Raw genomic sequence first — 71,700 nt, forward strand, 5'->3', positions numbered from 1 at the left:
GTCCATAGTCATCCACTCATTTGGAAATGAGAACTTGTTCCAACTTTAGGTTTGGGACTTGGGGCAAGGGTGGTGGGTATCCAAGAGCTTTGAAAACGGGGGACAGAGGTGCTACAAACTCCACATAGTTATAAGCAACCGATGGTGACAGGGATTTGGAAAAGGATCTTCGCCGGATCCTTTTTCGGGAGATCCTAGGGATGTTGTAATCATGATCGTTCATCGTACATCATGCATTCAGAAATTATTTTAAAATTTAAAATTTAAAATTAAATATAAATAGTATCAAACGAAAATTGATCGTACGCTGTACAATAAATGATCACGATCACATAATCTTTAGGATCCCTAAGAAAAGGAACCGGTGAGGAACCTTCTCCACAGGGACCACACATGTACAGCCCATGACAACCAAAATTAAGGTGCTTATTGGCTTGATGTGTACCGTGTTGTAGGGTGGTCTGCTTTTGGGGTGGCTGCTGTCACATACAAATTAGCCTTTGTCTGTTAACGGTTGATACTGAAGTGACAGTACAGAGAGCAAGAATTTAAGCTAGTTCATGGACCATTCTTCCTTAAAGTTTCTGTCCGACGCCGACAGGCATGCAAGCCATTCGATTCAAAGTGAACACCAATCGACCGAGATCCTTCTCTTTGATGTCACGTCTTCAATTTTATGTTCTTGATCTGTATTTGTTGAGATCCGTTGTCGTCGAAAAGGTTAAATTGATAATATAAACCGATTAAGTTTGGCTAGTATTATTTCCCCTAAACAGATGATGAGCCTTGAAGTGCAAATGGGAGGAATGAAAAATATTTGGTATTAATTGTATATTTGCATAAAATATTCCCTTTCATATAGGCCTGACAATTTTCTACATGATCCGTTAATTTGACAAAAAAATAACAATTTTCGGGTCAATTAGTTAATGATATTGGGTCCTTGAACAAAACCAATTAACGAGTCGGATCGTTGTCTGGTCATCCGTTGAGAACTCAATAAGATATTGTTTGTCATATCTAAACATTAAACATGACAATTTCTTACACAACCCGTTAATCTGACACAAAATAACATGATCCTTTAACAAATTGGGTCATTATCGAATCACATGCTCAGAACCGTTAAAATAACAGGTTTAACACAACAAATACGACATGTTTACCAGACCAATATATACATATTGATATATACAAGGAAATTTATGATACCAATCGAAATATTACGTTGTCATATTGAATCAGATACTAATTGATTAGGTGAATTTATTTAATGTGTGATCGATGTAAGAATAGTAATAATCTAAGATTTACACATTTTAATGTCTTGCAAGTGAACACAAAGCAAAGAGATTGGTCATTAAGAATAAAGAGATAAGAAGGTCTAAGGAGGATGAACCGCCTAGCATCGTGCACATCAGTGCATCATGATAATTAGTTCTAAGATCAATTAGATTATCTTCAAATGAGATGTTAAATATGTCAAATATAATTAATTAAAAGACATTAAGGTATTCTCTAATGGATGTGCCAAATATGATGTGACAGCTGAGTTATTTGACTCCTTACTTTCTAGCTGTTTTTTTTTACAACAAACAAAAAAGAAGTCAAATATTTTTAACTTATGGGTCCCATTAACAACCAATAGAATAAAAACTAAAATTAATTTTGATTATTTTTTAATAGTTAATGTAACTTTGGATCCAATAAAATAATAAAATACATATTTAACACATCAGCCATCAAATAAAATAATAAAATACATATTTACCACTATCAAATATAATTTTGACATTGTTTTTGAAGATGTTTTTCAGCAACTTAAAAGTCTGATATTTAGTTGGTAGCCACGATCTATGGATAGATTAGATCGCACTTCAAGTCTTTCAGTTACATGCAACCAAAATAAAAGAATATTATATTAAACTGTGAAATAGTAATTATATTAAGTAAATGCTGTATCATAGTCCCATCAAAAAATATTAATAGTTAATGTTGCAAACTTTTTCTTTTATTTGTACACACTCCACTACGAAAAACCCTTATGTGCACATTGTGTCGGATTCTCACAAGAATGTACGTGGAATCCACTGTTTTTATGAATGCATAAACAGAAGTGCAAGAGTCCACCCAATACGTGCAAAGAACTCCCTCCTCGATCGTTTCTTGAAAGTGTTGGGAGCACATAACTAGGATTAGTCGACCTAGGTTATTGTTTAATACAGCAATGGGCCCTTGAATCACGGAGCCAAATCAAGGTTGGTTTCTCTAAACAAAACAAAGCAAAAAAAATAATCAAAATAATATGGTTCTTTTGACCTTTTTGCTGAAGAATCCAAATCATTGGTGCAACAAGCAGACCAATTATAAAAAGGAAGAAATAACATATGAAATGTATACGCATGATGTGGCTTCCACACAAAAATGCCAATTGGGAGTGGGTTTGTAGAGTAGTTGGTTAAAACTTTGGTTTTTTTTTTCTTTTTTTCTGTCAAACAATATATTTGATAGATTAGAGGTTAGATTATACCAGAATTGAAAATAGGATTGTGATTTGATCTCTTAAGGATATCAATCCTATATAACGTGTCTTATATTGGAAATAGGATTGATGTAATCCTTAATTGAATATGATTATGATACTTGACTTGGAGGTTAAGAAAGTAAAGTTTATGTTTCCTTTATGAATGGAAACCCTAGATTATAGCCTATATAAAAACACCGGTCCCAATAAGCCCTAGAACACACAACATAATGCTTCACATAGAGTGGTTGTATTCGGCTAGGAGTTTATAGAAGATCTTGGTGTTGCCATGCCCTGCTACTTTTGTGTTCGACTTCCATGGCCGCCATTGGAATCAAGTCAGTCACTTATTCGTTTGTGTTTTAATTGTATAACCTTATACGGCTAACAGTTGGTATCAGAGCCATTGGTTATATAATTAAAACCTATTAAGATTGAAGTTTGATTAATGTTGTCGAGAAAATTGATGAACTGGGCTTTATTTTTTATTTATTTATTTTTTTTTTAAGCAACGTTTTGAGAGTACATACAATTGTCTTGAAATTTTGTGCAATTTCTCACATCCTATCAATTGCTGTGAGTAAATCATATAGTGCAGTGATAATTCTTGTATATATTGTCGTTATGACCTACTTCTTGGGACCGCATGCCTCTTGCAACCAATTGCATTTAGCTCTGATCATTCATGATAGTTTCAACTAAAACCATTATGTATGCGGTTTTAGCATATTAATAAGTAAGAATTATACCTTGCTATTGATTTGTGACATGATTTAGACTTGTATATATGCACTTGTAAAGTGCATCAAATCAGTTATAGTCCTATAATATTCTACGGAATTGGGATCTCTTTTGCATGCAACATGTTAGATCCCACATCGCTCAGGAGAGAGGATCCTCTATACCTTATATGTACATGCTCACCTCCATATAGAATGAGGCCAAAAACTCACTGGCTTCAGGTTCCATCGGAACTCCGAAGTTAAGTGAGTTTAGGTGAGAGTAATCTCAGGACGGGTGACCCACTAGAAAGTGTGAGTTCCCATAAACAAAACCGTGAGGGCGTGGTCGGGGCCCAAAGCGAACAATATCGTGTTATGGCGGAGTCGAACCCGAGATGTGGTGGAGCTCGGGTCGGTATGTGACAATTTGGTATCAGAGCCAATCTCTGGCCGGAAGTGTGTCGACGAGGACGTTGGGCCCCTAAGGGGGGTGGCTAGTTAGATCCCACATCGCCCAAGGGAGAGTATCCTCTATGCTTTATATGTACATACCCACCTCCATATAGCACAAGACCTTTTTGGAACTCACTAGCTTCGGGTTCCATCGGAACTCCGAAGTTAAGTGAGTTTAGGCGAGAGCAATCCCAGAATGGGTGACCCACTGGGAAGTTCTCGTGTGAGTTCCCAGAAACAAAACCATGAAGGCGTGGTCAGGACCAAAAGTGGATAATATCGTGCTATGACGGAATTGAGCTCGGGACATGACACAACAATTCGTAACGGTTTGTTCCTAGAAATTATGCAGTGTTGAGTCATTCAATTTTAAAGAAGGAAAGTGGGTTATGCTCATGTGTATTGCTTGTGTACTAAAAAAGGGTTGGAGCCCATTTCAAGTATGCAATGAATTTATTGTAAAAGTTGGTTTTTCTGCATATGGGGCGTAAAGTTTATAAAATCTGAGCCTGCATTGTGAACCTGTGATTACATGTTGGTTTGATTGCCATATCACTTTTAACTATTCTACATGAATTGTGACATCCCACATCGTCTAGGGGAGTGATCCTTATATGTATATTCCCATCCCTACCTACCACGAGGCCTTTTGGGAGTTCACTGGCTTCGGGTTCCATCGAAACTCCGAAGTTAAGCGAGAAGAGGGCTTGAGCAATCCCATGATGGGTGACCCACTGGGAAGTTGCTCGTGAGTTCCCAAAAACAAAACCGTGAGGGAATGGTAAGCTCAAAGCGGACAATATCGTGCTACGGTGGTGGAGCGGGCCCGGGAAGTGATCCGCCCCGGGCTGGGATGTGACAATTTGGTATCAGAGCTTAACCCTGGCCGTGGTGTGCCAACGAGGACGTCGGGCCCCTAAGGGGGGTGGATTGTGACATCCCACATCGCCTAGGGGGGGTGATCCTTATATGTATATTCCCATCCCTACCTAGCACGCGGCCTTTTGAGAGCTTACTGGCTTCGGGTTCAATCGGAACTCCGAAGTTAAGCGAGAAGAGGGCTTGAGCAATCCTATGATGGGTGACCCACTGGGAAGTTGCTCGTAAGTTCCCAAAAACAAAATCGTGAGAGAATGGTAAGCCCAAAGCGGACAATATCGTGCTACGATAGTGGAGCGGGCCCGGGAAGTGATCCGCCCCGGGCTGGGATGTGACATGAATATTCATGTCAATAGCTTCAAGTCGTAATACAACTATGGCCTAATTAATTTACTTAGAGACTGAATGCAAATTGCTTAATCAATAATTAGATTTGGATTTTAAATGTGGCAAGCCTGCTATTGTTAAAGCTCTTATCATATTCGGTTCTGATAAAGGGATGCAAAGAAAAGTTTGATTAGAATGTTTTACCATATACTGCGGATGTGTTCTCAAGTTGTATAAGCACATGTACAAATTTACATTTGTTCTAACCTCGCATTGGAGAATTTCTTGAGATCCCTCAGTCGAACAAGCTCAATGAAGAGGTTCGTATATACATTAGTATATGAAATTATGGTACAATCTTTTCTTTTGGTCTTCATGATAAATTATACAAGGAATGGTTGTGTTGGATTCATGAAGTGTTAAATTGTTCCTGGAAAATTCAACCATGTCGTGACGTCTTTCTGATAGGAAGCATATTGTAAGTTTTATGCATGTCAACTATATACATGTCTGTTAATGAATTTTAATAAAATTCCTATACATGAAAGTAAGTCATACATATTTTGGCAACATTTGTTAAGCAAATGGCGCGTATAGTGTTGCTTGTATGGCTAATTTGGTTCAAGCATGCGATGACATATTTTTAATATTGCCGTGGGTTTTGGACTATAATGAACTGTAGTTTTGTTTCCACTAATATTCACGAGATGTGAATGAACTTTTATGCCATTAATAGCACAGGAAATATGCGTGACTAATCAATCAGGTGTTGGAAATTAAATATTATAATTAATATTATAATATTTAATTTTTGTATGAATGAAAAAGAAGAGCCATGTGGCATAGTTGAATTCAAATTCATGATTTGTATATGTTTGTTGGAACTTTAGGCAACAATCATAATGTTTCAAAAAGGGTGGCTTGAGTTCTATATAAACACAAGCATCCCACCCGTCTAAGAGGATGAAGATAAGAGTTTTCTCCAATGTCTTAGTAAAAATACAAGTCGTGTCTTAAGAGTACGGAATATATGAAGTTTGCCAGAGTTCGAAGATTGAAGTGCTTTGACTTCGGATTATAAATTGTTGAATCCTAGGAGACGGACGCCTACTGAACTACAAGCACAAAAGTAGAGGTGAAATTCTGTCTTTAGGACATTGCATTTATGCAAGCCTCAATCTCCAAGTTTGTCAATTTTTCTAACTTTCTGTTTTATTGTTTATATTACTCTCATACATAATTGATTTTGTGAATTTCTTTATGATTATTATTATTGTAATTCTTGTGTTACTTTCATATTTTCTAATATTGCTCCAACATCAGGTTTGTCTACAATTTTGCTTTCCTATCTCAGTATAGTCATTTAATTGTACATGACTAGTTAACTATGAAATTGGTGCATAACTTATGGATTGACTGAGAATGATAGAAAGCATCCAGTGACAAGAACAAGGGTATTATACAAATGAATAAGGTTTGTAGTAATGTGACAATTCTCATTTGTATTTTTATCTATTCTTATATGAGAATTTTGGTTGGTCATGTGATTATATATATGTTTACAAAGAAGTGCTGAACATATGAAGGTATGAGGTATGTAATCCATTCAAAGTAAGCGGCTTAATTGATAAGCATGAATTTTCAAACATGTATTATTGTTTGTGGTTTTTTCTATGCCTAAAGAATTTAAACAGTGCTTTGATTAGTAATTTTTATATGTCATAAAGGGAGAAGAAAAGAAATTTTTCAAGGCAAATGTAGGGCATATATTGGAAATGTTTTCAATGGGAGAAAATAATTTTGGTTGTTCCTTTTATTTAATTTGGTATTTATAAGGCTAATGCACGATTTTGATGCTAATGTTTTAGGAGCCTTGTACTACGGAAAGAAAGGTACAAAAGAAAAGGAACCCATTTGATTTGAGAAAACATTTGAGTGATTTAGCTTTTAAATTAAAGGAATGTATTGTTCTTTCCCATTACATAAAGAATTTCTATTTTAAGTAATTGACTCCATAATGATAAGTATTGACATTCATCTGGTTGAATAAAACTTATTCTATATGTGATTAATCTCTTTCAAGTATGCTGTCAGGTTTCTTGAGATTAATTTTAATGACAAAAGGAGTCATGAAGGAAGTAGTGCCATTTGTTGGTAAGATTCGATGCTCAAATCAGGTTATCATAATTTGTCACTTACAGTTAATTAATCCATGTGACTTTTGTATTGTTTCAAGGCGGAGTGGATAAATGTCTTTTCAACTAAAGCAAGCCGCAACGGCTTAGTTGATGATAAGATTGTGTTTTTGAGTTACTTTAGTCAACTTTGCATCTTAATTAGAATAAAAGGGAAAATCTTCTTGCCTACAGGTGTGGATTACTTCCTTTAGTTTAATTAAGATGGCATAGTATGGGTTTTATTTCACTAAAGTTGTGAAAATCTTCCTCTTGCCTACAGGTGTTGAAGTTTTTCACGAAAGTACTTTTGTGACATAAAATCTAGTACCAAAAACTAGTTAATTTTCTTGCCTATAGGTGTAAATTAATTTACTTTCATGAGGTTTATTGGGATAAAGTTCCATGCCATTAGTTACAAATATTTCCGCAATGAGCCCCATAAAAGGTTGTGGTTTTAAGGCATGGAAATCGGTTGCATCATGACGTATTTTGTCTCTTCATGAGACTTGTTGATGCAAAGTATTGGACCCATGAAGGTTAATCAAGGCTTGCTAAGGTACGCATTGTTTAAGTCTTATGCTTGTAAATCTTTTCAATTTGAACTATGATGTTGGTTTAGAGGATGAAATTTGACTATTTGAGTTTCCTTTGGACATCAAAATTGAAATGATATGAAATTGAATTTGTTATGGATGCATAAATTTATGATAGATGCATATAATTGTTTCTGGCAGATTGCATGTCTTGATTTAAATTAGGTGAATGACACGTCTAATGGTGTGACCTGAATTTTGGACATGTTCAACATATAGATGTCTACTATGTGTCTGCAAATTTTCGTAATTTTCTGCCATTTGTTTTAATTATGGTGAATTTACTAGTAACCCATGCTTGTATAGACAGTTTTATTGGCAGATTGTGTTGGTCTTTTTGAGACGTGACTTTAGACTACTAGTTTGACCCAAAACGGCACTATATTTTTATTTTATGAAGATAAGTATGTCTATTTTGATCAGAATAACTTTGGTAGCAATCAAGCTTGTAAATTAATTATGATAAATTCTAAAGTAAGTGTAACTCATTGCTGAAATTCTGTTTGACAACTTTATGTTGGTTGTGATGTCTATTTATTATGTCCAAAATATAAAGCAATTTTATTTAGGTACATCTTTGAAAGAGTGTTTGCCCAAGTGGAAGAATTAGTGAATGAAAATTGGGCGATCACACTCATTAACTTATTTGCAAGTATAAACTCTAAAAACTTAGTGGGAGTTGTTCTAAAATTTTGAGCATTAAGTGAATTTGCATGAATCTATTAAAGTGTTATTCTATCTTCCATGAATTTGTGATGCTCGAATGTCTATACTATGTTTAAGTTGCACGAATGGATACTTGGTATATGCGTACATTTTTTTCTATTACTTGATATCATTTGGATTCCTCGGTTGATCATTTGTTTTGGGGCTCATAAGGACTTAGCATAAATGTGGACTTATTAATACATATAAGATGGTTGTTGGATGCATGTCTTTGTGTAATAGTAGTGAATGCTTTCATGCTTAGTTGTACCTTTCATTGAGGTAATACACATTCATTGACTAAGGCTATTCCCAAAGGCATATTTTCAAAAGTATGATTTAAGTATTGATTTGCAAATTAAGTAACGATGTTGCAGATTAGTGGGAGCTTGAGTTTTGTATTAGTAATGCCTTACATTTGCAGATGACCTATAAGGTATGTATAGAATCCATGTATTCAATTTAATCTCTAGTTGGATTCATTAAGTCACATTTTTCGTGTGCTAGTCAAGTATCCGATGAAATATATGTCGGATATCAAGTTGTTATCAAATTGCATATTAAATGGCATGGCATGGTTTGTGCACTGCCTTAGTTGTGAGGATTTCCATCTTGCCCACATGTGTTGGAAATCACTATGAAAGTAACTGGTATGGTGCATAGATCTATGTCAAAAACATATTAATTCATCTTGCTCACAAGTGTTGAATTAATTTGTTTTATGAAGTTTTGGGATATTTCACTTGGACATGTGCCTATTTGGTATTTTCAGTTGTGTCCGTTGGTTACAAACATTGTTTGTATTGTTACTAATCTAATGAAAATGATGCATGATTGTTTTGGAGATGTATTCACACATGTAGGTTATGGTGGTTTCATTAGATGAAGGATTCTGTATTGGTAGATTTAAGGCTTCGATGAAGCATAACTTGTGAGTTACAATAAGGTACCTGAGATGAAATAAAGTAAGACATTTTGGTTAATTTAAAGTTCAATTAAAGTTTCATCTTTTGATCATAATTTGTGTTTCATGTGAATGGGGATCTTAGCATGTGTGATTATGAAAGTTCTGGGTTGTGTCAACCCTACAACCTTGTTAGTTCCATGTTAAGAAATGCATTTGACAGAAACTGCGTTGAGGATGAGATGTAGTCAATTTTACATGGCCATTAAAGTGGCCATTAAAGTGACATTAGTCTCCAATCTCAAGTATAAACGTGAATATTACATTTTGTAGACCAAGTAGGAGAATGTTGGATTTATCCAATATAACTCAACCTTTAAGTGGCCTACTACATGTAATAGGAATGTAATATTGGAGAATAATGTCGATTGTGATTTGATCTCTTAAAGATATCAATCCTATATAAGGTGTCTTATATTGGAAATAGAATTGATGTAATCCTTAATTGAATATGATTATGATATTTGACTTGGAGGCTAAGAAAGTAAAGTTTAGGTTTCTTTTATGGATGGAAACCCTAGCTTTTAGCCTATATAAAAACACCGGTCCCAATAAGCCCTAGAACACACAACATAATGCTTCACATAGAGTGGTTGTATTCGGCTAGGAGTTTATAGAAGATCTTGGTGTTGCCATGCCCTGCTACTTTTGTGTTCGACTTCCATGGCCGCCATTGGAATCAAGTCAGTCACTCCTTCGTTTGTGTTTTAATTGTATAACCTTATGTGGCTAACAAAAGTAACATATGAAATGTATACGCATGAGGTGGCTTCCACACAAAAATGCCAATTGCGAGTGGGATTGTAGAGTAGTTGGTTAAAACTTTGGTTTTTTTTTTCTTTTGTTCTTTTTTTCTGTCAAACAATAGATTTGATAAATTAGAGGTTAATTACAACACTTCTCTACCTAAACTTTTTTTTTTTTTTGTCAAACGATAGATTTGATAGATTAGAGGTTAGATTACAACACTCTTCTCCACCTAAACTTTGGGTGTTAAGAGTTACCAAAAAGTTTGGCAAAGAGAAATTTCATATGAACCCTACAATTATCTTTCTACTCCCAACTTAAAATAATACTTAACGTTATTTCTATTTAATTCTGTTATCATAGTGGTATTCATCTTCTCTTGTAAATGAGAGGCCTTAGGTTCGATTCTAGGCAAAGGCGAATTTGAACCTTTTTATTGCTAGCCTATTATGAGGTTTAACCCATTTTTCTACCCCGTTTGTCCAAAAAAAAAAATTATGTTCTCTTCCACCGCTGTCAAGTCGACAGCAAGATCTAAAAAATTATAAAACTCATAAAATTAAAAAATCTTTCCATACCCAGCCGATAGCAAAGATTAACACCCTCTCTTCCGGCGCCATCAAGTTGCCGAGAACAATTCCCCTTCCTCTAAGTCGTTTCATTTTTTTTTTTTTCGTCCAACTGAAATAAAAATCAAATGAACTAATACCTAGCCACCATGAATTTGGAACCAAGAGTGGTCTATGTGGGAGGTTCAAATTGTCATTTGACATCTAAACCTTAATGCTTGCAGCGGCCTGCCTTGCCTTAAATACATCTCTCAAATCCCGATAAGAGAACATGAGGATGTTGGAGTTGATTGGGAGAAGTTTGTTGATGGAAGCTACCATCTTGGGCGTTTTACAAGTCGCTTTTCTTTCTTGTTTGATCTTACCTAGATACTCTTGTTCTCCAGAGATACATTTACGTCAAGAACTAGTTTCTGCACTAGCTTTTGGCTTTCTGAAAATCTTTATGCTTTTTGTGGATCTTTTGTGAGATGTTTTGGGAAATGGGCGACAGCGCTTTGCACAGGGGTTCACATCATCAATTCTCGCCGAGGTCTAGACAGGTGTTGCCTCGACCAGTGGCTCCTTAAAACCATAGACGACGTCTTCAAGGGCTTTTACACGTTTTACGAGGTCAATAAGTTTTGACCGTTCCCTCATTCGCGAGGCCTTTCAAAGCTTGTTAACGGAGGCATTAATATTTATCAAGGTTTTCCAAATTTGATCCATGGTGGGGATGTCTTCGCCACCAGAAGTATCGTCATGCTCTGGGGCGATGGAACTGTAGGGACGTTGTTTTGAAATAGCAGTTATTGTGGTAGAGTGATTTGGTCAGGGGAATATGAGTTCATTCTCAATGAAAGTACCAATTGTTGGAACCATATTCGCGCACTGTCGTGAAGGGTGAAGATGCACAAACTCTTAACCTATAAAAGAACAAACAACAGTAAGCAACCAAGGATCGGGGCCCGGGGGGGGGGGAGGGGATGCTGGCAAAATACCAGAGATAAACCCTAGAAGGATGTATTTATACAAATCGAGATAGAGAAATCTTTTAGGATATGGAATCTGCATTAAACTCGGAGAATCTCAAAGGATATCTAGAAGTAGATATTTGCATCCTCTTAGGAGTTGGATTGTTTACAGCACACGCCAATCCTTAGATTGTAAGAATTCCAATAATATAGAAAGCCTAGCTAATTCCTTTCTAGATCAAATTTTGTATCATGCGGAACAAGCATGGTCAATGTCAACAAAGTTGTCGGACTTCACCCACTCATTCAGAATAGGATGATGGTTGCATCATCAATACGTCTTTGCAACTCCGTTATGGAAGCATAATTTGAACAGCTTCAAAAGTCAAAACATCCACTTTTAAGATAGGGCAACAACAAATAATTTTTTAACTTGTGAATTACCAATTCTTCAATCATTTTTCTTAATTAAATTGCGCTTCCTTCTTTTAACTTTCCCGCATCTAAAATAACATTAGTTTCGTTTCTGTCAATTGTACATTACGAGAAACGACAAAGTGACATGGAAGGTTTACTTGCTAGGGAGCAGACAAGGAATTTGGAGACTATAAGAGCAAGTCCACCAATGTATTTGGCCCGATGGATAGGTGCCAGAAAGGAGGCAATAGCCCTAGCAATCAGCTCCAGCCCATGTTGGCAATGGGGCTCGGGGGAGACCCGATGGACAGGTCAGGCGCGAATCCACAGCTTGAGAGCTTGAGGCCCAAGTGATGAATGGCTGACGTCAGCCACAATATAAAATTAATAAAAATATAAAAAATTAACAAAAAAAAATGTAAAAAATTAATAAAAAATGAAAAATAAAAAAAAGTAAAAAATTAATAAAAAAGTAAAAAAGTAAAATTAATAATAAAAAAAGTAAAAAGGTAAAAAATTAATAAAAAAATTGATATAATTTATTATTTATTATTTTTATTTTTTTTAGTAATATGTTATTATCATCTTCCAACTTACATCATAATTTTATATTTTCTCAAATACTTTGGGTTATAATTTCTTATTTAATAACACATGGTACAACAAGATTGATTAAAAAGTATATCCGAAATTATAAATAAAATTATTTTGTATTATTTTATAAAATAAAAAATACTAATATTTTATTGTCTATTGCCAATGCTATTTAGTGTAGGGATAGAGATGCAAAAGGCAGTTACTGTTCATTGAAAACTATTCAATAGTGACTAACCCTAAGGGCCTTTGAATTACTCCAAGGTTAATGCGAATCTGAAAGCAATGTTACACGAAAAGGTGAGGCTGACGAGCTTCACCAAATATGGAAACTCATTTACTTCTTGAAAATCCCTTCTCTTCACCGTTACTATTACCAGTCTTTTACTTTTGAAAGTCGGCCCATCATTTCCACCTACTCATTTCGGCATTTACAACATACAAAAATGCACACTTGCTCAGAGTCTCAGGCTTTAGTTAGGATAGGAACTTATGCTAGTGTTAAGTGTGCCAATAATGTAGAGACGAGTGAAGATAACTAATATATATCTTTGTATTGTTGACATAGAAGGCTATCGCAATCATATACTTGTACTATAAAAGTTCATCTACTTAATTAGGCGATATTGTGGCTCGATACTCTCTCTAAAAGCACATAGAACGTTGTCGCAATCATATACTTGTACTATAAAAGTTCATCTAGTTAATTAGACGATATTTTAGCTTGATATTCTCTCTCTAAAATCAATGACTTTGTAAAGGAGAGGAAGGTTGAGTAGAATCAAAGGTACAAAGGATCAAAGTTGTCAAAAGCTGAAATATGTCATAAGTGAAGATGCAACATTAGATACTTTGAGCAATTGTTTGGCAGTTTATCTGGTTTTGATGGTCTACTAGCTTCCACTCAATTGGATTTCATAGCTTGTCTAGGCCTTTCAGAGGTAAGATTTTTCGCCGATTTGGTACACCAAATATTATTTCTAACAATTTGTATTATGCTACTTGGTGTAATGAGTTGTGTCCTAAGCATACTGAAAACTTTCTACTTTCAGAGCTTTAGATTTTAAGCATATTGAAGTTCGATCCTTTGTAGTTATTGGACCCTTTGAAGATTTTTCTTCCTCGAGAAAAACCGTAACAAAATCTCAATTAGATTGGGTACAATTAATTAACACTGTAACCTTTCCGCAAAATACAAAAGTCAGTGTGGTAGTAACATCATCATACGATATTATTAATTCATTTATATTATACCATATCTATATTCATTAAGAAAATTGTTATTGACACTTTGAAAAAAAATATAAAATTACACTTTTAGGGAGTATAAAATTACTTCTCTTTATATCCCAAGGACTATATTCCTTTTATTAGTTACTATAGGATATATTTTTGTTGTCACCACCAGTGTTCTAAAAATCGCCCTAGGTGGCCGCCTAGGCGCTAGATGGTGGAAGCCCGCTACGATTTAGGACAAATCTATCAATGCGAATTTCCACCATCTTCAGTCTTGACGAAAATGTACCTGCAAAACAATCAACGCCTTTGATCAAAGACCTAAGCTTCATGCGCCCACGAATGGGGGAAGGGGGGAAGGGTTAGGCTAATGGATCTCCGAAGCCCAAGCCAGTTTCTCTAAGGAGAATAAAGTGTCTAAGGCTTTTTTGGGGTAGAAAAAGCCTCTGAAAATTGGTAGAATATGGGGTATTTATAAGGATAGGGTCGACCATGGTGTTAGGGTTTTGCCCTACACGTGGCGGCATCCTATTGGCCAAGGTATTTGGAGAAATATTCTCAAGATATTAAATAGGAAATAATATCTTGAGATAATGAAGTAATTATCCCTAATTGATTTAAATTGGGTTTACTTACTTGATTGAAGTCAAGCTTCAATTGGAAATGTATTAAAGATAGGATTTGGGTAATTAATCATTATCTTTACTGCTTTGACTTTTCCTTGCCAAGGGCAAGTGAGCTGTGGACAGTTGTATTCAGCTGCTGGGACATTCAGGAGTGTGAGCTGTGCGTGGGAGCATCTGAGAAGCCTGCCCATTTATTGAGGGCAATCTTGTATTTATGAAGCAAAAGTCCACGTGTCACCTTTAGAAGTTTTGGGATTATTTTAGGCTCCACAAATGCTCCCACACCTACTAGGCTACATGCAGAAAAAGGGCAATAGGTGTAGAAATCCCAAGCTTCTTGGGCTTGTGAAGTTGTTTCTCAATTTGAACTTGATCTCCTTTATTGATTTGGAGATAAACTTCTTCTAGGAAAAGGAAACCAATTGCCCCCTAATACCTATTTAATTCTGCCTTAAGTAGGGGATTAAATAAATTTGGAGAACAATCTTCATTCTAACAAGGAAGAGAAACCAAAGGAAAATTTTCTTCCCCATCCCCTAGCTTTCTTCTTCTCTTGCCTTTGCAAAGAGTTGTTTCTCGTTGTTGTTCTTCTTCTTCATGCTGCACCAAGGTAAGAAAACTTTAAATTTTCTTCTTCTTGAATTCTTAGGAGTCTTGGGACTTGAAAAATTGGCTCGGCAAGGGCCAAGGTCATGTGGAACACGTGGCAGGGGTGCCACAGTGCAGCTAGTGGTGCAGCGCAGGGATCGCTTAGAATGGGCTAGGTGGTTGGCTCGGCTCGGACCGAGGTAGCTGGTGTGTTATGGTGGGTGAGCCGTGGGGCCTGGCTTGCTACTGGGCTCCTGCGGTTTGGGCCTGTGTTGAACGAGAGTGTAAGGGCCTTGGGGTTTGGCGTTGGGCTAAGAAACAGTGGAAGTTCACAAGTAGTACTTTCTCAGGTTGTAGGTATTCCACTGCTTTTCGATTTCTTGATCGTTCATGGTGGTGAGAGTGTAGCTGCCCTTTCCGCCTACTCGGGTGATTTTGTACAGACCTTCCCATATAAGAACCATCTTTTTGGAGCCTTCTCATCAGGCAGTGATGAAGGCTTTTCTAAGTACTAAGTCTCATGACTGGAACTACCGGATTTTCGCCCTCTTATTGTAGCTAGAGATGAGCTGTTGTTGATAGGCCGCAATGTGGGTGAAAACCTTCTCACGCTCTTCCTCTGCCAGGTCTAAGTTTGTGGCCATCTTATTCTCGTTCTACTCCAAATTCGCCAGTACAGTGTTGATGTTTGGCATTATGATGTTGGGATAAATGATTGCATCAGAGCCATCCGCTAAGGAGAAATGAGTTTCGATGGTTACTCGTTTCTTAGTGGTGTGATATGCCTATAAAATACCGAGGAACTCATCTCAACCTGCCCGTTGCCTAATGGATACTGGGGCGTGGACATGTGCTGCTTGATGCTATATTTTTTGAAGAACTTCGCCAAGTCTTTACCCACGAATTGCGGGCCATTATCGATGCCGATGGAGTGTAGGATGCCGAAACGGCAGATGATGTTCTTCCATATGAAGTGTTCTATGTCCATCTGGGTGGTTGTAGTCATGGGTTCGGCTTCAACCCATTTTGTGAAGTACTCGATCACTACGATCAACATGCCCTTACCCCCAGTAGTAAGCAACATTAGTCCTACCAGGTCAATCGCTCACAACATGAATAACCAAGGGCTCATGTGCAAGTTTGTTGGTAGGTAGTGCGAGCACGGGCTTGAAGCACTGGCAACTGTCGCACTTTTGTACATATTCCTTAGCGTCCTGATGCATGGTTGGCCAATAGTAGCTAGCATTAAGAGCTTTTTACGCAAAGAAGCGGCCTCTAGAATGGTTTCCACACTCCTTCATGGATTGTGCTGAGAATCTTCAGGTTGTTAGGAGGTGATATGCAATGAAAATGTGGTCCTGAAAAGGATATTCGAACGAGCATGTCGTTCCACATATAGTAACGTGTTGCCTTCATCTGAAGCTTTCTGGACTCCAGTTTGTCTTTAAGGAATGTTCTGTTGGCTATGTAGTCGATGATGGAATCTTGCCAACTTGAGGTTGTGTTGATTTGCGCCACCTCGACTGGTGGTTCCTTATATATGCTTAGTTTCTCTAAGTACTCGACTGGGATTGAGCGCCTGAGCTGATGGTTTAAAGTAGAACCTAGGCCTGCTAGTACGTCTGCGTAGGCATTTTCTACTCAGAACCTAAGTGAGCGTACGCCTGGAACGACACTAGTTGCTCTTGTACGTTTTTGAGGTATCGGCCCATCCTTGGATGCTTTGCTGCGTACTCCTCTAAAGTTTGGTTGGTGATCAGTTGAGAATCGAAATAGATCATGAGCTTTTTCACCGCTAGGTCTTTCGCCAATCGGAAACCTGCTAGTAGGGCTTTATACTCTGCTTCATTGTTTGACGCCTTAAAGCATAGAGTGATATTCTGCTCGAGCATTAAACCGTCCAGGGTAGTAAGAATTAGGCATTCCCCCGATCTTTGGTAGTTAGATAACCCATCGATGTGCAAATGCAGAAATTTCCAGCATGTGGGGCTGGTATGGCTATGGTATGCTCAGCGGCTTCCGGGGCATTTTCAAGCTTGCTGCATCTTTTAGACTTAGGGTGAATTCTACTATAAAGTCCGCTAATTCCTGGGTCTTTATCGCCGTGCGGGGTTGGTATGCTAAGTCATATTTTCCCAGTCCCAGCACCCATTTCATCACTAGTTGAGAAGCATCTGGACTATGCAAAACTGATCGCAGTGGGTATTGGGTCATGACGATGACCGGATGCCCTTGAAAGTAGGGTCTGAGTTTCCGAGTTGTAACAACTAGTGCCAAAATTAGCTTTTCAATCTTTGGGTATATGGTTTTTGCATCGAGAAGAGTTTTGGATGTATAGAATATAGGCAGTTGGCCCTTAGCTCTTCTTGTATGAGGGCAGAGCTTACTGCTACTTCTGATACCGCCAGATAGATATACAGGTTCTTTGCTGCTTCCGGCTTGGATAGTAGTGTAGGTGATGTCAGGTACTGCTTCAGGTCCTGAAATGCTTTCTCGCATTCATCATCCCATTTATCCTTTTGCCCCTTTTTGATTGACTTGAAGAAGGGCTTACATCGGTTAGTGGATTGCGAGAGGAAACAGTTAAGTGTCGCTGACACGCCCCAATCCCGATATTCCCTGAATATTAGGATAAGCACGTGCTGGCCAACACCCGAGGGTGACGAAAGTCATTTATTGAGTGCAAATGCTGAAAACAAAGGGTAGATAAGGCTTATAAATATAAATGAATAATGAATATGCATTTAAGGAACGTGTTCAAAGCATACAACTAACTAGAACACTAAAAGAAATAATATAAAATTGAATGAATAAAAGAATGGGTCCTATACCGAAAGGACTCGAAGATGCCGATGCGGTAGTGCCTTGATGCCGGGATTGTAAGCCTCAATTCTAAGTCCGGAAGGGGGCGCAAAACAAATATGAGTGGGCCAAGTTGATATATATATATATATATAATAAAATAGTTATCAACGTACTAACCCCCAGGTTTTATAAAAACACATATATCATGATAAACATAGGTTTTCCGAAACCTAGCATGTTGTGCAATGTCTTAAATCATAACTTGTATATATAATAATCACTAGTGAATGTCCGATAACCCTCAGGCCCCATGCCAGCTCCCCGTCCCTGTGCTAATAGCCAGAGAAAACACACTCCAAGCCCTATGCCAACACGAAACCATCGTTTGGGGCAGATCAGAATCTATCTATACGTCCCGTAGCAGAATAAGGACCACTAGGTAAGTACAAAACCATTGAACATACATATATTGAAAAGCAACTTCATAGTATAAAGTCATCCATCATCTATATTATAAAGAGGTGTTCTAAACATGTTCTAACTATCATATCGTAATCCATCAAATATTCTATAAGAACACGGGTTATAAGAAAAATACTAATAATTTAAACTAGTCTCAGTAAACATGTTATCTCATAAAATGTTTCATAAAACATAGTCATCAAATCATACTTTTCAATTATGCATTTCTACTATCAAAACATGCATTTTTAGAAGGGGTCCGCTCACAATACTTAGCTGTTGAAGAGCCATGCAACTAGCGAAGAAGAAAACACCACAATTAATTGCCCCTAAGCACATTTACATTTAGTCAAACTCTACTCAAACAACTGAATTTGGGAAAACGGACTTTTGAAACAGGTCCAGGATGTCGAAATTAGCCTAAGAGAGGTCTCGAACGAAAACGCAAAAAGTTAACCTTAAAGTCAACATTGACCTTTGATCAGTCAAAGTCAAAGTTAACGATCAGTTAAAGTCGATGGGTCGGGGTTGGTCAACGAGTCAGGTCAACCCGGGTCACAGGTTAATTGGGTTTGGGCTTAGACTTTTAGTTGGGTTGGGTTTAGGTTAGGGGGTTAGGCCCTAGGATAATTGGTTAATGGGTTTAGGCTAAGGGCTAAGGGGTTTGGGTTTGAAACTGGGTTGGGATCATAGGCCGGCCCAAAGGCCCCTAGGAAATAAAAATGGGAAATTGGATTTGGGTTTAGGGCCTTCACAGGTAAGGCCCAAGGCCTTTAATTTAACACACCAAAAATAAAAACAAAAGAAAAATAAGGGTTGGGTTAGTTTTTCAACCGGCCAAATGTGCTAATTTGTTCGGTCCATAGGCCTAGTTCGAGTGGGTTTTGGGGCTTAAAAGCCCAGCCTAAGTTCCAATTGTGGGTCGCTAGACCCATTCGAAAGAGAAGGCCAGAATTCGACCGGAAATTAGACAAACTTTAAACGCTCTTAACTTTGTCAATACTCAACAAAATCATGTGATTCAAAAACGAAAATCATAGCTCTCGATGAGATAAAGAGAATAATACCTCATACGACATCTAACTCATCATGGTTTGGCTGGAAAATGCCTTGAAAGCCTCGGAGGTCATCGAAACTGGGTAAGATTCAAATGGATATAACTTCTTCAATACTCAACAAAATTGGGTGATTCAAAAAGGAAAGTTGTAGTACTCAGCAAGATGAAAAGATTGATACCTTGCACGCTGACCAACTCACCATGATTGGGCTAGAAATTTCCTCAAAAAAGGCGATGCTGGTTAGAAAACTGGGGAAGTTTTCCCTCATGAGGTTCCTATGTCCAAACATCGATAACACTTCTTAAAAACACTACCAAACATACAATAAGACATGATCTACAACTTTTGAATGAGATTCAAGGATTACCTTCACCGGAAGAGGAGGAAACTCGCCGGAGAACTTTGGTGAACAGTGTAGGCAGAGAGAAATGGAGGGATTCGGGGTGTTCTCTTTCGATTCTAAGCTCACTAGGGTGTTAATAGAGATATTGATGTTATTCTAGTGTTGTTTGTTGGTGAGAAAAACCTTTGGAGGGGATTAAGATAGAGAGAGCTGAGAGGGAGAGAGAGTTATGAGAGGGAGATGTGAGGGAGAGTGATTAGGACTGGGAGACAAACCCAAAAGCTATGGGCCCCTTTGGCACACAAACTAAGATCCAAAAACAATTTTTAAAGGATAGTACCCCAAACATAGTGAAATTATAAAAATACCTTTTTTGTGCCGTAAATCCCTGGACGGATTGTTACAGCTGTGGGAGACTTCATGTCTATGATCGCTTTGATCTACCTTAGGTGAACCTCGATTCCTCGCTGGATTGCAAGTTACCCTAAGAATCGGCCTAAAGAGACGTCAAAAGTGCACTTGGCCGGGTTGAGCTTCATTTTGTATTCTTGGAGGATGTTGAAAGTCTCTGCCAAGTTGCAAATGTGGTTTGACTGATGCTTGCCTAAACCCTAAACCATGTCATCGACGTGGACTTCCATGGTGACTCCAAACTACTTCTTGAACATCGTGTTTATAAGTCGTTGGTAGGTTGTTCTTGCGTTCTTGAGGCCAAAGAGCATAACCTTGTAGCAGTATGTGCCTCGCTCGATCATGAATGCGGTTTTTTCCTTGTCAAGCTCATACATGACAATCTGATTGTAGCTTGAGTATGTGTCCAAGAAGCTGAGCAGCTGGTTCCTGGATGTTGAGTCAACGAGCAGGTCAATTCAGGGAACCGGGTAATTATCTTTAGGGCATGCCTTGTTAAGGTCAGTGTAACCCATGTATACTCTTCATTTTCCCTTGTCTTTTTCTCCAATAGCACTACATTAGCCAGTCATGCTGAGTGTGCCACTTCCTCAATGAAACCGACATCCAGTAACTTGTCGATCTCTGCCTCGATAATCGCTACTCGCTCGGGCATGAAATGTCACCTTTTTTGGATCACATGTTTGGTAGTAGGATTGACATCCAGCTTGTGACAAGCTATTGCTGGATCAATACCGGGCATGTCAAAGAGTGACCATGCGAAGATGTCATGATTTACCCATGAGTTTTTCCTTTTCCGTTGGGCTCAAATGTGAGCTGATCCTAGCCATTTTTTTCAGCTGGTAGGGGTTAAAAATAATTCTTCAACGTCCACTTCAGGTTTCCATCCTGATTCATCTTCCAGGGCATTGTCGACCTTGATGCCACTTTCTTAACCCGTCTTCTGTGATTGCTATTTGGTGAAGGTAGAATCGTCTTCCTACATTTCAGCTGCTACTACTAGGGCGAAAGACTTTTTCTTTGACTCCTTGAGAAAGACTTCTTCTTCGACTCCTTAAGAACTTATACAGTGCATCATTGAGACATGGCCTGGTCGTCTTTGAGCTCTCTGGCCTAGTCACGTCGAGTGTGATGGTGCCAATGGAAGTTGAGGTGAGCCTGTTGAATCTGGTCAAGACCTCTTCTTTGCGTTTTATTGTGCTTTCCAGGCCCATTTTTTGGACGATTAATAGTTGTAGGATATTGATTACGCTGCCATTGTCCACCATAACTCTGTCAATGATGGCGTGGGCCAGTTGAACAGAAATCACCAGGGCGTTATCGTGGGGAAAATCTACTTCTTCAGTGTCCTGCTTGGTTAAACTGACAATTGGTCCAAGTACAACATTTATGGTTTGAACCTGGAAGACCGATCTCACTTGCTGGGTTTTCCTTTTCTTAGAACTGTTGGTGGCCCCCAGATGCTCAGACTCGGCAAAGATTCAGTTAGTTCGGATCGTATTGGCTGGGGGTTTGGCATCGGCATCTGTTTCTTGCCTTGGACGAGCAGCTGGTCTATCGACATACTGGTCGCATTTGCCTTCCTTCATGAGCTGTTCAAGGTACTTCTTCCATGTAGTGCAATCGTTGGTTGTGTGCCCGGGACCTATGTGGAATGCCCAGTACTTTGTCTGGTCCATCTTGGAGGTGTCCTTTTTTATAGGCGATGACGACTTGTCCTTGAGGTCGTGAAGGATCTGGTTGATTGGGACTGAGAACTTGGTGTACATTTTGGGCATCGTGACTCCCTTCATCAAGGATTGGTTCCTACGTCTGCTCCCTGGCTTGTTTTTATTGTTAAGCAGTTTATTGCACGTCTTCTTCTAAGTCGGTTCTGCGTCTTTGCACGGCTACTCAAGCAGCTTCTGGGAACAGTTTTCCTCATCCCAGAGGGAATGCTTTTCTACCAAAGCATAAGAGTTTGCCAGGGTCAAGTTCTCACCCATGATCAATTCTGCCCGGGTCAAGTTCTCACCCATGATCAATTCTTCAAAGAGTGGGTAATCTGTTGAGAGCCCATTTCAGAGTGTTGAGAATGTGATGCTATCATTGCATCCGACGATTTTTACCTTTTCTGCCTTGAAGCTTTTGACATATGTACAAAGCGACTCATTTAGGGCCTTCTTCATGTTGAAGAAGTGGTCAGACTTCTTCTTGATCGAGTGGTAGGACGAATATTCCTTAGTGAAAACCAAGGAAAGTTCGCTAAAGTTTCAGATTGAGCGTAGTGGCAGGGTGTGGAACTAGTTTTGTGCCTCGCCTTGGAGCGTCATGGCAAAGATTTTGCATATGAGAGCGTCTTTGTTGGCTTAGAGTGTTATGGCACTTCGGAAGTGCATCAGATGTATGTTTGGATCTTTATCTCCTTTAAACAAGGTGAAATGTGGCGAACTGAACTTCTGTGGTGGCTCTGTTTGATCGATCTCGTCTGTGAATAATAATCTGCTCACGTTGGCCATATCTCTATGAAAGACATCGTCGATAGTATCAACGCGCTGGAATTTACGCACCTGCTCTGCTATAAGCCTTTGTACTTTATCTTAGATTTAAGCCTCGTGAAGGTAGCGGAGCCTTCAGCTGACCCCGGGTGTCAACTTGCTAGTTTATAATGCTCTTCGACATGTTTTGCTTCGCCTGTGCTGCTGTCATGGTACACGTAGTTCATCCTATGCCGCGATTGTGATTGCGCTTAGCGAGGGCTGCCAATGGAACTTGAGCTAGACTGCTCTCATTCTCTCATCTGTCCGTCATGTGGCTGCCTACTTTGGTGCCTCGCAAGAGGTCTCATTGTGGGCCTAGCCTCATGTGGACGCTTCTCTTGGAATGTCCTGAGTGCTCATCGGAGTGTGGACCCAACCTCGAATCCATATTAACTCATGAGCCGAGTCAGAAATGAACGCTTCTCTACGCATTTAGGTGGGATAAGACGTTTCCCTGAAGGCCCAAACGAGAGTGCACACTACTCGAACTCACAGTTTGTGGCAGGCTGAGCGGTTCTTTGCCAGGTCATCGCTGGAATGAGTCACGTTTCTCCGCCCTTGCCTTACTTCAGGACACTTCGTCTGGGGTGCGGTGCATCTCAATATGCTTGACAAGTTGGTTCACCAAGATGGCCTGCTGCGCGAAGGCGCTCGTCAAATTAGCGACCTGCTGGGACAGATGGTGCTCGCCATTTGGATTGGAAAAGTCTGGATAATTGGCGTCTTCATGTATGGTGGAAGTGTAATAGATTCCAGGTACAAAGCTTGAGCCCAGAGTAGGCATTCATGCAGAAAAGTGTTGTGAAAAAAACGTTGATTCGATTGTAGGACCGGTAGTCGGAATCTGGATTACCGGAAGTGGCCTTGAGTTGGATTGGGTTGCGGGCCGAGTAGTCGGAAGGGGTCGTGGGGCAGACCAACCCGGCTGGGTGGTCGGCACATGTGTAGGGGTACGCTGGGCTTGCCCTAAGCCTGTGCTACACGTTAGGCCAACACTAGCTCTTTGAGGGCTTGGGCTTGGGCTCGGTTAGCAGCTGGCTGGGCTCAGCTAACAGTGAGCTAAAGTTTGGGTCGTTTGCCCGTAGGCTGCTCCTGCTGGCTGGGCTAGCTCTTCTGGGTTTTCGTAGGCATGGGTTTGGGCCTGTAACGTTTGGGCTCGTTGGATGGTAGCTAGGGCTATTGCAGTGGGCTGTGCCTCTTACTCTGGGCCTGTTGCGGCAGCTGCCAAGCTTTGAGCCTCTTGCATGTGGACCACCAGTTGGACCTGGGCCTTCTGCCTAGGGTTTTGCGTTTGGGCCGCTGCAAAGGCAGTGGCGTGTGAACTTGGGCCATGGTCTAGTGGACTTGTCGTGGCTGCTCGGTCATAGCAGTCATGGTGATGCAGCTTTGCGGCGATGTGGCTCTTCCTACCGTCGCATTGAGCCTTGAGGATCTCTGTCGTGGGGCTATGTCCTCATCTCCATTCTCTGGTCCAAATCCTTATACGTACTGAGTTCCGTTCATCGTGGTTTCTGAATTTCCTAACATTGTATCCTTTCCCTCGGTATTGATCAATAAATTTTTCTAGGAAAACACCAATTTGAATTAGAAAATTCAACGTAACAGAAAATTCAAGAAACCAAATGCAAGAGGTTTCTTCAAGTATTTGAATCAGCTCTCAATGAAAACACCAATTGTTGATGCAAATTTTCACCGTCTTCAGTCTTGCCGAAAATGCACCTGCAAAACAATCAACACCTTTGATCAAAGACCTAAGCTTCATGGATCTTCGATGCCTAAGTCTGTTTCTTTAAGGAGAATAAAGTGTTGAGGGCTTTTTTAGGGTAGCAAAAGCCTCTGAAAATTGGTAGAATATGGGGTATTTATAGGGACATGGTCGGCCATGGTGTTAGGATTTTGCCCTACACATGGCGGCATCCTATTGGCCAAGGTATTTCGAGAAATATTCTCAAGATATTAAATAGGAAATAATATCTTGAGATAATGGAGTAATTATCCCTAATTGATTTAAATTGGGATTACTTACTTGATTGAAGTCAATCTTCAAGTAGGAATGTATTAAAGATAGGATTTGGGTAATTAATTTTTGTCTTTAATGCTTTGACTTTTCCTTGTAAAGGGCAGATGAGCTGTGCGCATTCGTATTCAACTGTTGGGACCTTCAGGGGTGAGAACTGCTTGTGGGAGCATCTGAGAAACCTGCCCATTTATTGAGGGCAATCTTGTTTATCTTGAGCAAAAGTCCATGTGTCGCCTTTAGAATTTTTGGGATTATTTTAGGCTCCACAAAATCGTTTTGAAAAATCGGTATGGAGCTAGGAGATCCTAGGCGGTTTTTATTTTTTTATTTTTTATTAATTGTGTGCTTTTTTTCTTTTTTTGGTTTCATGGTGGTATACTTATGGAAATAGTGTACCTAATTTGCAAATGATGGATTTACTACAAGTTCATCCAATAGTGAAACGAATTGGAGCACTTTTGAGGGGATACATACAAAGAAAAGAAATAAACTAGATACAACAAGGTTAAATAATTTAGTCTATGTCCAATCTAATGCAAGGATCATGAACAAGAAGAATTTAGTCTATTATTCAAGAATCCTCCTCATTATGATTATATGCTTATTTTTTAAAAATATTGAACTTTTTGGATGTATATACTTTGTGTATTATTCTACTTCTATTTTTGCATATTATTATTATTTTATTATCCATACAAGTATAGGTTTTTTTAGGTGTAAATAGGCATTTATTTACAAGATATATAATAAAATTACATAAATCTGCCTAGTTTTTTTTAGGTGTAAATGGGTACTTATTTACAAGATAGATAATAAAATTACATAAATCCACCTAGGCGCCCAACCAAGGCCGCCTAGGCCCTGCCTAACCGTTTAGGCGCTAAATCTCAGCCTGCCGTTCGACTAGCGCCTGACGTTTTTTAGAATCTTGATGACCACACATGTTTGTGATTATAATTCCAAGTCCTATGCCAATGGAGTCTCTACGGGAATTATAATCTTCCTAAAATTTATACTGAAAAGACACGTTTTGGCATAGGACGAGATGTGTGCATTTTCATATGAAACAATGCAAGAATTATTCTATTTCAATTAAATATTTTCAACCTAAATATCGTTTCTGTTGCACCATCCAAAGCTACAGGAACTTGTTAAATTCTTTATATTTTATAGCTATATCAGATCCAAGGAAAAAAAAAAAAAAACCAACTACATACCCTCAACAACAACATACAGTAGAATTTCCATGAAGTAATAAAACTACATCGATTATCTTACAAAACAAATTAAAACTTGTACAAAAAACCTCATACTCATTGTTTGCACGTGTTAAATGAACATAGTATTGAAGCGATTAGTGGTTAATCATGGTTCGTCTCTCAAACTTAACAAAAAATTGTATGCATACAACATACTTTTTTAATAATAAAGCATGTCAATTTTCCAAATGTAGACATTAAAAATACAAGAGACGTTTATAGTGTGTTTACAAATAGGGAAAAGGAATGCAAGGAACGAGAGCCATTCCCATTCCATGTTATTCCTCGTTTACTAATTCGAGGGGGATGAAAATATATGGGTTCCACTTGAAAGGGGAAATGAGATACCAAATTTTGGAGGAATGACATTTTATTAGCACATTATATATTGTGAGAAAATACAAACAAATCACCAAGGTCTAAGTTCCAACACCAAAGGCACTCCCAAGGCAGAAAGAAATAAACCACATCACATAGCCATAAACTATAAAGCATCAAACTCTAGCAATGCCAGCAGAGCCTGAAATACACAATTCCTTTATTCTGAGAATCACATACAGTTTCAGCATCTTCCCTGAAATATATGCAACGACACCGCCATTGCCGTTGATATTGCCAAGCTTAAACAGAATCAGATGTACACAGCCTTAACCATGCTTATGAAGAGACTGTTTCTGGTTTCGAACCTGCAATGACCTAGAAGTTAGCAGTTCGAAACAGGAAACAGTGCCTCTCTTCACTTTCTTTGAAGTCTCAAAGTCATTGACTGCAAAGCTAAAAGAACTTCCTTCAACCTCTGCTTGGACTGTTCATCAATCAAGTTTCCATCACCGTCAAACTTTGCAGGAGGCTGGAATGCATTCAAGAAAAACTCGGGCTTGTTAATGAAATGAAGGTCAAGAAACACTCCAACTTGGCGAAGATGATATTGGGATCGTCCACCACCAAAGCCTCCTCCAGCACTTACAATTGCAGCAGCCTTGTCAGCCCAAACATTCGGCGGTCTAGATGCCCAGTCAATTGCATTTTTTAGAGGTGCTGGTACAGTGGTAATGCAATAAAAGGTTAGGATGTTGAGGAAACTAGCGTATAAACCATGAGGTCATACGTACGAATCCCCTCCTCCTTTGATCAAAAGAAGGAAAAAAATAAAGACCTACTGATAATCATTTTCACTTTTGCACATCCCTATCTAACAGATCAGCAGCATTTCCATTTTAAACGACATGACAAATAGGTTAAACCAATTTCCTCTTTTCAATTGATAGATAAAATCAATTAGACTAACAAGAAAGTGAATGATCTTGACAAAAAAAAAAAAAACAAGAAAGTGACTAATCCAAAGCGAAGATTTATGCTACACACATGGTTAAAACAGTGGAGCAGCATCAGTATCTGTTAGCAATTTTTACAATCTTGTCTATTACTATATTTACAAATGGATGATACTTGATAAGACAAAATCAATTAGAATAACAAGTGAATAATCTTGACAAAAAAATCAAGAAAGTGACTAATCCGAAGCAAATATATATACCACACGCATAGTTGAAACAGTGGAGCAGCACCAGTGTCTGTTAGCAATTTTTACAATCTTGTATATTACTATATTTACAAATGGATGATAATTCCCTTTTTCGAGAGATTTTTAAGTGCGCCGGGCACACTGGTACAAAATGTTAATAATATAATTAGTTGGAAACTTAAAAACAAGTTTTCCAACTAATATATTATAACACTTAGTATAATGTGTTATGTTTTTGACGCACAGAAAAATTTCCCCCCTTATTCTCTCATTAAGAAGAAAGGTCCTCCTTCCCTTTAACGTGACATACAGTTATCATAATTAGAACTCTTTTTGACCCAAAAAATAAATAAAAAATAAAAAAAGAACCGTTTATTATCATCGTCTCTAAAATAGTTCATTCAACTTAAAACACTTTAGCCATCTATATGCGTGGGACAAAATAATTATGACTACAAACAGCATCCTCGTGTTAATCCATCGATAAGGGCAAAAAGAAAGAAGATTTGAATTATATCGGCTATGGAGTAATTGTGCACATGAAAGGAAAAAGGAAAGCAAAAGAAAATGAATTATATACCGGCGATGGAGTAATTATACTCAGGAGAAGCAAAGAGGATGCTATCAGCTTCCAGAATCTTCTGACGAAAGGCTTCCACGGCAGGTGGAAAAGTGCCGTCTCTCTCCAGATCCGTGTTCAGCAGTGGCAGCGGCGAGATGTCTACGTAATCTATTTGCACGCCCTCCACCGTCGCCTTACTTATCTCGATCGCTACAAAACCAAAACTGTCAATTTCTTTTAATTAATCCAAGCTCCAAGCTAGCAGATTCACAGAGAGAGAAAGAGAAACTGACCAGAACGAATGAGACCGCGGTTGTAGGAAGCTTTACGAAGAGACCCAGAAATGGCAGCAACTCTTATGAGCGATCTTGCAGCAACGGAAGCTTCCATTTCAGCGAGTCTCCTCCGCAAGAACAGACGACGACGAGTGTGGTTGTGGTTGTGGTTGTTGTGGGAGATTCAAGTGCTAATTCGAGTTGTTTGTGTGGAGCCCAATAAAAAGAAAAAGAAAAGAGCTAAAGGACAATTCTGATTGAATTGGGAACCTTATTTAATCAAGTACAAGTCAATAAATTACTTTTTTTTTTTTTTTTTTCCTGGTGTACATTGCAATCGATGCCTCGTATTAATTAACCGTTTTTATTTAAAGATTATTTTGCCAAAGGTACAAATTAGCCATATATCAGTGGTCCATTTCTTTTGGATATGACTAAAAAATATATTGAGTGTAGGAGCCATTTATGAAGTGTTGGAGGTGTGTGATTGACTTGATTCGAAATAAAAGATTTGCACGTTGCTAACTGTAGTGGCATGAATTAGTAAATTTTATTTGATTGAGGTGGTATAGCGTACATTAAAGTCTCATTGACCTATTTATAATTATAATAAACGATTGATATATTGCTAATATAGTAACATTTTATTGATTTTATAAAAAATTTACCCTTATTTATTTAATCAAATCAATGATGTTGAAACCAAATCTGCACACACCGTGAAAGGTGGAGATGCACAAACTCGTTTACCTGTAAAATAATAAACAACTGTAAGCAGCGAAGTACTGGAGGAAAGGGGCGCCGGCCAAAGGCTCTTCAACGGTCAAGTTAGAAAGCACATATATGAGACTCAAGCAGTAATTGTTGGAACCAATTACTGCACTAATTGTTGGAACCAATTACTGCACTAATTGTTGTGGTAGAGTGATTTGGTCAAGGGAATATGAGTTCATTCTCAATGAAAGCACTAATTGTTGGAACCAAATTCATGCACTATCGTGAAGGATGGAGATGCACAAAATCTTAACCTATAAAAGAACAAACAATAGTAAGTAGCCAAGGATTAGGGGGCAGGGGGGAGGGAGAGGGGATGCTTGCAAAAAGCTTTGACGATTAAGTTAGTGAGTAAATGTTTGAGACTCAAGCAATAGGAAAGGGAATAAGTGTACCAGAGATGAACCCTATAAGGATGTATTTATACAAATTGAGATAAAGATCTTTTAGGATATATATGGAATCCGTATTAAACTTGGAGAATCCCAAAGAATATCTAGGAGTAGATATTTGCATCCTCTTAGAAGTTGGATTACTTACAACGCACGCTAATCCTTGGATTGTAAGGATTCCAATAATATAGAAAGACTAGCTAATTCCTTTCTAGATCAAACTTTGTATCATGCGGAACAAGCATGGTCAATCTCAGTGAAGTTGTTGGACTTCACCCACTGCTCCGGAACAAGATGATGGTTGCATCACTGATCCGTCTGTGCAGCTCCATTGTGGAAGCTGTTGAGTCCACGGTTAGACTTTTGAGGTACTACATTCTGATTCGTCTTACTTCGACTCCGAAAAATCATAGTGCCACATGCAAGATTCGTTGACAGCAAGAGGAAATATGTCAAACCACACAAATTTAAAACAATTTGGTTGGACTTAATTCTATTGTTTTTTTTAATGTTATAACTGCCATGTAAGCATTGATATCTCTTTTGGAGATACTTTTATACGACATAACTCGTTGGTTTTCTATGAATTCATATATTACGAACCCAAAATTCGTTGGTTTTCTATGAATTCATATATTACGAACCCAAAATTGAGACGCCAAACGAGAGTAGCATAATCCGAACAACTTGAAAAGTTAAAACATCCACTTTTAAGATAGGGCAACAACAAATAATTTTTTAACTCGTGAATTACCAATTCTTCAATCACTTTTTTTTAATTAAATTACGCTTCTTTCTTTCAATTTTCCCGCAACTAAAATAACATTAGTTTCATCCTCCATCAATTGTACATTATAACAAACGACAGAGTGACATGAAGGGTTTGCTTGCTAGGGAGCAGACAAGGAATTTGGAGACTATATCGTTAAGAGTAATGCTATTCATACCATATTTTTGTACCACATTTTTATACCACCTTAGGTGGCATTTGATGTGGACAACCACATCATTTGAATTAATCAAATTTTTAAATTTAGTTCATTATTTAATAAACTAATAATTAAGAAAAACTAGTTAATTAAATGATGATTGTGGTATACGAGGAGTCTTTCTCATTCATTTCCTTGGATTTTGCAAATTTTTCAAATTATGTAGCTGTCTACATCAAATATCACCTAAGATGATATGAAAATGTGGTATAAAAACATGGTATGAATAGTATTAGGGAATTGTTATTGGCCCTCCAAACTTTCTATATTTAGAAAGGAAAATACACTTGTAAGGAGTGTAAATTGAGATTTTTGAAGTGCTAATAACAATTTCCATAGTATTATCCTATGGTTAATGCGAATCTGAAAGCAAAGTTACACGAAAAGGTGAGGCTGACGAGCTTCACCGAATACGGAAACTCATTTACTTCTCTGAAAATCCCTTCTCTTCACCATTACAATTACCAGTCTTTTACTTTTGAAAGCCGGCCATAATTTCCACCTACTCATTTCGACATTTATAACATACAAAAAAAATACACTTCCTCAGAGTATCAGGCGTTAGTTAGGATAGGAACTTGATGCTAGTGTTAAGTGCGCGAATAATGTGGAGAAGAGTGAAGATAACTAATATATATCTTTGTATTATTGATATAAAACGCTATCACAATTGCATACTCGTACCATAAAAGTGTATTTACTTAATTAGGCGAAATTGTACCTCGATACTCTCTCTCTCTCTCTCTCTCAAATCAATGACTTTGTAAAGGAGAGGAAGGTTGAGTAGAATCAAAGGTACAAAGGATCAAAGTTGTCAAACGCTAAGATATGTCAGAAGTGAAGATGCAGCATTATCTGCTTTTGATGGTCTATTAGCTTCCACTCAATGTATTTCATAGCTTGTCTAGGCCTTTCAGAGGTAAGATTTTTCGTTGATTTTGTACACCAAGTATTATAACTCACGTATTATTTATAATCATTTGTATTATGCTACTTGGTATATCGAGTCATGTCCTAAGTATATTGGAAACTTTCTACTTTCAGAGCTTTAGATTTTAAGCATATCGAAGTTCGATCCTCTGTAGTTATTGGACCTTTTGAAGATTTTTCTTCCTCAAGAAAAACTGTAACGAAATTCATGCTAGATTGTGTATAATTAATTAACACCGTACCCTTTTGGCAAAATAAAAAAGTTAGTATGGCAATAACATCGTCATACAGTATTATTAATTCATTTATATTATAACGTGTTTATATTCATTAAGAAAATTACTATTGACATTTCGAAAAAAATATAAAATTACACTTATAAAGAATATAAAATTACTTTTCTTCATATCCCAACGACTATATTCCTTTTATTAGTTAATGTAGGATATATTTTCGTTGTCACCACACATGTTTGTGATTATAATTCCAAGTCATATGCCAATGGAGTCTTTACGGAAGTATAATCTCCCTAAAATTTAAATTGAGAAGACACGTTATTAGCATCGGACGCGATGTGTGCATTTTCATATGAAACAATGCAAGTATTATCCTTATTTCAATTAAATATTTGCAGCATAAATATCGTTTGTGTTGCACTTTCCAAAGCTACAGCAACTTGTTAAATTCTTTATATTATATATAGCTATATTAGACCAAAAAAAAAAAAAGACCAACTATATACCCTCAACAGCAACATACGGTAGAATTTCCATGAAGTAATAACGTCAACCACATCGGTTATCTTACAAAACAAATTAAAACTTGTACAGAAAGCCTCACATCCATTTTTTGCACGTGTTGTTAAGTGAACACAGTATTGAAACGATCGGTAGTTAATCACGACCCGTCTCTCAGACTTCAACAACAAATTGTATGCATACAACATACTTTTTTAATAATAAAGCATGTCAATTTATAAAATGTACACATTAAAAAAAGAACAGAGACATTTATAGTGCGTTTACAAATAGGGAAAAGGAATGCAAGGAATGAGAGCCATTCCCATTCCATGTTATTCCCTTGTTTACTAATTCGAGGGGGGTGAAAATATTATATGGGTTCCACTTAAAAGAGGAAATGAGATACCAAATTTTGGAGGAATGACATTTTATTAGCACATTAGATATTGTGAGAAAATACAAACAAATCACCAAGGTCTAAGTTCCAACACCAAAGGCACTCCCAAGGCAGAAAGAAATAAACCACATCACATAGCCATAAACCATAAAGCATCAAACTCTAGCAATGCCAGCAGAGCCTGAAATACACAATTCCTTTATTCTGAGAATCACAAACAGTTTCAGCATCCTCCCTGAAATATATGCAACGACACAGCCATTGCCGTTGCTATTGCCAAGTTTAAAGAGAATCAGATGTACACAGCCTTAACCATGCTTATGAAGAGACTGTTTCTGGTTTCGAACCTGCAATGACTTAGAAGTTAGCAGTTCGAAACAGGAAACAGCGCCTCTGTTCACTTTCTTTGAAGTCTCAAAGTCATTGACTGCAAAGCTAAAAGAACTTCCTTCAACCTCTGCTTGGACTGTTCATCAATCAAGTTTCCATCATCGTCAAACTTTGCAGGAGGCTGGAATGCATTCAAGAAAAACTCGGGCTTGTTAATGAAATGAAGGTCAAGAAACACTCCAACTTGGCGAAGATGATATTGGGATCGTCCACCGCCAAAGCCTCCTCCAGCACTTACAATTGCAGCAGCCTTGTCAGCCCAAACATTCGGCGGTCTAGATGCCCAGTCAATTGCATTCTTTAGAGGTGCTGGTACGGTGATAATGCAGAAAAAGGTTAGGATGTTGAGGAAACTAGCTTATAAACCATGAGGTCATACGTACGAATCCCCTCCTCCTTTGATCAAAAGAAGGAAAAAACAAAGACCTACTGATAATCATTTTCTCTTTTGCACATCCCTATCTAACATAGATCAGCAGCATTTCCATTTTAAACGACATGACAAATAGGTTAAACCAATTTCCTCTTTTTAATTGATAGATAAAATCAATTAGACTAACAAGAAAGTGAATAATCTTGGCAAAAAAAACAAGAAAGTGACTAATCTTGACAAAAAAAAAAAACAAGAAAGTGACTAATCCAAAGCATAGATTTATGCTACACACATAGTTGAAACAGCGGAGCAGCATCAGTATCTGTTAGCAATTTTTAAAATCTTGTATATTACTATATTTACAAATGGATGATACATGATAAGACAAAATCAATTAGAATAACAAGAAACTGACTAATCTTGTCAAAAAAAAAAAAAAAGAAAAAAAAAAACAAGAAAGTGACTAATCCGAAGCAAAGATATGCTACACGCAAAGTTGAAACAGTGGAGCAGCATCAGCGTGTTAGCAACTTTTACAATCTTGTATATTACTATATTTACAAATGGATGATACTTCCCTTATTCGACAGATTTTTAAGTATGTCGGGCACACGATTTAGTACAAAATATTAATAATATAATTAATTGAAAACTTGAAAAAAAGTTTTCCAAACAACATATCATAACACTTAGTATACTTCATTGTGTTTTTGGCACACAAAAAAATTTCTCCCCTTATTCTCATTAACGTGACATACAGCTATCATAATTAGAACTCTTTTTGACCCAAAAAAAAAAAAGGAAAAAAAAAGAACCGTTTATTATCATCGTCTCTAAAATAGTTCATTCAACTTCAACACTTTAGCCATCTATATGCGTGCGACAAAATAATAAGGAAATTTTAACAAAATGTTCGTGGTACTATTTATTTTAACGAAAAATCATATTTTTACACTAAAAAGTCAAACATGATAATATTCATTTCTTTCTTTATTTTATTCTTATCTTTAAAACTTAAAATTTTCAAGTTTTTTTTTATTAGTTTTCTTAAATAATTATGACTACAAATAGCATCCTCGTGCTAATCCATCGATAAGGGCAAAAAGAAAAAAGATTTGAATTACACCGGCTATGGAGTAATTGTACACATGAAAGGAAAAAGGAAAGCAAAAGAAAATGAATTATATACCGGCGATGGAGTAATTGTACTCAGGAGAAGCAAAGAGGATGCTATCAGCTTCCAGAATCTTCTGGCGAAAGGCTTCCACGGCAGGTGGAAAAGTGCCGTCTCCCTCCAGATCCGTGTTCAGCAGTGGCAGCGTCGAGATGTCTACGTACTCTATTTGCACGCCCTCCACCGTTGCCTCACTTATCTCGATCGCTAAAAAACCAAAGCTGTGTCAATTTTTTCTAATTAATCCAAGCTCCAAGCTAGCAAATACACAGAGAGAGAAAGAGAAACTGACCAGAACGAATGAGACCGCGGTTGTAGGAAGCTTTACGAAGAGACCCAGAAATGGCAGCAACTCTTATGAACGATTTTGCAGCAACGGAAGCTTCCATTTCAGCGAGTCTCCTCTGCAAGAACAGACGACGAGGAGCGTGGTTGTGGTTGTTGTGGGAGGTTCACGTGCTAGTTCGAGTTGTTTGTGTGGCACCCAATAAAAAGAAAAAGAAAAGAGTTAAAGGCCAATTCTGATTGAGAGTGGGAACCTTACTTAATCAAGTATTAGTCAATAAAGTACTTTTTTTTTTTGTGTTTTTTATTTTTTTGTGGTGTACATTGCACTCGCTGGGCTATGGGGCTGCTGTCCTGAAAGTGGTGTCCCATTCATGTCTCATTCTTTATTTGTTTGACTCGTCTACTACCACTTGACTATAAGGTACCGTTTGGTACGCAGACGGGACAGGACGAGACGAGACGGAACAGGACGGGACAGAACTGAGGTTCCGTGTTATATTTCGCACCCGTAGGATGGAACAGGACGGTTGTTTCGTTTTGTGTTTGGTATGTGCTGGACGGAATAGAACCAAAAGATTAAATGACTAACCTACCCCTATTCCGTTTGTTGTTTGGTGCAATGCTGCACTATGATCTCCATTTCCAACGATGCTTGCAATTTCAAGCCTTCAAATCCGTAAGTTCGCTTAGGAAAGACTAATTAATTTGATCTTACCTTTAGAGACACCTAGTTGATCACGTTTTCCAGAACCAAATCCATAAACTTCATCTCCTGAAACACATGCAGCATATTGATTGCAGAAAACATCATACACTACGACAAATGGGTTATATCGATTAAAGGGAATGACTTCTTGTAGTACAAAAACCCAAAGCTTTAAGCATGTAACGAAACATATACATCCGCATAAATCAGCCTCACTACATTTAAAAAATTGTGTTTGCCAGAAACATACAAGATCAACCTTACAATCTACCTTTCAGCAAAACAAGTCAATGGCGCATTCCGCATGTTATTATCTCCACATGCTTATCAACCAACAAGGAGACTTTGACAGGACGGCGCTGTGACTGGAATCACCATGCCCGAGTTGACCAAACGAGTCATCTACACATGTGAAAAGATCCCCTACGTCTGAAAACAAGCATACGGAAATATACGATGAGCGTTACTAACCCTCCTCCAATTGTAAACAATAGGCTTAATTATACACACTGACCAATAATCAGTAAAATAACCATTAAAATGCTTCAAATTGATTAACATTTCAGTTCACCAAATGCAGAAAGAACCAGCTTTTTCCATCATATAAAGCCAAGCTCACAACCAAACCCACTAAATTGCACATATTGGAACCATATCTAATCTTTACAAACCAGAATCGTAATAAACCTTAAAAATCAGACTTTGTTTGTTTTCCCAAACAAAGTTAAACTAGAGAAACCAAGAAAACTAACTTATTTTCTCATAGTTATCCTATTTTCCCAGAAAATTGAAATTTTCCATGAAATAATCAAGAAAACGAACCTAGAGATGCAGCGGCTATGGGAGAAGATCGAGATCGAACCTGGTGATGCAGCAGCTACCGAAGAAGATCAAGATCAAACCTGGAGATGCAACTGCTACGGGAGAAGATGAGGAGGAAGGCTACGGGAAAAGGTAGCAGCAAGCAGAGAAGATGGAACGAAGAAGATAGAATTTTAGGGTTTGTTTTTTGGATGGTGTAAATATTGAAAAAGATAAGGGGTATTTTTGTCTTAAATGGTTATAATTTTGTGTTCCACGGATGTGGAACGAGTCGTTCCAAGGGGGAGGCGGAACCAAAATTCACCCAAAATTCGTCTAGCGGGACAACGCGTTCCACCCTTTTTAGGCGCACCAAACGTAGGACGGAACACCTCGTCCCACTTCATTTCGTCTCGTCCCACATACCAAATGGTACCTAACATAACTCTGTTAACTTTTAATAATTTAAAAAAATAAATAATAAAAAGTAAATTAAAACCAGGCGTAGAGTCCCCTCAGAGCACTTCCACCGGAAGCAAAAGAGGCCGGCACCCGGTGGAAAAAACAAGCTGAGACTCAGCCAATCAACTCCAGCCCGTGGAATAGACTGACACCTAGCCCAAGCCAGTCCACAAGTCAGCCTAAAATCGACAAAGGAAGGAGACGGCTCATCTGACGCCTGGCTAATGTCATGGCTACAGTCTCTCTCATCTAAAACCCCATCCGACTCCTGGAACCCCATCCCGATCCTTGGAACCTATCCTAATCCCTGGAACACATCCCAATCCCTGGAACCCTATCAACCCCCTTCCCTTGATAAATCCATATATTCAACACCATGTCCCCCTTCTAAATCATGATCTTCCTGCAACTCGGATCGTCGTCGATCGGTTGATTAACTCGGATCTTCCTGCAACTGGAATTTTTTTTCTGTTTTGTATATTTTCGATGAATTTTTGAATATGTAGGTGTTGATTTTTGGGGGTTTACGATGTGGGCAGGTCCAGTATGGTGAGTGTCCATGTTCAGAATAGGTTAGATTTGACGACGTGGTGTACAGAGAGGAAAAAAAAAAGGAAGAACAAGAAGAAGAAGAAGATGGTGTATAGAGAGAAGAAAAAACAGGGAAAAGTGGGAAGAATAACAAGAAGAAGAAGAAGACGGGATAGGTGTCAGAGAAAAGAAGTCAAAAATTTAAAAACTAAATTATTATTTTATAATAAAAATTAATAATATTTTAATAAAATTGATTAGGCTATTTTTTGTTAGGGGTGGAGATGTTTTGGTCTATTAGTGTTCATTGAGGTCTATTACTGCTTACTTGAATGGATAAATGAGCTAGGTACTGACGTAAAGCCTTTAGACGTGAAATTACTATCAGTTCTTGCAAACCACAAAACAATTGACCTCAAATCCTAATGAAAGATCAAATTCCAAATTTGCATCCCAATTTTCCCTAGGAACAAACTGAAAATTCTCTTTCCGGGAAGTCAAAGAAGCGGAAAAGAAAAGCATCGCCGCTTCGTCGGCGGTGGGTGAGGTTGATAGGACCCAGACCTGCAATGGTCTCAACCGGCAATGACAGCTATGGCGATGGAACGTAAGGAAAAGGGTCGGGAGAGAGAAGGAAGAATATTCTATTGATTAATTCAACAATGCCCATACAATTTTCTTTGGCCACCATACATGTGTGCCAGCTGGAAACAACTAACTAATCAAATGGACTCTCCTAGACACGTTATTACAATTGAACCCCAAAACAAAAAACCCTTACAATGAACCAAAAATCCCTTACCAATCAGTCCCATTTCACTACTACTTATTTATTTCTTCTACTGAGCGATCCCTCCTTACAGTTCACAACAATGCTCTCCCCTTCGAACAACCGTGTCCTCAAGAGGTCACCACAACGTTACTGGATGATGAAGACTCTAATGAGATTGGAGTTCTTGGAGAGGCATTGGTATCTTCAACCTTCACAGCTAGTACATCGATTTTAATTGTGCAAAAAAGTGAATTTGCTCATGATTCATGATTGAGGGAACGAATGGGACTATGTCGTGGGAGCAGAGCCCAGTTGGAGTACCAAAACCCACGATACATAGCACAACTCTCCCTCTCTCTCCCCCCTTTGAATTGCTTTGAGATATTGCACAACATGCTAGATATGTTTTGAGATATTGCACGACATACTAGGTTTTGAGATATGTTTTGAGCCCAATTGGAGTACAATATGTGCGAGATATGTTTTGAGATATTGCACGACATGCTAGGTTTCGGAAAAACCTATTTTTATCATGATATATGTGTTTTCATAAAACCTTGGGATTTGTATGTTGATAACTGTTTTTATTATATATATATATATATATCAACTTGGTTTACTCATGTTTGTTTTGCACCCCCTTCAGGACTAGAATTGAGGTATACAATCCCGGCTTCAAGACACTTCCGCAGAGGCATATTTGAGTCCTCTTGGTGTAGGACTTATTATTTTATTCATTCAATTTTTATATAAATTCTTTTAGTATTTTAGATTAGATGTGTCTTTGAACACGTTATTGAAATGCATATTCATTATATTTTAAATTTATAAGTCTTATTTATTTCTTGTTCTCAGCATTTGCATTCAATAAATGACTTTCATCACCCTGGGATGTCGGCTGGCATGTACCTACACTGGTATTCGGGAAATATCAGGATCGGGGCATGTTAGATTGGTATCAGAGCTTGGTTTGTTTAGAGCATACTTAGGATCTTCTCTTACTATAGTAGTGTGTCAGTCATGACATCATTTGGGTGTCACAACTTTCGGAATTGTTGTCTTTTGGCACGGTTGTGCAATCTTCATCATGCTATGAATTGTCACATCCTATTGAAGGAGACGAACTCGTGTCCGGATTGTGCCTCATCAGTGACATGTTTGATTTGTTGAACGACTTTCAATATAAGACGATACCCTACGACGTGCATTCCCTGGGGAATGGCGGGCATAGTCGGTGTTACTTGGAAGAGACGTGTTTTAGAAATCTTAGTGTGAGGAAGTTTGGTCAAGACTATCTGTAGATCTGAAATGGCGATGCCACTCTGCAACACGCGTTTCCTAGGAATTGCGGGCGGAGTAGGCTCTACAACAAAATCTTGGGAAACGGAAGAATCTTGGCGGTACGAGTTGGTTAAGATCAACTAGAAACTTGAAACAGTGATATCACTCTGCGACATGCGTTCCCTAGGAATGGCGGGCATAGTCATATCTTAGTGACCAGGTGGGCACCGTGGATCCAAATGTCTATGGCAGGCTCCAAACCATATATCATAGCCTCCTAGCTGCTTATACCATTTGATTTTCCCAGTGTCCAAATCAAGAGCTACCATGGATTCGGAGTGGTTTTCGGGCTCAATGCAGGCCTCTGGATGAGAAGGTACTATCTGATTGTTTTCCTTCTCCTGGCATTCAATTATCCGCGGAGGAGCTGAGTACAGGTTCGATGTGGCAACGAAGACAAGGTTCCGAGGGACATCAATGGAAGGGCTGCTTCCCCATATTGCTGCTCCTGCATACTCATTAAACTTGCCGAAATTGTCAGGCAACATGAAGGTCTGCCACAGGATTTTGCCCGTTCGGACGTCTAATTTCGATACGCTCCCACGAAACGTACAGCATTGTTCGATGGTGAGTCCTTCTAGTGACAATGTTCCAACATAGTAACCACTACAAGAAATTGAAATGTAGTGCCATAAAATTACATTAATACAACTCTTTGTGATTTAAAGATTGATTAATTACAATGCAGATTACATTTTTTCTAGCAGAGTACATGTGATGAGAATTAAAATTACAAAAAATTAGGAGAAGTGCTATCCACATACATTTTTTTACTTTCCATACATTCTCAATTTTCAGATGTCGGATTGAATAAAATAAAAAATTTAAAATAACAAAGAGTATGTGAGAAATAAAAAATAAAAAATATGCGGATAGCACCACAGAAATTAAATGTTTTCTTGATAGGATTAAAACATTGTCATAAACCTTAAAAAAAAAAAAAAAAAAAAAAAAATTCTCGGAAGTCAAGTTGCCAACAAGTCTTAACATATTTGTATTGTTGATTAACATATGCAGAAACTACAGTGTGAATAAAAAAAAGACTTTGGATTATTAGAAATTGGCATATTACTTAAAGAGTAATGCTAGGGAAACTAAATTTACAAACTAAATGATGTGTCATCAATAAGAATAAACACGTTTATAAACGTGTAAGTAATAAACCAATCATTAACTTCCATATCTTTTAATTTTCAAAAATTTATCTATAAATTTGATCTTCTTAGTATTACTCTTACTTAAAGGCATAAAAAATTGTTATACTTCTATCCTAGCAGAACAAAAATAGCCAAGAAGCACGTGGTGTTGCTTATCTTGTTGCTAACTTCTTGTTTCCAAGTAACACCATTGACTGACTCATAAGTTATTAATATTATAATGAGTATGAGGGAGACTCCATGCGAGCTAGGTTTACGACTCTGTATTCAGGATAAGGAAGTACTTCTGTTCATAAGTATTTTCGTTGGCGATGCTTTTGTTAGAAACACACACAGAGTCGTTCCAGGGGGAGACTGAACCAAAATTCATCCAAAATTCGTCCTGTGAGACAACTTGTTCCACCCGTTTTAGGCGCACCAAACGTGAGACGGAACATCTCGTCCCACTTCATTTCGTCCCGTCCCACGTACCAAATGGTACCTAACATAACTCTGTTAACTTTTAATAATTTTAAAAAATAAATAATAAAAAGTAAATTAAAACCAGGCGTAGAGTCCCCTGAGTTCTTGCAAACCACAAAACAATTGACCTCAAATCCTAATGAAAGATCAAATTCCAAATTTCCATCCCAATTTTCCCTAGGAACAAACTGAAAATTCTCTTTCCGGGAAGTCAAAGAAGCGGAAAAGAAAAGCATCGCCGCTTCGTCGGCAGTGGGTGAGGTTGATAGGACCCAGACCTGCAATGACAGCTATGGCGATGGAACGTAAGGAAAAGGGTCGGGAGGGAAGGAAGAATATTCTATTGATTAATTCAACAATGCCCATACAATTTTCCTTGGCCACCATACATGTGTGCCAGCTGGAAACAACTAACTAATCAAATGGACTCTCCTAGACACTTACGTTATTACAATTGAACCCCAAAACAAAAAACCCTTACAATGAACCAAAAATCCCTTACCAATCAGTCCCATTTCACTACTACTTATTTATTTCTTCTACTGAGCGATCCCTCCTTACGGTTCACAACAATGCTCTCCCCTTCGAACAACCGTGTCCTCAAGAGGTCACCACAACGATACTGGATGATGAAGACTCTAATGACATTGGAGTTCTTGGAGAGGCATTGGTATCTTCAACCTTCACAGCTAGTACATCGATTTTAATTGTGCAAAAAAGTGAATTTGCTCATGATTCATGATTGAGGGAGTGAATGGGACTATGTCGTGGGAGCAGAGCTCAGTTGAAGTACAAAAACCCACGATACATAGCACAACTCCCTCTCTCTCTCCCCCCTTTGAATTGCTTTTTCCTTGTTCCTCAGAAACCTAAAAATTGTAGATCTGTTTGTTATTTGGATTGTGATATATACCCAGTGAGCTTACATGATAAATTTGATTCAACAATTAAACAACTGTGAATAACGAATGCAAAATAAACAGACCCTACAACATACTATGACTGAATGTAACTTCTCCATTTCTTGTTTTACGAAGTCGAAAATATAGAGAATTAGAAAGTGGCAGAAGGGATATAGAGCAGAGAAATAAGAGTGTGTTATTGCAAAATATTCGATGATTTGTTCTGATACAAAATATATTCACTCAGATAGTTGACTTGACTTTATACAGCATATAACAGGCAATTAATTATTTACATAAAACATTATGGAGAGATTGGTGGGATCTAATAACTAATAATTATTTATATAAAACAATATGGAGGAAGGGGATCCTTTCCTAATCCCATCTATCAAATTCACCAATTCGAGCTCTTGAAATTTGATCCAAGGGCTAAAGTTATTATAACTTCTAAAGAAGCCCCTGTTTTTAGCCGTTGGATCAAATTTTAAGGTCCTGAATAAGCGGACTCGGTGAATTTGGTGGAAGAGATCCGGAGAGGATCCCACTGCTCGGTCCCCACTTGGTATGAATCTCTTCTCCACATTCCTAACTACATTTTGGCTTTTTAATCACTCAGTTTGGTTAAGTAGTGGAGAAGTTACGAAGCTCTGAAAATTTCCCAAACTTTTGGCAAAAAATCCAATTTTCCGACTAGCACCCCCCATTTCGAGGCGTTTTCTGACCAAACGGCGATTTGGCCGGCGTGCAGGGTATCAATCTTTTCATCTCGTCGAGTAATACAACTTTCATGTATTGGATCACTTGATTTGGATGAGTAACAAAGAAGTTATGAGCCTTGGAAATCAATCTAGAAACTGGTCAAAAGCTCAGCCTGAAAACGGATCAACCCAACCCGTTTGCTTTAAAACTCAAACCCATTTGGGCTGAGACTTAGCCCAATTACCCCAAACCCAAATCCTTTTAAGTCTAGGCCTTGGGCCGGATTACCCAAGCCCAACCCAATTATTTCTATTTATTTAGTTTTCTGTTTTAAAACCCCCAATTATTTCTTTTATTTAGTTTTCTGTTTTAAAACCCAAAAGCCTTTGGGCCGGCTTTCAAGCCCAAACCCTTTAAACCTTTTGACCCAAACCCCCTTAAGCCATTTTCCCCAAACCCAACCCACCTATTAACAAAACCCTTAACCCTTTAAATCCATAACCCTAGTCCCAACCCAGTTTCGGACCCAATGGAATATTCTCTGGAATATTCCTCTGTTGACTTTTGTTGACTTTCATACATTTGACTGGGACCTTCTTAGGGTAATTCGACGTCTTGAATAAGTTTTTGACGTTCGTTTTCCCAAATTCAATTGTTATATTAGAGTTTTATTAATTGGATCCTTTATGTGCTTAGGGGCAATTATTGTGGTATTTCTATCTTCACTAGTCTGCACAGCTTTCGATGGCGAAGTATTGTGAGTGGACCCCTTCTAAAAATGCTTGTTTTAATAGCAGAAATGCATATATGAAAAACATGATTTAATGATTACGTTTTATGAAACGTTTTACGAGATAACATGCTTACTGAGGCTAGATTGAATTACTACTATTTTTCCTATAACCTGTGTTCTTTATAGAATATCTGATGGATGACAATATATTATTTAGAACATGTTTAGAACACCTCTTTATAGTATAGATGATGGATGACTTTATACTATGAAATTGCCTTTCAAATAAATGTATGTTCAATGGTTTTGTACTTACCTAGTGGTCCCTATTCCACTACGGGCGAGGGATAGATTCCGTCCCGGGTGACGGTTATGGTGTTGCCATAGGGCCGGAAGGGTTTTTCCTCTGGCAATTAGCCTAGGGACGGGAAGCTAGCACGGGGGCCTGAAGGTGATTAACCTCTGGTAATTGGCACAGAAACGGGAAGCTGACATGGGGCCTAGATGGATATTGGACATTCACTAGTGATTACAATATATGCAAGATATGTTTTGAGATATTGCACGACATGCTAGGTTTCGGAAAAACCTATTTTTATCATGATATATGTGTTTTCATAAAACCTTGGGGTTTGTACGTTGATAACTATTTTTATTATATATATATATATATATATCAACTTGGTTCACTCATGTTTGTTTTGCGCCCCCTTCAGGACTAGAATTGAGGTATACAATCCCGGCTTTAAGACACTTCCGCAGAGGCATATTTGAGTTCTCTTGGTGTAGGACTCATTATTTTATTCATTCAATTTTTATATAAATTCTTTTAGTGTTTTAGATTAGATGTGTTCTTTGAACACATTACTGAAATGCATATTCATTATATTTTAAATTTATAAGTCTTATTTATTTCTTGTTCTCAGCATTTGCATTCAATAAATGGTTTTCATCACCCTGGGATGTCAGCCGGCACATACCTACCCTGGTATTCGGGGAATATCAGGGTTGGGGCGTGTTAGATTGGTATCAGAGCCTAGTTTGTTCAGAGCATACTTAGGATCTTCTCTTACTATAGTAGTGTGTCAGTCATGACATCATTTGGGTGTCACGACTTTCGGAATTGCTGTCTTTTGGCACAGTTGCGCAATCTTCATCATGCTATGAATTGTCACATCCTATTGAAGGAGAAGAACTCGTGTCGGGATTGTGCCTCATCGGTGACATGTTTGATTTGTTGAACGACTTTCAATATAAGACGATACCCTGCGACGTGCATTCCCTGGGGAATGACGGGCATAGTCGGTGTTACTTGGAAGTGACGTGTTTTAGAAATCTCAGTTTGAGGAAGTTTGGTCAAGACTAGCTGTAGATTTGAAATGGCGATGCCACTCTGCAACATGCGTGCCTTAGGAATTGCGGGCGGAGTAGGCTTTACATCAAAATCTTGGGAAACGGAAGAATCTTGGCGGTACGAGTTAGTTAAGATCAACTAGAAACCTGAAGCAATGATATCACTTTGCGACATGCGTTCCCTAGGAATGGCGGGCCGAGTCATATCTTAGTGACAACTACTCGAAACATTCGAAGTGCGTGTTAGAGAAAGCGAGTAAGTGCTAGTTATGATGACAGTTAATATGTGGTAGTTGGTGGGAGCAAATCAATGTTCTCGGACTCATTACCACTGAAGAAATTCATGTGGATCTTTAGAACAATTCTCGACAATTATTTTATTGATTACCTTCTTGCTTACTCCAACGACAAAGTCAAGTTCCCTAACCATTGACCATCAGCTTCACACCAAGTTCTTTGGGCATTGGCTTCATTTAAATTAGATAATTTCTTAGGTGACTCTTCGATAGCAGACTCTATTATCACCAATTTTCAAAAAGAGTTACGATTCTTGTTGTTGTAGTTGGAATTGGATGATGAAGATCCAGTCTTATTTGGATAAACAGACTTCTTGAACTTCACCTGGGTCTAGTACTCGGCGGTAAACCCTAGCTCCTTGTCTATGTACTTTTTGGTAGAGGTGAACTTAGCCTCTTGCTTGTAGCCTAATTGATCAGTGCTCTTGTACTAACTATTTAGCCTTGTAATTTTCAGTGTAATGGCTTGAAACTCCACCATATTCATCATTATACGAAGTTTGAGCTTTACTCTAAACTTCTTTGGACTCATTGAGCTTTGGTTTGCTCAAGGGCATCACTTTAAGGTAGCCAATCGTGTCACTGCATGCATACACATGCTGCTTCATATCTTTCTTCTTCGTCATTTTGTTGATTCAGAGGTTCTATGTTTAATTTTTGATCTTTGAAACGGCTCTCACAAAGTATTGAGAATTTCGAAATGTCTTTTGCGTCTTATTAGCAGTTCTTAACTATTCTTGAGCTTAGACCTATTTTCTTTTTGGCTAAGAAACCAGTCAACCTTACTATGATGATTAACCAAATAATCATACATAGTGACTTCTATTTCTGCAACTTCACCTTCCTTCGTTGGTTTGTTTCTCAATGTGAACTGGATCATGCCGGAACATTTTACACAGGGAAAAATAAAAAAAAAAACGTTTGTTCTCAGCATAGTTTCTCCCTCAAACCAAATATCTTGTACTCTAGATTTTAATGGACTTGTTTTGACCCTCAAATTCTTGAGTGTTCTTTTAGCCTTCTCGACATGGTTTCTTGCTCAATCAGTGAGAAATTCATGATCCATGGATTCGGCAGAAGTGTGTGCCCAATTCTTATCGATTTAGACGGGATTGTTAGGAGTATAACCTTTTCACAAGCTTACCAGACTTACTAGAAAGAGTTCCATGTGGGTATGAGGTTTAAGCCGTCTTTTGGTAAGGGATTGATGAAGATTGTAGTGTAGGTGATCAGCAGATTACATCACTATCTTCACGCTGAATTGAATGGTTACCATTCATTATCCTGCTGCAATTCATCACATCATGTCGTACTCTAGTAGTTCTTTTCCAATGATATGTATATAAATTCATTTACCAATATTTTAAGGGTATCTACTATCTAACCTTAACACACCTCTTATATACATCTACTGATTAAATTCCATCTTGAGTTCCGAGTTTGACATCTGAACGAACTACCTAGACCTTGGAGGCGCGTTGTGTTCACTCATATTGTGGTTTTAGCACATTTAGAAGTTGCATTTCTCTCGAAAGGTGTGTACTCTCATGGGGCTCTTAGGTTGATCACTTGCGAGTCCTTATTCTTTCTAGCAACATTAACCTTGTTTGACTAGAAATCTTCTTCTGAGCAAAAATGAAGAGGTGGATTGAGCACGACAACAATTCCCAAGAGATACTGCTTGTTGGGAAAGATGACTTCTTGTTTTCTGCTTACTTGGCTCAAGCTTTTGAGTTTGCTATTAACATGGTAGCCACTTTTCTTGAATCTCAAGGTACAGTTTTCAAGTGGGTTCTTTGTTGACAAAATTTTGGAGTAGTTGGTCACATTTGGAAGAACTGAGGTGGATGGTGTGCTTGGTGCTGGATGAAGTCATTATGATGAAAATTTTTGTTTTGTTCGGTTTGGGTATGGCACTTTTTGCGACATGGTACGAGAATGTTCTACATGCAACACTAGTTGGCAGAGAATATTGTGAACTGGTATTCGGAGGATCAAATTTATGACATATGAGATCGTGCATCCTCAAGAAATCACTGTTTGCTTAATGGGACAACAAATGAGTGGTTGATATCGCAGGCGGCCGACTGTGATATCGATGGCTTATTCGTTGGGTTCATCAAGCAAGTGGGCAGGAAGACCCGTCTACGATAGCTATCACGAAATTGTTATTCTTGGGACTCGACCCAAAGACACATATGTTCTCGGAGTACGTGAGCTTACGAATTCTTGGGCAAGACCCACCTTCATTTTCGGTTTGATTTTCAAAGTAAGTATTTTAAATTTTCTTATTATAGTTATATATATATATATATATTTGTTTTAGACGTTACAAATGTTTTGGGGGAAGCCTTTTCCATTTTTAAGTTTTAAGTCCGTGCAAGTTTTTTTTAACTTAGGTGATTGCATATTTATTTTGACGCTACAGTATTTTGCGTACTTATTTTTTACTTTACGTCAATTTATGTTTTCAGCTTTATATCTTTAAGTATGTTTTTACTTTTACATTGATAGGGAAGAAAGTAAGAGCTTGGAGGCATGATAGAGGATTTTGCAACCCGCTCGCGACGGTGTGGCATATTCTCTTTGATGAACCCACTCCGACTTGATTTCTCTTTATATATATATTCTTCTTCCTATTTTTGAGTATTTCAATTTAGTAAGTGATTTTAAATTTTCGGATGAAATTTTATTTAATGGGGGTAGATTGTAACAACCCGACCCGATTTTATTGGAACGAAGGGGGTATTTTCGTGAAACTTCACCTTCTGCCAGATCTTTTTCTTTTAAAAAATGGTTTTTGGGTCTTAGTTGGTGAGCTCAAGGGGCCCACCCCCTAATTTGTGTCCCCCGATCTCTCTCTCTCTTCCCTCACTATCCCTTATCTCTCCCTCTCGACTCCTTGCAACTCTCTCCTTCCCTCTTCCTCGAAAACACACACACACTGTGTCCCCCGATCTCTCTCTCTTTTCCCTCACTATCCCTTATCTCTCCCTCTCGACTCCCTGCAACTCTCTCCTTCCCTCTTCCTCGAAAACACACACACACACACACCAACAACAACCATCACCACTACACCTGGACTGTGATATCAAAAACCCTAAGCCAAGGGAGTGCTCCACCGTGGCAGTCACGATGCTTAATCCCCTAACTAACTCTGGTGACTTTCGAGGATTTTCTGACGTAAGTAAACTTCGAGACTCCTTTGATCTTCCTTCCTTATAGTCTAAATTACTTGGTTAGTGATTAAAATGGCTTTGGTAAAGGTTTTAGCATGAAAAACAACTCGAGGGGCATTTTCCAGAAATCTAGAAATTCCAGGACGAGGTCATTTGGCCATCTTTCAAGCCCTCTTCAGCCAACTCCGGCCACCGCTCAGTCCCCACTTGGTATAAATCTCTTATCCACATTCCTAACTACATTTTGGCTTGAATCACTCAATTTGGTTAAGTAACGAAGAAGTTACGAAGCTTTGAAAATTTCCCAAACCTTTGGCCAAAAACCTAGTTTTCCGACGAGTACTGCCTTTTTCGAGGTTTTTTCTGGCCAAACCACGGCGATTTAGCTGGGTATCAATCTCTTCATCTCGTTGAGTACTACAACTTTCATTTGGATCACTTGATTTGGATAAGTAACAAAGAAGTTATGAGCCTTGGAAAATCAACCCAAAAACTGGCCAAAAGCTTAGCCTCATGGCCTGAAAATGAGTCAACTCAACCCGTTTGCCTTGAAACCCAAACCCATTTGGCCTGAGACCTAGCCTAATTACCCTCAATCCTTTTAAGTCTAGGCCTTGGGCAGGATTACCCAATCCCAACCCAATTATTTCTATTTATTTAGTTTTCTGTTTTAAAACCCAAAAGCCTTTGGGCTAGGCTTGAAAGCCCAAACCCTTTAAACCTTTTGACCCAAAACCCCTTAAGCCATTTTCCCCAAACCCAACCCACCTATTAACAAAACCCTTAACCCTTTAAATCCAAGACCCTGGGCCCAACCGAGTTTCGGACCCAATGGTATATGCTCTGGAATATTCCCCTGTTGACTTTTCAAAAATTTAACCGGGACCCTTCTTAGGGTAATTCGACGTCCTGAATTCATTTCCGACATCTGATTTCCCAAATTTAATTGTTATATTAATGTTTTATTGATTGGGCCCTTTATGTGCTTAGGGGCAATTATTGTGGCGTTTCTATCTTTGCTAGTCTAGATAGCTTTTGACGGCAAAGTAGTGTGAATGGACCCTTTCTAAAAATTTCACATCCCGACCCGGGCTCCATTTCGCTGTAGCACGATATTGTCCATTTTGGGTCCCGACCACACCCTCACGGTTTAGTTTCTGAGAACTCACACAAGAACTTCCCAGTAGGTCACCCATATTGGGATTGCTCTTGCGCGAACTCACCTAATGAACTCTGAAGCCAATAAGCTCCCAAAAGGCCTTGTGATATGTGGAGATGGGCATGTATAGATAAGACATAGAAGATTATCTCCCCTGGGCGATGTGGGATCTAACAATCCACCCCCTTAAGGCCTGGCGTCCTCGTCGGCACACTTTTGGCCAGGGATTGGCTCTGATACCAAATTGTCACATCCCGACCCAGGCTCCACCACATCCTAGGCTCGACTCTACTGTAGCACAATGTTGTCCGCTTTGGGCCCCAACCACGTCTTCATAGTTTTATTTATTTATTTATTTTTTTGGGAACTCACATGAGAACTTCCCTGTGGGTCACCCATCTTGGGATTGCTCTCGCGTGAACTCGCTTAACTTCAGAGTTCTGATGAACTCCAAAGCTAGTGAGCTCCCAAAAGGCCTCGTGCTATATGGAGGTGGGCATGTACATATAAGGCATACATGATCCTCTCTCCTGGGCGATGTGGGATCTAACAATTTATATAAAACAATATGGAGGAAAGGGATCCTCTTCAAATCCATTCCACCAAATCCACCAATCCGGGCCCTTGAACTTTGATCCAAGGGCTAAAGTTATTTTAACTTTTAAAGGGCCCCCCCTATTTTTAGCCATTGGATCAAATTTCAAGGGTCCGAATGAGTGGACTTGGTGGATTTGGTGGAAGGGATCCGGAGAGGATCCCTTCCCTAATGTGGAGAGGTTGCTACGACCACGGTTTGATAGTAGATCTATTGGAGATATAACAGAAAATTGGATAATCTTGTCATCAGTGTTTTAAAAAAAAAAACTAGCCTCGGGGTGTGCCTATGCATTCTTGGAGGTGGGGCTACTGGGTTTTCGCCTTTGTTTTGTGGGGGGTAGGAGTAAGGCGGCGTCGGGGTGCTCCTAGGCGGCTGAGGCATGCCCAAGCGTTCGGTCGGGTGTTTTTTCCTTCCAAATCCAAGTTTATTTCTGCCGTTCCTCTGTTTTTGCCATTCCCCTATGTGCTATTCTGATTTCAGGGAAGAAAGAGAGAAAGTTTCTCTCTCCAAATCATAGTGGCAAAGTCTAACTCTAACTCTTTTTATTTTTTTGTTTTTTGTTAATTATTGCCTATTCAGATTCTGCCACTTAGCATTTTGATTAGCCAAGATTTATTTCTCTTGAAATTTCTTGTAACTACTCCACTCAACCATTATTTCCTTTAAATTCCCTATAATAATTGCTCCACTCAATCTTTATTCATTTTAAATTCCCTATAATAGCTCCACTTATCATTTATTTCCTTTTGAATTGCCTATAATTGCGACATTCTATCTTTATTTCTTTTCAAACTACCTATAATTGTGGCTACTCAGCCTTATTTCTCTTGAAGTTCACTAAAATTGCTTACAATAAAATAAATAATTACAACATTTTAAGACTATATGACATAATTTCCAAGTACAACTACACTTAGTAATGAAGAAGATATTATCTTTGGCTTAGTTATAATTATATTTGTTTTACAAAGTATTATACTATATATATTAAGTTATTTAGGTCTTGTTAGGCTTCGCCTCAAACCTCACGCCTAAGCGGGGCTATCCATGAAACGCCTTGCCTACACCTCCGCCTTTTAATACATTGCTTGTCATCCCCTTCAAGTGAAATGGAACAAAATGTAGATTAAGCTTGGAAACAAAGAAAGAGAACTGTACGCGGGTAAATCCTTTTGTGAAGACATTAGCGATTTGATTATGAGAAGAGATTTGTCGAGTTTGATGAGTACACGCATGAAAAACAGAATTGGCTGTCACGTGAAGAGTAGAGACATTGTCTACGAAAATTCAAGGTGGCGTACGAAGTAGAATGCCCAGTTCACGAAAGAGATAACAAAACTACATAATTTAGCGGTTGTGGTGGCAAGAGCTTGATATTTAAATTCGGAATTAGAGCGGGACACAATGGATTGCTTTTTAGCGATTGGAACCAAGGAAAATGCAAGCACCACTTGCGTAATGATGATTAACGAAATCGGTCAAGTCAGCATCAGAGACCATGTTCAACAATGCCTTTGATGTAGTGAGAGATTCGCTTGATCGCCTGAAGATGAGTTGAGGTTATGCATGCACTGACAAACTTGATCAACAACAAAGGAAATGTCAGGGTGTGTTAAGAGTCTGGTACTTAGGCCACCAACCAACCATACTTCAATAGGCTTCAAGATCCGAGATAGGATCACTATCATGAGCAGACAAGCATTGAGGATAGGAATGGTGTAGGGCTGGGTTTGCAGAGATCCATCTTAAATTTCTTTAAGGCATAATGGGTTTGAGAGAGAGAACTAACTGGCTTGTCGAGTAACTCCCATTCCAAGAAAAAAATTGAGGTCTCCTAACTTTGAGTGTGTGATTGGCAAAGGTGGTACATAATTGATCAATGAACCTGTGAATGTTTGAACATGTGAAATAAGGTCATCAAAATATACCAAAACATAGAGTATGTAGAGGAGTGGTAAACAAACACATGTGCATCCGATTTGCTGTTTAAAAGGCCTTGACTACAGAGGAAGGAGGTTAAAGGTTGAAACCAAGTGCGGGGTGCTTGTTTGAGGCCATAAAGAGTCTTGTGAAGGTGGCAAACATATTTGGAGCATTTGGGATCAACAAAACTAGATGGTTGCTTCTAACTTCCTTGTTGCAATGGCCAATTTTGGGAAACCGCTAAGGCAAGAATAGTGCGAATAGGACCTGGTTTAACGATGAGACTAAAGGTATCATCATATTCAAGCTCAGCTTGTTGATTGAACTCCTTGGCGACGAGACAAGCCTTGTTGAGCTTATTGGAGCTGTCGGCCTTGCGTTTAACGAGAGTCCATAATTGATTATGAAGAAGTGCATCATATTCCTCTTCCATCGCTTGCTGCCATTTGCATGCTTGAGTGTAGCTGGTGGGTTTTCAATCGACAGAGGATATTCAAGTGTAACTATTAATCCATGAGTAATTTCATAATAATTAATCACGCGTTTTAATTAATCAAGAGCATTGTGCTAAGCTACTTTAATTTAGCTGATTTTTTTTATTTTTAACATGGAGAATATTTGAAGGAGAGATTCATATCATGAAATCACATAGTGAAGTGTGTATAAAAGAGAGGTTGATTTGTGCCTTATAAATTACATAGTGGTATTCTGTGTTTGAAATTATTTTAAGGAGCTGTTATTAAATTCACCAAAAAAAAAAAAAAATCAGTTTGTACGTCTTGAAGTGATTTCTCGATCGCTCACTAATATGAATTTTCTGGCTGGAATGACAACAAGAAGTACGAGTAATTGGGGTAAATATAAACCAGCTATAAATGCATTACACATTTACACGTGATATAGTGTTGAGGAGTTGGTGTGCCATAAGACATGGCAGTGGTGATAATGAAAGTGCATTTTGTATTTAGTAACTATGATGTTGTTAAGCTTGAATTTCAGTTCCTTATTGATTCCAATAGATTATCTTTCCACTTGTCTAACGTTCTATTGGGAGTATTATTCGAGTTTTGATATTATTACATCATGTTGCTAATAGAGCTTGGTATTGTTCCATGAGTGGTTTTGAGGCACTACACACTCCCGCATTAGGCTTTGACGATGTCGCGCAAACGCTTATGACATTCTTGTTGCACGCTTGGCATGTCGCTCAAGGCACACTTCTCTGTGATGCGCTGCCTCCATTAACTATGACACTTTACATTGCATGTTAGGCCTCGCTGTCTTTGCCATGCCTTACCTCACTTCGCACTCGTTAGCCCTCACTGGCTTGCCGTCGACGTAAACAATATATCCCCCCGTGCCCTATCTTCCTCCCGAGGTATAGTGCAAGGCAATCAGTTTGCCAGGGTTAGTCATGTAACGGTCCTTTGGCAGTTCACAATTAATATAAAATACAAATCAATCAATTATTAAAAATCTGTTTACCATTTTTCAGTTGGATGCCTGTTATTTTTTTCATCTCTTAAATGGAAGTGTTCATAGTATAATTGAAAAAATAGAAAAATATATCAAACTGTTTATGGTTAGTTCAGTCACTTGGGTAAGTATATGAAGCCGTTGTACTGAATAAGACCAACAAATACCTCGTTACACATAATTAATGAAAAAAAGAGTGAAATAAAACTGTATAGAAGAGAGGAGTGAGGATGACCAATGATGTTCAACCATACTAAAAACGACCCAATAAAAAAAACTACACTAGAAATGACTACGTAAATAGCCCAACAATTTTACAGCGTGCATTACGTACACTATAAACCACTTTATCAACCTTCAGTTTTCTTTGGGAGCCTTCCCTTTCCTCCATCCCTAGCCATTGCGACTTGCAAGAAAGTTTGTATTGTATATATATCAGGGTTTCTCTCTGAGATGGGGGCCTTAATTTCTCTTTAGGTAAAGGCCACAGGGATTAGAGAAATAAATACTAAATGGCTTTTAAGTTGAATGGGACAATTGGTGGGGAAGATTTTGTAATATCCAGTAACACAAAAAATTTAATTGAGGTATGCTTCAATAAAACGATATCCCCAACAGGTCTATGGCGAGCACACAACCCCTTCATGTCAGCTCTTTCAGTTCTTGTTATAAAACTGAGCATCGCAGTCTTCAGCACTCGTATTTTTATGCTTGTCTTCAAACCCTTGCACCAACCACGGATTATTGCTGAGATTCTTGTAAGTAGTACATCATTCCTGATTCCTCTCTTGTTATTTTTTCCTTCATTATTAAATTAAAACTTGCAAGTAGTGCATCCTTTTTACACATTTCAATTTTTTTTTTTTTTTGAAAGGGACTTTGACTTATAAGCCCTTTATAAAATTTAACTCTCAAAACTTGTAGTCAACTTATACTTGCAAAATCCCAAAAAAAATGATGTATCAAAATAGTTTTAATATTAGGACTTGGTCAATCAACATTATATGATTTTAAGGAGAGATGAATCAAGGGAAATATTAGCAAGTGGTATTGATGTTAGCTGGAGAGCAAAATTGTTTTTATTGACTTAGTTGAAGAGGATAATTGTTGTTACTAATTCTTGTAATAATACAGTTGGTTGAAAACTTAAAAAAAAAAAAAATATTCAGCCAATTATATTATAACACTTAGTATACGGAACAATTGTTCGTGGCTCCACACAGTGAGGTGTGTATTAAAGAGTGGTCGATTTGTGTTATAAGGTTTAGAAATAAAATTCATTTTGCACGTCAAGAAGTGCCATTTCTCGCCTACACATGTTTTTATTTGGAGGCTTGCATGATGACTTTATCATGGAGATCCAATAATACATAGGCTTCTTTTTTATCGCAAAATAATTGTTATTAGCATTGTGCATTACAAATTAAAATTTTCAGGGTGGAATGTCGACGAGTACGAGTAATTGGGGTAAAGTTGTACCAGCCGTATTTCCTTATAGTACCTTGAAGATTATGGAGACCATGGGAAACTTGGCCCTCGTTTACCACATGTTCCTGGTGGGTTTAGAGCTCGATTTAAAACCAATATTTCGAGCTGGGAAGAAGGCTATTAGCATTGCGCTCGCCGGCATTATCTTTTCCGTCCTTGTTGGCTGGGCCTTATGTCGATATGTACTCCTCAAAGATTTTGCCGAGCAAACTAAAGGCAATGGAGGAAAACTTCCGACTAAGGATGGCCCGTGGTTTTGGGGCGTTGCTCTTGCCACCACTAACTTCCCAGACCTTGCCCAAATCCTCGCAGACCTCAAACTTCTCTACTCTGATGTCGGAGGACTTGCGTTATCTGCCTCTGTTATCTCCGACTTATGCTCCTGGTTTCTTCTTCTGCTCGTAATGGCCATAGTCAACAGCTTCCAGACAGTTGCGGTGGGACTCACCTTGCTTTTTATAGGACTATGCGTTTTTGTAGTACATCCTCTTCTGTCATGGATTGTTAACCGAATTCGCGAAAGAACACCAGAGGATGGCGACTACAGTCAATTTGAATGCTTTGTTCTAGCGGGGGTTGTGTTTTGTGGGTACATTACCGATGCATGTGGATCCCATTCCATCGTAGGGTCTTTTATGTTTGGAGCTATCATGCCTAGAGGAGAGGTTTCAAACAATCTTAAAAAGAAGGTGGGAAGTTTTGTGCCTGGGATTCTAATGCCTCTCTACTTCTGTATCAATGGGGGAAGACTCAACTACGTGGATATTCTCAGTTCCATTTATCCATCGGAGAAAAAAACTGGGACGGATATATATCGCGTAGTGGGGGTTGTCATCTTAGCTTTTGCAGCTAAGACTGTCAGCACTTTGGTTGCCGGCTTAATCAACAAAATGTCATTTCGGGATAGTTTGGCTCTTGGAGTGCTCATGAACACCAAAGGCTTATTTACACTTATCATACTCAACACTGGTCGGGACGTAAAGGTAATATATGATTTTGGGTAATGCTCGAGAGACTAAATTTGTAGACAAAGTTTTGGAAACTAAATGATATGGAAGTTGATGATTGATTTATTACTTAAACGTTGATAAACATCCTCATTTTTATTAGTGACACATCATTTAATTTGCAAATTTTGTCTTCAAATTTGATTTCTTGAGCATTACCTCATGTATGCATGCGTGGCTAGCTACATTATGCAGATAAAACTATTGATTCATCTGTCCACTTTATCTTTTTATTTTTAATTTTTAAAAAAAGTTAACTATTAAATTTTAAATTTTTTTAACACTAAGAAGTGAAGTAGTGCTAAATAAAACATAAATTGCTGCATGTGAAATGTTAATAAGAAAAATTATTTTGGAGATGGAACTTAGGTATTGCTCACTTCAAATTATTCCCTAAATTATTCATACATGACATTGATTTTTAGTACAACATGCACGGTTAATTTATACGTACGTATAGTTTTTGAATAATTTATGAACGAATGACTATTAATATGTGGTATCTGTATACATATGTACACGTCCAGGCGTTGAACAAACAAACCTTTGGAGTAATGGTGTGGGCAATTTTGGTAATGACATTTACAGTTGGCCCGCTTTTAGTCTTTCTATACAAGTCCAATGCTAGGCCTTTCGTGCAATACAAACAGAGAAACGTAGCAAGCGTAGGATCTAACGACGAGCTTCGAATCCTTGCATGTGCTCACAACTCAAGCAATGTGTCAGGCATTATCAATCTCCTTGAGGCTTCTAATCCAACCAAAAACTCCCCTCTTCATGTTCTTGCTGCCCACCTTGTCGAACTAACCGGGCATGCTTCGGCGATGTTGGTAGTGCACGGTGCTTGTAAGACCAATGATGTACACTTTCCCTACAACTCGTCGTCCCCTTCAAATGCCTTTGAAACATATGCCAAACATAGAGAAAATGTCATGGTGCAAACACTAACGGCAGTGTCTCAATACTCCACGATGCACCGGGACATATGCAACCTGGCCGAGGAGAACCGTGTTGCCATAATCATCATCCCGTTCCACAAGAAATCCACCATATTGGTTGGAGGAGTGGCACCAGATCCAAACAACTCACATCTAAGGAGGCTCAACAACAACTTGATCGCAAATGCGCAGTGCTCTGTGGGTGTTCTTGTGGATCGAGGCCTCGGTGCATTCAACTACTCTTACCCTCAATGCCGCTATTCCATGCTCTTCTTTGGAGGGGTAGATGACCGCGAGGCATTAGCGTATGTTGGTCGGATGGCTGGACATCCCAAGGTTAACCTAACAGTCATATCGTTTAACATTATGAGTGAAAATGAAGCAAAAGCGTGCTCTGATGATAATGATGATGGTACTGATGGGTTTCTGAAGGCACTGGCAAATATTGGGAGGGAAAAAAAACTGGACGAGTTGTTCTTGGATGAGTTTAGGCTGAGGTCAATGAATGATGCCTCCATAAAATTTGTAGAGAATTGGGTGACGAGTTGGGAACAAATTCTCTCGCTAATACAATCCACGGAAGGTGAATATGATATGTTCATAGTGGGTAGAAGACATGGAGAAATGCAAGAGGCCATCAGCACAACGTTACTGGATGACGATGACTCTAATGACATTGGAGTTCTTGGAGATGCATTGGTATCTTCAACCTTCACAACTAGTACATCCATTCTAATTGTGCAAGAAGGTAGCCATTTGGATTATAAATGAGGGAGAAAATGGAATATCTTGGAATAGTTTGTGTTGGAGAATTAGGAAACAAAAAGGGGTACTTTGATCCAGATAAAGAAAAAAAAAAAATTCTACTTTTCAACTTTAATTAAATTTCTTAATTTATGAATTTTTACTCAAATTTTTAATTTGAATATTTAAATAAAAAATTCTAACCACTTTCATGGAAAATAGTTAAAAGGCACTTTCATGGAAAATAGTTAAAAGGAAATTTATATGTCATCATATATGATGCATATACCATAGGTTGATAAAATACATTTAACTTGTGATAAAGGTATCTACAAAATAAAAAGAAATTAATCTACCTATCATCCATGAAAATAGATTCAAGAAATTTCATCTTCCATACAATTATAATCAATATTAGTATATATGCTCATATATAGTACCTAGAACAAACATTAGTTTCCGCAGTTAACATGTGATGAAGGTGGAAGAAAAATTGAGATACAAACTAGGAGTAGGAAAAAGGAGAACAATATTTAATCTTAAAATTGAGTAAAAGATGAACTATAATTAAGAGATGACATTTATCACAATTCAATAAAAAGATAACAACAGCCAGTACTATGATCTAGTAGTATTTTTCCTCACTTATAAGTGAGAGGTCTTAGGTTCGATTTTCGTGAAAGGAGAATTTGAACCATATTATTGCTAGCTCATTTTGAAACTTAGCCCACTCCTCACCCCTTGAAGTAAAAAATAAGGATTGGTGCGGAAAAAAAGGGGGCAGCCGCGGTCGAACACTAATTCTAGAAAAAAGCCGTGCTCCTTTTCCAAGTGAATAATATTGTTTGTTAAAATAAATAAAAATAAAAATATAAAAAATGACAACAAAAAAGCTAATATGGATAATCAGTGAATGGAACTAACCCAACAAAGTGGACTAAACTCAATAATAACTCACAAAATTAGACTTATATTAAGTTTATTCAAATAAAAAAGTATTTGAGATTGGTAAATTTGGGATTGTATTTTATTTCCTACCTACAAAGTAATATGTAGTTTTCCTTGTTCAAGAAATTAGGTTTACTTATGCAATTAGACTTGTATTTTGTTATGCATAGCTTCCACTTCTGTTGTACCTCGAGAACAATTAATTGTAAAGTAAAGTAATTAAATGTTTGATAAATTGTATTTTACAATTTACATGTATTGTCATGCATGAACACACACACACATAGATCCTAAAATTTAAGTTTAACATGTGAAATGTCATAAAAGATTTCATTTAGTGCTGATATAAAAGATTTCATTTCCTTCTTCCTCGCATCATAGACTCATCGTTATTACCATCGAAGTACGGTATATGAGGAATTGAGCCCACAACACAATTCATCTTAGTTGTCCCACATATCTCACTAATTACGTACTGTGACCTAGTGCCAATTGGAAGTTTTAGGATGAATATTAATTAATCTAAAGAGGAGTGAATAGGCTATAACTTAAATGAATAAGCCAAATTAAAATTAACAATTAATTAAACATGGTTAAAATCCAACACATCACTAACAAACAGCAAATAAAAAATGTTCACACCAGATGTAGATTTGACAAGATAAAACATCATCATTGAAGTAATCCTCGGACTACCAAATCAGAATATAAATTAAGATAAATGAATACAAAATGAACTTACAAAACTTATCTTACTAAACTCACAACTAGAAGGCAGTTTAGAAGACCTGGATGGTAATATGAAGGAATTTCGAACCGTAGCCACAAAAGTCTTGAAGCGAAACACATCTCATTTTCATTTTATTGGGTATATTCATGAATAGCAGGAAAAATTATTAGTAAATAAAACATAATAGTGAAATCGCTAACGAAAGTAACAGGTGACATCCACATATTATAATGAATTAGAGAAAATAGCAGAATATGAGTTCAGAAGTGGGACGACCATCGATCGTATGTTGGCGGTTGTCATCGTAGCTTTTGCAACTAAGATTGTGTTTACTTTCGCTGTCGGGTTAATCAACAAAGGTCACCTTGAGATAATCTGGCTCTTGGAGTATTTGTTGAGAATGAATTCCACGCTAATGGAAAGATGGATCTTGCATAGACTTATAAGTAAGTTGGACTACTTATCATATTGCTTATTGGTTTTATGATAGAACCTCTCAACTTCCTTCATGGTATCAGAGCATGTTGCCCTATGTGAAGCCCAATTAACAAACACACGCACTCTACGTCACTTGATTTATGTTGTCCACTCACCTCACATGAGGGGCGTGATTGGAGTGAATCCCACATTGTTGGAAGGAGGGACTTTGCATAGGTTTATAAGTAAGCTGAGCTACTCCTTATATTGCCAATTGATTTTTTGGTGGAACCTCAATTTTCTTAAGTATTCATGAACACCAAAGGCTTATTGGCACTCATTGTACGTACTCAGTTCTGTTCGAGCCCTAAAGGCTAAAGGTATGTATTTTGTGTTATGCAAGCATCTCGTGACGAAATATGTTATTTAATTTTAACTAGATATATAACCGAACACAATATTTTAGATAAATAATAAAAAAACTCACCGCAGTCTCTGCCTATGCCACCATGCATGAGGACATATGCACCTTCGCGGAGAAAAATCAAGTCTCCCTGATGGAACCATAAAGTCCAACTCACTTAAGTGCTCTCTACAACAACTTGATCGCAAATGCTCAATTCTCTCTGTGGTGGTTGTCTTTGTGGATCATGAGCCCGGTAAATCCAACAATATCATCGAGTCCTTAAGACATCGACAATAACAATGGCGATGGTAATTCTTCGAGCAGCAACTATTAAGGGTAGTATTGTAAATCCAAGTTGATATTTTTTGTTAGTTTTCCTAACTGTAATTAGTTAGATTAGTTGTCATTTACTCAAAGGATATTCTCTGGTATATATATCAGAATCATAATGTAATCTTATTCATTAAGAAATACAGAAAGATATTTTATCTATCATGGTTTCATAGCCATCTGTCTAACGACCTCCTGATCCAAACCGCTTCTGCACCGCCTCTCTCCAACGCCTCTGCACCGTCTCTCTCCGACGTCTCTATGTTCAAACCCTAACCCTCACCGTCATCAATGGTAGCTTCTTCGTCTCCCTCTGCTGATGTCGAATCTCTCGTCTCGTCTCTGTGCCCTAATGCTTCCAACTCTTCAACTTCCTCAATCATGATTCAGAACATTGGTTCTATGGTGCCGATCAAACTTACCACCACCAATTATCTTACTTGGAGCACTCTCTTTGCTCCGAACTTCAGGAGGTATAATCTCATCGGAATAATCGATGGCTCTCAAGCTGCTCCGCCCAAGTATTTCTGTGATGCATCTGCAAATTCTTCTCTGAATCCGACATCCATTGCTTGGTATGAGACAGATCAGAATATTCTCATCTGGATCAACTCTACTCTCTCTGATTCTGTGATTCCTTACATTGTTGGTGGGAATTCTTCTTGAGAGCTATGGTCCAAATTTGAATCGAGATTTGCGACGGCTTCGCAGTCTCATATTCATGAACTCCGATCAAGACTTCGTTCTATAACTAAAGGTGATTCATCTGCTGCTTCATATCTTCAAAGAATTGAAGAACTTGCTGATGCTTTGGCTAGCACCGGTGCTCCGGTCGATGATTCTGAACTGATTTCTGTAACTCTTCATGGTCTACCTTCTGTGTTCGATTCCTTTGTTGATGTTATTTAATTTCAAATTGGATCCACTACTATTGATGAGCTTCATGGCCTTTTGCTGATCAAGGAAATCTAGATTGAAAATCGTAAGACGACTACACTTGCACCAATTCAGGCATTCAATACCTCTGCTGGAATTCTGCCTCTACCTTCTGATCCTTCAATCTCTTAGGCCTACATTGCTCAGAGTTTCTCCAACTCCAATTTTCATCAAGGTCGTGGTTCTGATCGACATTTTCAAACCCTAGAAATTCTTAAAATTGAGGCAATTTCAGGAATAATACTCAGAGAAACACTTTCAATCGATCTAACAATCAGAGGTATAATAACAATCGTGGCTCCAGATTCAACAACTTTGGCAGAAGATTTACTTGTCAAATCTGCAAGCAATTTGATCATAAAGCTATTGAGTGCCCTCAACGCCTGAATCCTAACTTTGACACTTCTCCTCTAGCTGCATTCTGTGTCAATACTTCTGCTCCTTAGCACACATAGTTGCTTGATTCTGGCGCATCATCACACATGACAAATTCCTATGCAAAATTGAACAATCTAGAATCATACACTAGACCTGAGCAAGTCTACATTGGAGATGACAAAGGTTTGCCTATACTTCATCTTAGTTCTTTTAGTGTACCTACTACTACTCATTGTTTTGATCTTAAGCATGTTTTACATGTCCCTACATTAAAGCAAGATTTGCTGTCTGCAAACAAGTTTATTCTTGATAATCAATGCTCAGTACATCTATATCTTTCCCACTTTCTTGTGAAGGATATTTCTTCGGAGAAAGTTCTTTTTAAATGACATGTACAAGATGGCTTTATCCATTTCACACCACACCTTCCATTGCTAGACAACAACGTGCTTTTGCAGCAACTTCAAAAGCATCTCAGGATATATGGCATCAAAGACTTGGCCATCCCTCTTTCAATATACTTAATAAAGTTGCATCTCATTCTTGTATTTCAGTCTCTGGTGATATCCATAAGTCTCTGTGTTCTAGTTGTGCTATGGGCATATGTTCGAAATTGCCATTTTCTATAGTTTCTCACTCTACAAAAAAGCCATTAGAGCTTTTACATACAAATGTATGGGGTCTTTCACCAATTATTTCTGTAAAAGGTTTTAGATATTATATCATATTTGATGATTATTGTACAAACTATTGTTGGTTCTTTCCACTTAAATACAAATTTCAGGCTTTCTTTACTTTCATTCATTTCAAGTCTATGGTTGAGAACTTATTGTGCACTAAGATTGTTACATTGAGATCTGACTCTGGTGGAGAGTTTCTTAGCACTCAGTTTTCAAATTTCTTAAAGGATCATGGTATTATTCATCAACTCAGTTGCCCTTATACTCCAGAGCAAAACATATGTGCTGAAAGAAAGCACAGACACTTGGTTGAAACAGCAAGAACTTTACTTGCATCTTCCAAGGTTCCATATGAGTTTTGGGTTGATGCATTTGCCATAGTTTTATATCTTATTAACAAGCTTCCTACTGCTAAAAAATGCTCTCATTGGGAATCTCTTTTTCACAAAACCCAATATTACAACTCTCTCAGGGTCTTTGGCTACTAGTGTTTCCCATGGCAAAAGCCATATACAAACTCCAAGCTTGATCCCAAGAGTCAACCATGTGTTTTTCTGGGATACAGTTTACAACACAAAGGTTACAAGTGTATGGATCTTGTAACTAGGAAAGTCTACATTTCTAGGCATGTGCTCTTTGATGAAACTCAGTTTTCTTTTCATCACATTGTCAATTCTCTAGTTTTGCCCTAGTCCTCTAGTTCTACCTTTAATCATATCCATGCCTCATTAACCTTTAATACACCTCTTATATCTTCTTCATCCCTCCTCCCCCCACCCCCCCCCACCCCCCCCCAACTTCATCATCTCAATCACCTATCTCTCCTCCTCTCACAACTTCACCTATATCTTCATTACCTATAATTTCTTCCTCTCTTAACAGTCAACAAATTAGCACCACTTCCCCTGCATCTCTCCAAACCAAATTACCCATCAACACTCACCCTATGCAAACCAGGTCAAAATTTGGCATTGTCAAATCTAAAGCTCTTAATGCCACAAAATATCCTCTTCCTCCTCACCTTGCTCTAGACTATATCCCAACTACCTATCTTCAAGCTTCTAAACACCCTCATTAGAGACAAGCATTGCAGAAAGAATTTAATGCATTACTTAGCATTAGTACATGGTCACTTGGTCCAACAAATTCCTCTCAAAATCTAGTAGGATGTAAATGGGTTTTCCGGATCAAGAGAAAACCAGATGACACAATTGACAAGTTTAAAGCTAGGCTTGTTGCCAAAGGGTTTCACTAACAACAAGGTTTAGACTACACTGAGACATTTAGTCCAGTAGCTAAACATGTCACCATTCGATTGCTTCTTACATTAGCAGCTCACTTCAACTGGTTTCTCAATCAATTGGATATGAGCAATGCCTTTCTGCATGGAACCTTATCTGAATCTGTCTTTATGGTTCAGCCTCTAGGATTTGAAGATCCTACCAAGGCTAACTATGTTTGTCAACTGCACAATTCTCTATATGGACTTAAACAAGCCCCTAGGGCTTGGTATGAAAAGCTTCACATCGCTTTATTCTCTATGGGATTCATTGGTTCTCAGAATGACCATTCTCTATTTGTCAAAAAGGATCCAGCTTTAGTATTCATCTTAGTGTATGTTGATGATTTACTAGTCACAGGTCCAAATCCTCAAGCTTGCAAGGATACTATTTCTCAACTCAGCACTCTGTTTCCTATCAAAGACTTGGGGCCTCTTCAATATTTTCTTGGCATTGAGGTCAAAAGGTCAACATCAGGGATCTTTATTTCTCAAACCAAGTACATCACTGATTTGCTCAAGAAACCCAATATGCTTGGTGCAAAACCATGTGCCACCCCTCTTAGCACTTCTTCAGTAGATCATCAGTCTTCATTATTATCAAATCTTTCAGAGTATAGATCCTTAGTTGGAGGATTACAATACCTCACTTGGTCCAGGCCAAACCTTTCATTTGCAGTTAATCTGGTATGTCAGTTTATGCATCAACCAAGGGAGTCTCATCTTCAAGATGTTAAAAGGATTTTGAGATACCGTAAAGGAACTCTGGATCTTGGTCTCTAGTTTCCTAAACATTCAAATTCCCTCAGCATCAATGCTTTTTTAGATGCTGTCATATAGATAGAAGATCAACATGTGGTTTCTGCATATTTTTGGGTAACTCACTTATCAGTTGAAGTGTTAAGAAGCAACCAACAGTGGCCAAATCTTCTACTGAAGCTGAATACAGGTACTTGGCAAACACTGCAACTGAACTTACATGGATTTACAAATTATTTGTTGATGTTGGTTTACAACTGCCCTGTCCTCCCAAACTTTGGTGTGACAACATCTTAGCTATCTCACTAGCTAAGAATCCCATTTTTCATGTAAGAACAAAGCATGTCAAGATAGACTATCACTACATTTGGGAAAAAGTATTGTCGAAAGCCATTTTTGTTCATTTCATCTGCACTTAAGATCAGATTGCTGATATTTGTACCAAGTCTCTCTCTAAGGCTCGATTTCAACTTCTCAGGGCCAAACTTTCACTTTAAGTTCCTCAGTTTAGTTTGAGGGGGGATATTAAGGGTAGTATTGTAAATCCCAGTTGATATTTTCTGTTAGTTTTCCTAACTGTAATTAGTTAGATTAGCTGTCATTTACTCAAAGGATATTCTCTAGTATATATATCAGAATCACAATGTAATGTTATTCATTAAGAAATACATAAAGATATTTTCTCTATCAGCAACCACTACCATGCACTTCGCCATGGTCTTCATTGGAGGGACAGATGACTGCGAGGCATTAGCATATGCATGGAGGATGGCTGGACATCCTAACGTTAGATTAACCATTATACGGATTAACCAACGCAAGAAGGAAGTGAAAACGTCCATGGATGACAAAGACGACAGCCATGACGATGAAAGTTTAAAGGCATTGGCAAACACTGGGATGGAAGAAAAACTCGACAGCTTACACTTGGATGACTTTTGGCTCAAGTCAATGAATGGTCCCTCTATTGAATTGGTAAAGAAGATGTTGACAAGCTGGGTAGAAACTCTGAAGCTAATAAACACCATGGAAAATCAATATGATTTGTACATAGTTGGAAGAAGACATGGCGATATGTCAGCATCGTCGAAGATATTGTATTTCAGCGACTCTGATGTACTGGGAATTGTCGGAGATGCTGTAGCATCTTCGAGCTTTATGGCGTGCACGTCCATTCTTGTAGTGCAACAGGGCCCCTTTAATTTGGACGAACAAGATGCCCGGGAAAGAATAAGATGCCCCTTTAAAGGATAAAGTGAATATTTACAGGATTGACTTTTTAGAGTAAAAATGTGATTTTTCGTTAAAGCGAAAAGTAGCGTGGACTTTTCGTTAAAACTCCCTTGATTTAGCCCTTAATTTGTAAAACGAGTCGATCCCTCACATTTTTGTAAGAATGTAATAAATTGTTGGGGGCTGAACAAAATTCGGCCGGCTTTGACTTCAAGGCCGCCTGAACAAGAGTTTCACGGCCTCAACTTGCTAAAGAAAGCCTAAATGCAAGGTTGTCCGATAGCAAGTTGAGGTCTGAGGCAAAAAAAAAATTGTCTCGGAACTCAAATTTTGTTTTAACAAAGTCTCTGTAAATAACCATATCAGTCGCACTTCATTTTTAGTTGAAAATGTTAAGTTTTGCTTAATTTTGTTTTAGTTGTTAAATTTCCAATTTTCCATCAAATTCATCAACCCATCTAACAAAGACAAAATTGCTTTCATTTCCGAAACAGAATCTCAACAAGATTAAAAGAAGGCTTGTGTTAATCCAATACTAATTCCAACTAATCCTCAGGATTACAAGGACTAATCCCAAAACTGCAGCATATCGAAAATCCAACGATCTTGCTCTTACCTTAACCTTTTACCTTCCTTCAAGCACCTGAGCTTCCCTAAAATCCATGCGTAACCCAGATATACATTTGAGACAGCAGAACCTTCTTATTTTCCATTTACAACCTGAGATTCGTGTGTATTACTATTTCTATGAGCCTACCGTTGAACCAGAATCTTCCTTTCTCTAAACATCAGTTGTATCATAACGATTTAGTATCTTGAGTGCGGCTGAACTATTGTGTGTCCCAATTAGGAATGTTAGCAGTAGCTTCATTCACCATCTTTACAAGGGTGACCTGCACACAACGAGCATGTAAGTCGGAGAGCGAGAAGGGGGTGGCGGGGAGAGAAGATATTTAAAATAAATTTATTCACTAAATATGACAAACTATATGAAAACTTCGATTCTAAACAATCTGAATTTGAAAATGAGTAGTAAACATATTTTGTTGGAGGTCGGTCAGGCTAACCATCATCAACACAAACCACGGCCTTACTGTCCTCAATGTGTCTGATTAGACTCCAACAACTAGACAACTATAATCTGGGAACAACAATCAAATAAACAGAACGCTACGAACTTTCTTACACAAATGAAGTGAACTAGTACAGACGAATAAAAAAAAATTAAGGCACACCAAATACCATAAAAAACAGAACATGCACTTGCAATAATAACAGCAATTCTAAGACATACCACACTCTCAGGAACCCCAGGAGGAGGTAAGGGGAGGTTTCTTGGTGGAGGTCCACGTAGATATGCTTTCTTGTCAAATCTCCATTCCCCAATTTTTCCATATGTTAGCTCACCCTAAACAGTCAGAAATCTCAGATAACTGTGGAACTATAATGGGCAAAAGGGGAAGGAACATAACAGGACTACGCATAGAGGCGAAGGGCCATACATACCTTTAAGTTGTAGTCGCATCCGTAAGTATAATGAATGATAAAATTTTTACGAAGTTCCACATCCCATGGCGGCTGAAAATTTAAAGACAATAGAACATTGTTAATCGCAACGTATATACATCCAGTGTAGTTTGCTGAACCTAACAAAGAAATCAAAATGCAAATCAATTTTGATATGAATAGCTTCCCTAAGCAAGATTCCAAACCTGCACCATGAAGTCCTTCCGAAGAATATGCGGCACACCATGCAAAGCAGATGCCACAGCATAAGCATACCTTATTTCATCAAAGAAAATAAGACACCAAGATACGTCAAAGCTGGCATCTCTAATTGCTAGAACTCAACTTAGTCAAAAACTGATGTCACAATCAAACTTACATTTCTAGCACCCATCCGAAAGCTTTATCCGTCTCCGTGTCTTCTTTCATCCTCAAAGAAACATTCATCCATGTAGGAGCAATCTTTTCCAGCAAATCCTGAATAATTACATTTACTCAAAGTTCTAGGGGTCATAAATGACAATGCGAAATTATACAAGGAAACAATTACAGAAAACTAGAACACCAAAGTTTTCAGAACCCCAAAATAAATTGGACATCAACGCATATAAATAGGGTGCTGCTATTAGCACTCCAGAACAGTCCTTATGCACTCCAAACATATAAACACGAGAAAATATACTCGGGAGAATGCACGATAAATTTTCTGGAGTGACCATCACGAATGCAAGACAAAGCGAAAGAAATAACAGTTTACCACAAGCTATTACCTTCTTGATAATTACAGGAGAATTTCCAATTGGACCAATCTTTGTGACTGGACCGTTCTCCTCAGGATAAAACTTTCTTATGATCTTCTCATTCTGAGAAGGTTTAATGTAGAAAAATGGGAAGGCTGCTGGATATCCTCCAAGTGCCAAATTAGGAAGAGGATTTATAAAAATGTGATCAGGCTCCGCCATCAAAATATATCTGCAACAACGGAATTCAAGGGATTTGATGTCAAGTAAAAGATAAAAAGTAAGAAAACTCAAAGGTCATCAAATATGCAGAAGCTCACTCTTCCTCAATAGTAGCCTTTTCCAGCCATTGCACAAAAGCCCATGGTCTGTTTAAGACAATGTATCCCTGTATATAAAATTTGCAATCACGCTTAGAAACAAAGATCGATAAAAAACATAAAGTTTAAATTATCAGAAGGACAATAGTTACTCAAACTTCTTCATTGATTATATAAAGGTTATCGAAAAACAATCTTCAACTATTGACTTGCAAGGGCTAAGCTTTACACATGAATCAACTTACAATTAACATCAAAAAGTGAAAAAAGATCCAAAACGTTAAAAAAAAATTGACTTTTTCAGCAAAATTTCATAAGACTATGCAAAGTAGTTAGATTTAAAACTTAAATTAATAACTTTCACATGTCAATTGTCATCCAATGAGTAGAAAATCATTGAGAATAGTGATACAGTGGATCAGCATGGACCCTGAAACTCAACAAATCTTATTCTTCCCCAAGATCCATTGCTTCCCTTCCACTCAAAACCATTCTTAGTCAGCACAAAAACATGGAATCGTCCTTTGCCTTTTCTTTGCTTACTTTCTTTTTGTTTGTGACTCTTTTCCTTTATTCTCTTTTATGTTCAGTAAAATCTCATGTAACTCCCAACACATTTCTAATATTGCCAAGACCCCTTATTTTGACCTTAGATTAGAAATAAAATGGTGCAAATAGAAACCATCACATCCAAGATGATACAAATATAATAACAAAGGAATGAAAGTGCCAGAAGCCTAACCCGATCAAGTCCTCCAGGAAGAGGATCAACCACAATAGTTGGAATCTCATCCATCAAGTTGTCAGGTTTTCCTGAATGCAAAATTCGAGTAAATCCTCCCATCTCTGATGCAGGCAAGTCCTTCTTCTTCTTATACCAATAGTACATAATGCGACACTGCCATTTGCTGTAAGGAGTATCAGTGGCTGTTAACGCAACATGGAATGGTGCCTTGGTATTCTTAAACTTCTTCACATTCTCCGGCATCTCAATAATCGGGTCAGACAGTAATCCACTATCCGTGTTATCACCTACCCATTTCCCAACCAACCTATAATGAATTACCATAGTTGACAAATTATAAGTAGCAAAGAAAAACCCAAGAGCCAAAAGGACCAGAACTAATGATGAAGCTCGTCCCATGTTCTTCCTCTGAATCATTGTTTATTGCAAACGAAAACCAATCTCAGACTTCCCAAACGCAGAAATTCTCCTATTCCATCACAGCTTTCAAATTGTGCTGTCCAGAACATAATGTAATAGCAGCATTAGACCCTTCTGTGATCTTATCCAACTTCCACAAAAGTTTTTCGAGATACCTACAATAAGCAATTCTACTTAAATTAGCAAAATATAATGGAATTACCCAACTGAAACAACTCATAATTTACAGCCCCATCATAATTCATACTGCAAGGGGAGTTCTATTGACACCCACCCAAATGCTCTCTACACCCCCACTCAGGATTTGGGGGGTTTAAATAGAATTTCCCCAAAATTCAACACATACAAAACTGCAATGGAGTGTCTGCAGACCAATGTGAATTGGTACCAAAAAATCAAGAAAAAAAAAAAAGAAAAGAAAAGAAGCAACTTTACAAAATATCACAGACCAGCACACTCAATCTCCAAAATTTACATGATTTCATGTTTCAAAAAACCTTAATCAGACTGTAAATGAGTAAAAACAAGAACATAGGAATTCAGACATTCAATGCACATGCATAGGATTGACAAAACCAACTGCAAAGTTTATACCTTTGACAACAAAACAGAAAACCCAGAATCCCAACAAAACAAAAAACCACAAATGAAAGATTGCACAGGTAAACAAACGTAAAAGTTGTCTCCAGTAATTAAAGTACAAAACTCCTACAATACAGACGTATAACATACATTTAGATATATATATATATATAGAGAGAGAGAGAGAGAGAGAGAGAGAGAGAGAGAGACCTTGGCGTGGCGCAGGTGGAGGAGGGAGAACAGAGATTGGAATTTTTGGATCAGAGGGGAGAGAACAAAAAAAGTAAGGGGATTTTATCGATATGACAAACTGGGTATTGAGGTTCCGACTCCTTCCTTTTCGTCTTTTTCCGTACAAGTGCGTGAGTGGCCTTTTATGTTGTCTTTTTTTTCGTATGTTTTTCGTCGGATATCCAATGTAATTGATGCATGATAATGAAATTCCACCATTTATCCACCTTTTAAAACCACCAACGTTTCCACTGTTTTCCTTTTTCATTTTGTCTTATGCATTTCATGTTTTTCTTTTCTTTTTGTTTTTTTTTTTTTTTGATCTTCCGACAAATCAAATGTAGTTTAAACAAGTGGTTCCTGCTGTACGTGGATTGAACAGTTTTCTTCAACTCATTGCGTTTTAATTTTAAACATATTTTATTTTATTATAGTTTAGAGCAATAATATCAATGGTATTAAAATCGAACCATTAGATCAGTTCTAAAATTAGTTGATAATATTGGATTGCACCCCTACATTTTTCATAACTGATAAGATTGGATTCCATGAATGATTTTCTTGTGTGTGAGAATTCAATTAAAGTGAGCAATTTAAATCATTTGATGGAATCATGTTTAATATACTGTAGAACAAAATATTTTCTATATCATTTAATTTTTTTACTAACAAATTTCACTATAAAACTTCTGAGTTCTAACAATACAACTAAGACATAAAATGGCAAAAAAATACCCCAAACTAGAGAATCCACACCATTAACGGGTGTTTAGGTACATTGAATTGATATAAGATTGATTAGATTGGAAATGGAAAAAAATAAAAAAATTCGTATTTCAATATAGAACCAATACACTTTTAGCGCTCTTAAAAATACAAGTGGTGAATTGACTGATTGAGAATATCTTCATCGTCAACGTTCAAACTTTTTTTCTCTCTTTAATATAAATAAGTGTAAAATGTCGTTTGTACTCAAAATTATTGAAAAACCATTCTCGGTTTCCAAATGCATTCTCGTATCTTAAAACACAAAATTCAATTTTTTTTTTCAAAGTAAATATTTCAAAAATCATATTGTCAAACATTACTAGACGAGCCCTAGTTTTACGACAGTTACATATGAACTCGACTTATGTCTTCCCAGCACTCTCCTTCAATGCCGTTATAGTGTTTCTTCTTGGATGAAGCATATCAAAATTGACATCCATTTTGTTTGTGATTACCACATTCAAGGCCTTGTTCATGTCATGTCGTTGTCACTCTCTCTCTCTCTCACGCTCTCACGGTCTTAGGTTGATGTCTCACGACACAATCTCTTACTCAAATTATGCAAACTAGTTACCTTAATTGGTGGGATCTTAGCATCATGGGACCGTGAGAAAACAAGAGTTGAACAAAACTCCAAATATTCCGGAATTGGAGAGAAAATGTTATTTAGAAATTATTTGGATTGGAAATTGGAAACCTTGTCGTGTGAAGAAAAAAAACCTTTTTAGGATATTCCAAATGCATGTATTAGTTTTGAATCTATGTCGAAAACTCAAGGTAAATGATTTCAATCTAATCATTG

At 37.9% G+C, this 71,700-nt stretch overlaps 4 protein-coding genes and 2 long non-coding RNA genes across 7 annotated transcripts; 2 read left to right on the forward strand and 4 right to left on the reverse strand.

Annotated features, from left to right (window-relative positions):
* Positions 1-26,303: 26,303 nt before the first annotated feature.
* LOC125478186 (NADPH:quinone oxidoreductase-like) lies at positions 26,304-28,534 on the reverse strand. Its single transcript, XM_048585993.1, has 3 exons — positions 28,332-28,534; positions 28,057-28,248; positions 26,304-26,989 (listed from the first exon to the last, which is right to left on the reverse strand). The coding sequence occupies exons 1-3, from the start codon at positions 28,426-28,428 to the stop codon at positions 26,688-26,690; spliced, it is 591 nt and encodes a 196-aa protein (XP_048441950.1). The 5' UTR covers positions 28,429-28,534; the 3' UTR covers positions 26,304-26,687.
* A 4,014-nt stretch (positions 28,535-32,548) lies between these two features.
* On the reverse strand, positions 32,549-34,928 carry LOC125478311 (NADPH:quinone oxidoreductase-like). Its single transcript, XM_048586432.1, has 3 exons — positions 34,765-34,928; positions 34,488-34,679; positions 32,549-33,234 (listed from the first exon to the last, which is right to left on the reverse strand). The coding sequence occupies exons 1-3, from the start codon at positions 34,859-34,861 to the stop codon at positions 32,933-32,935; spliced, it is 591 nt and encodes a 196-aa protein (XP_048442389.1). The 5' UTR covers positions 34,862-34,928; the 3' UTR covers positions 32,549-32,932.
* A 647-nt stretch (positions 34,929-35,575) lies between these two features.
* On the reverse strand, positions 35,576-37,437 carry LOC125478313. The gene is made up of 2 exons (XR_007259185.1): positions 36,289-37,437; positions 35,576-35,895 (listed from the first exon to the last, which is right to left on the reverse strand). It is a non-coding gene; the product is annotated as an uncharacterized LOC125478313 (long non-coding RNA).
* Positions 37,438-37,969: 532 nt separating this feature from the next.
* LOC125478296 lies at positions 37,970-41,978 on the forward strand. The gene is made up of 2 exons (XR_007259180.1): positions 37,970-38,230; positions 38,679-41,978. It is a non-coding gene; the product is annotated as an uncharacterized LOC125478296 (long non-coding RNA).
* Positions 41,979-54,833: 12,855 nt separating this feature from the next.
* Positions 54,834-57,517, forward strand: LOC103961887 (cation/H(+) antiporter 15-like). Its single transcript, XM_048586507.1, has 2 exons — positions 54,834-55,784; positions 56,336-57,517. The coding sequence occupies exons 1-2, from the start codon at positions 54,834-54,836 to the stop codon at positions 57,515-57,517; spliced, it is 2,133 nt and encodes a 710-aa protein (XP_048442464.1).
* An 8,528-nt stretch (positions 57,518-66,045) lies between these two features.
* Positions 66,046-70,421, reverse strand: LOC125478192 (hydroxyproline O-arabinosyltransferase RDN2-like). 2 transcript variants are annotated; one of them, XM_048586021.1, is made up of 9 exons: positions 70,110-70,421; positions 68,895-69,472; positions 68,153-68,220; positions 67,863-68,064; positions 67,472-67,569; positions 67,299-67,368; positions 67,093-67,164; positions 66,881-66,994; positions 66,046-66,479 (listed from the first exon to the last, which is right to left on the reverse strand). In XM_048586021.1, the coding sequence occupies exons 2-9, from the start codon at positions 69,312-69,314 to the stop codon at positions 66,417-66,419; spliced, it is 1,107 nt and encodes a 368-aa protein (XP_048441978.1). In that variant the 5' UTR covers positions 69,315-69,472; positions 70,110-70,421; the 3' UTR covers positions 66,046-66,416. The 2 variants fall into 2 exon arrangements, with proteins under 2 accessions (XP_048441978.1, XP_048441979.1); XM_048586022.1 differs by lacking the exon at positions 70,110-70,421 and adding an exon at positions 69,912-70,026.
* Between the last annotated feature and the right edge of the window lie 1,279 nt (positions 70,422-71,700).

This window comes from the organism of the source record quoted next, unplaced genomic scaffold (assembly GCF_019419815.1).
Source record: "Pyrus x bretschneideri cultivar Hongxiangsu unplaced genomic scaffold, Pyrus_bretschneideri_v1 Contig24, whole genome shotgun sequence".
NCBI lineage: Eukaryota > Viridiplantae > Streptophyta > Magnoliopsida > Rosales > Rosaceae > Pyrus > Pyrus x bretschneideri.

What these genes read in the sequence shown, in the direction of transcription:
- LOC103961887 (XM_048586507.1), top strand. Translation starts at nt 54,834, where the DNA reads ATGGGAAACTTGGCCCTCGTTTACCACATGTTCCTGGTGGGTTTAGAG. An exon ending in ACACTGGTCGGGACGTAAAG is followed by an intron (nt 55,785 to 56,335) that starts GTAATATATGAT and finishes GTACACGTCCAG; the next exon opens with GCGTTGAACAAACAAACCTT.
- LOC125478311 (XM_048586432.1), bottom strand. Translation starts at nt 34,861, where the DNA reads ATGGAAGCTTCCGTTGCTGCAAAATCGTTCATAAGAGTTGCTGCCATT. An exon ending in CCGCGGTCTCATTCGTTCTG is followed by an intron (nt 34,680 to 34,764) that starts GTCAGTTTCTCT and finishes TTGGTTTTTTAG; the next exon opens with CGATCGAGATAAGTGAGGCA. An exon ending in GTACAATTACTCCATCGCCG is followed by an intron (nt 33,235 to 34,487) that starts GTATATAATTCA and finishes TCACCGTACCAG; the next exon opens with CACCTCTAAAGAATGCAATT.
- LOC125478192 (XM_048586021.1), bottom strand. Translation starts at nt 69,314, where the DNA reads ATGATTCAGAGGAAGAACATGGGACGAGCTTCATCATTAGTTCTGGTC. An exon ending in TTCGGATGGGTGCTAGAAAT is followed by an intron (nt 67,369 to 67,471) that starts GTAAGTTTGATT and finishes TGATGAAATAAG; the next exon opens with GTATGCTTATGCTGTGGCAT. An exon ending in CTGGGGTTCCTGAGAGTGTG is followed by an intron (nt 66,480 to 66,880) that starts GTATGTCTTAGA and finishes CGTTGTGTGCAG; the next exon opens with GTCACCCTTGTAAAGATGGT.
- LOC125478186 (XM_048585993.1), bottom strand. Translation starts at nt 28,428, where the DNA reads ATGGAAGCTTCCGTTGCTGCAAGATCGCTCATAAGAGTTGCTGCCATT. An exon ending in CCGCGGTCTCATTCGTTCTG is followed by an intron (nt 28,249 to 28,331) that starts GTCAGTTTCTCT and finishes TTGGTTTTGTAG; the next exon opens with CGATCGAGATAAGTAAGGCG. An exon ending in GTATAATTACTCCATCGCCG is followed by an intron (nt 26,990 to 28,056) that starts GTATATAATTCA and finishes CCACTGTACCAG; the next exon opens with CACCTCTAAAAAATGCAATT.